At 36.8% G+C, this 65,087-nt stretch overlaps 1 protein-coding gene across 1 annotated transcript; it reads left to right on the top strand.

The window, feature by feature from the left end:
- Positions 1 to 8,530: 8,530 nt before the first annotated feature.
- On the top strand, positions 8,531 to 62,199 carry atp10a (ATPase phospholipid transporting 10A). Its single transcript, XM_084127877.1, has 21 exons — positions 8,531 to 9,180; positions 22,930 to 23,134; positions 26,499 to 26,584; positions 31,519 to 31,625; positions 32,627 to 32,758; positions 34,138 to 34,268; positions 34,490 to 34,742; positions 35,438 to 35,655; positions 35,753 to 35,947; positions 37,665 to 38,226; positions 43,431 to 43,534; positions 44,656 to 44,782; positions 44,902 to 45,086; positions 47,113 to 47,464; positions 52,337 to 52,413; positions 54,636 to 54,761; positions 55,670 to 55,870; positions 56,440 to 56,520; positions 57,579 to 57,683; positions 59,844 to 60,031; positions 61,343 to 62,199. Exons 1-21 carry the CDS (start codon positions 8,753 to 8,755, stop codon positions 62,076 to 62,078), a joined length of 4,599 nt encoding a protein of 1,532 aa, XP_083984003.1. The 5' UTR covers positions 8,531 to 8,752; the 3' UTR covers positions 62,079 to 62,199.
- Positions 62,200 to 65,087: the final 2,888 nt, after the last annotated feature.

The following is a 65,087-nucleotide window of genomic DNA, read 5'->3' as shown; positions in this document are numbered from 1 at the left end:
TTTGCTTTAAAAGTAAAAAAAATAATAATAAAAAAACACATGTAATGCATTATTTTGAGTGATTTCTTTTATGTATATTTTTCATAGATCTTTGATGTATTATTATATTTCAAGCTCTCTTTTTTTAGTGTAACAGCAGATACTGTTTTTTTACTCCACCAGATCAAACCCCAGTGTCGCTCTGTTTCTGTTCTTGAACCACCTGACCACTCCCCGATAACTCATCTTTAACAGATACTGCTGCATCCTCTTGAGAATGGCTCAGAAAGCACATCCTAGTGTTTCAGAGCTCTGCTTGTAAAAGAGTAGTGGTGATTGGGATGCGAGTGTGTGCTACTATCAGCACGAACTGCCCTCTTTTACTCATTAAAGCAGCCACGGACAAATGATGAAAACAAAATATGCTCTCATGATGCAAAAAAGTATTGAATTTGAAGAGTTGTTTATAAAAAGAGCACTTCTGCAGCACTGCGCATGATAGACTGAGCTAGAGAACACTATGATTAACCATGTTGAACTGTTGACCTTGTTGTCAGTTTGAAACTAATGTCCTTGATGTCACAGATATCTATATTATAGAGATTTTTTTTTTGTCTTTTTCACATTGTCAGCTGAAAAAAAAAACATAATTTCTCAAGGGACACGTCTGCTTTATGTGTGTGTTGTTCAAGTTTTGCTCACATTTGAGACCAAATGTTCCCTTAAGAACAGTAAAACCTGGAATCACCTACACTGTGGGGGCAGAAATGGTTCCCACAAGGAAAACCGCATTAGTGAACATAAGGGATAGTTCACCAAAAAATGAAAATTACCCCATGATTCACTCGCCTTCAAGCCATGCAGACGAATATGATTATCTTAAAAAATGTCCTGGTTTCACTTTATTTTGATGGTCCCTTTAACACGTTCTGTTGACTATAAGGAACGCTGCACCTACATGTCTACTAACTCTCATTAGAGTGTTAGTTAAGTATTAGTAGACTGGTAGGGTTAGGGTTAGATTAAGTTGACATGTAGTTGCAAAATTACTTATAGTCAGTAGAGTGTCTGTTGGAGGACCATCACAATAAAGTATTTGCAGATATTAAGCAGACAGTCTACTTATACTCCAATGAAAGTTAGTTGACATATAGTTGCAAAGTTACTTATAGTCAACAGCACGTTCAAAAGGGACCATCGAAATAAAGTGTTACCAATGTCCTGGCTCTTCCCAGCTTTATAATGGCAGTGAATGGGTGTTTATATTTTGAAGCCCAAAAAAGGGTATCCATCCATCATAAAAGTAATCCATATGGCTCCAGGGGGTTAATAAAGGGCTTCTGAAGCAAAGCGATGCGTTTGTGTAAGAAAAATATGCATATTTAAAACTTTATAAACTAAAATAACTAACTTCCTTGTCATTGGATAATAATGACAATAACTAGTCATTGGTGAATCGATAGCAGCTGGTTCAAAATGCCGCTGCTAGACTATTGACTGGTATGAGAAAGAGGGACAGAATCACCCCAATTCTAACATACCTTCAATGGCTATCTATCAGATTTCGGATCGACTTCAAGGCCCTATTAATAATTTTTAACATTTTAAATGATTTTGCGCCCTCCTATCTGTAAGATCTTATTATTTCACAACAGCCAGTAAAGAATCTGAGATCGGCAGATAAATCATTGCTCCAGGTACCGCGGTCCCGACTCGAGCGAAAAGGTGATTGCTCTTTCTCGATAGTCGGTCCTAGGTTATAGAATAACTTGCCGCTCTGTCCCCACTTTGCCCTCTTTTAAAATGGCTTTGAAGAAGCACTTTTATAGCTTGCCGTTTGACTCTGACCCAGGAGAGAACTAAATATAAATGTTATGTTGTTGTGTTTTGTATTCTCTGTGTTTGGTTTTATCGATGTCTTTGCACAGCACTTTGGGCTGCACTTGAGGCAGTAGAAATGTGCTTTATATAAAACTAAACCAAACTTCCGACAGATGGTTGTACGCATCGATTTACGGCGAAAGAGTAACCCCTGACCTGACGCATGACATACTTACGAACGCGGAAGCGCAGAGCATAGAGCAAATCAAAACACCAGTCACGAATTAGAAGTCTAAAATAAGAATTTTTAAAGAGAAATGTCGGAGGAGCTTGAGTTTGTTGCCCAGCCCAATTTGTTTGAACCGCGAGAGGCGTCAAAGCTTACGCTCCTAAATCCGAAGTCATACATCGCTTCAGACGTTACTCTCTTGGCATAAGTCGACTTGCGTAGGCTGTCTGCCAAACGCTAGTTATTTCAGTTTATAAAGTTTTAGATACGGATATTTTTCTTACACAAATGCATCGATTCACTTCAGAAGCCCTTTATTAACCCCCTGGAGCCGTATGGATTACTTTTATGATGGATGAATGGATGCACTTTTTTGGGCTTCAAAATATCAAAACCCATTCACTCATTTTTCAATATAACTAACTGTATTATTTAAGATTGTATTTGTCTGAAAGAAAAAAAGTCATATACACCTAGGATGGCTTGAGGGTGAGTAAATCATGGGGTAATTTTATTTTTGGATAAACTATCTGTGAGATTAAGGTTTAGAGTTAGGAGATATAAAATATGATTAGCTCATACAAACATCAAAAGTCAATGGATGGAAAGTCCCCACCAAAACTGTAAAATATTGAACATGGCATTTCTTTAGTGGCATTAAATTCAATTATGGAAAGTGTGAAATAGACTGCTTTTTTAACCACTTTTTCTCCAGTTGAGTGATTAGTCACACGAAAAATGTTCCTGGAACGGAGCACCTATGTGCAAAGATGACAGCATCCATTCGCACACTTCCGAGGGGCCCTGCGCCAGCCAAGAAGCTGACATTAAAGATGAATGAGAACGTGAAGACTTCTCTAAGTACTACATTTAATGAGTGCACCTGGATAGGTCACCCAAAAATGAAAATTCTCTAAATTACTCATCCTCATGTACCTCACATTTGTATTTAGCAGAATTTTTAGTCTAAAAAGTGAATAGTGACTAAACTCCAAAAATGACAAAAAGCACTAAAAGTAGTTCTCTAGTTGGTCTAGCCTAGGCTGAGTAAATGATTAGAGAATGATCATTTTTGAGTGAACTATCCCTTTAAGTTTACCAGAAGTTGAAGTTTTGAGATTGTGCGCATTGTTTTATTTGCTGAAAGGGCAAAATTTGACATGCAGGACGAAAAAAGAAAAATGAAAACCACTGTCTACTGCAGATTCATTACTTGTGCTTAGAATGTGAGCTGTACGAAAGACCAAAATAGAGCTGAATAATATGTGCAAAGCAATTTTTTGAAGTTGTGCTATATGCGCAATAATGCACCAGAGGACAGGACCTTTGTCTCGCCAGCACTTTTGTGTTTGGAACTCATCACAATGCCATCTGCTCCTTTTCACATAGACCTAAATGTCACCAAAACAATAATAAAACCGGAAATGACCTATTGTGACTTCAACAGTCCTCACATGAGAAACATTATAACAAACATACTAAATGCCTTAATGTCCATTACTTCTGTTCTGAGTATATCAAAGTTCAACCAACTCATTGATCTTTACAGCAGAATACTGCAAAGCTTCAAATGCATTCTGGTGTGAAACGTGGAGATATTCGAACCACTTACACAAATTGCATGGCTCACTGGTTCATTGTAATGGCTTATAGTATTAAAAAGCAAATTATGATGGATAAAATTTCAGATGTGAATGACATTATGTGTTGACAGGTTGGAGAATTGCCTAAATATAATGGTGGTTAATTTCAAGTAAAATTGTATACTTAGTAAATTGGGTGTGAATGAACAAGTCTACAGTACAGCAAGCGGATTTTTTTCAACTTTGATAATGTTAAATTCTATTTTTGGGAATTGGGAATTCCCAAACTGTTAAATTCTTCCCTAATGAATAAGATAGGGTCTAAATAATACTAATAATCTGTAAAGATTATATTTTATCTTAAACAATATTACCCTTAACATCAATCATCACTGTTATGGAGATGCATTTAGTTATGATTGCATTCCTCCGCTGTGATTAGATGACTCAAATGAATCACTTTAATTACCCTGTGCTCATACGGTTGATAAATGATGTTATAATTTGTTAACATGCGTGATGTGTAAAACAAAGAAATGAATGATAAGTGTTACAAATATTTTCCATTGATGACACCACAAGTTACCAGCACATAAGTATAATATAGACTGTAAAAAATGACAACAGCTGTGCCACAAGAGGGCAGCTTTTTCAGACACAACCCCATAACAACATCAACGCCTAAATGTTCTAATGCAAGATTCATTCGATCTGTTAAATGACAATAATAAATCCACTTGCTAAGCACAATGATGTAGAGGAGCAAAACAGTGGCGAATGCTGAATCAGGTTTTAAAGCCAGCCACTCTCCAGGTTTATTGGAAGTGGAGGGTGCATCTATCCAAAGCTCCAGATCTCAGCAGATTTGCAAGTGCTGGGTCATTTAGCCGTGAGCGCACGGGGCAGAGGGAGATCAATCAGAGCCCTATCCAACCCACTGTCACCCTTGATTTGCAGTACTAGTGTCCAGCTGTTGGGTTTGGGAAAAAATAATGGCTGATTGACTCTGTGGCATCTTGGCATTGGGGAACAATTCAATTTCCCAGTGATGGATGGTCAAAGAGTGCTGGTCCTGAGACACTGCAGCATGCTGCTACAGACCCAACGCAGAACTGAAAAACAGTAGCGAGACAGGGAGAGTTTCCAGTCATTCGAGCTGACTGCCAGAAAGCCACTGCAATGATGAAAAAAATGAAAATGAAAATGAAAAAAGCCATGTGGTCTGGGGAAAGACTTACAGGGATTGATCTGATTTCCTTTTCTTCTGAACAAGCTTTTCAAAAAACTGTGACAAAATTGACTGTGTAGTGATAAAGAAATAAACCATTTCACATAGACTAAAGAATCTCTATCCAAAGCTAATTTCACATGACTATTCTGAATGAAGCATAATGATGAAAAAAGTAGTGACCTATGCTCAGCATTTTCATAAAAGAACAGTTACTAATGTATTTGTCTCTGCTGATGTCAAAATGTGTTTTTCCATTTGATCAATATCGATATCAGCTGTTTTATCTATTTAAAACTAGATCTTACCTCATTGTCATGATTTATCACTTAGATTTTATAGATAACTAGAAATTCAACAGCTGGTATATGCCGCATACAGATGTCAGAGCACAGAGACAACTAGCTTTGTTTCCTTCTCTGTTCAGTAATAGAAAAAAAAAGAAGAAATAGCCTATCCTGAATGGAATTCGAACCAGTTCTTCCCGTTCATTGTGCAAATCTTGTACCATTAACCCATACATAGATGCCACATTAGCGGCTGTTTCTATGGGCTGCTATGCAAAAACTGTCTGCCATATTGGAATGGCCAAAGCCGGTCCATCATCACTTGGCTGTGCAACTGCAACCTTAGTTATATGCATGTACTGTATGAATAATTAAATCTGCAATAGACAGAGGCGGACAGAGTACACAGCTACATTACTTGAGTAAAAGTACAGATACCCCTTGCTAAATTTTACTCAAGTACAAGTAAAAGTACTACAGTCAGATGTCTACTTAAGTAAAAGTACTAAAGTACTTGTTTTTAAAAGTACTTGAGTATCAAGAGTACAAGAGTACATTTTCTAAATATTGCATTACTACTGCCACAGTGCTTACATTGGTAAACACAGCAAACACTTGAAGCGAAAACTATCATTAACTTGTTCAGAAAATTGAAATAGTCTGGCGAGGTGGGGCCACGGGTTGGCACATTCCCGGGATGCGATATTTTTTTTCCCAGGATGGTAGGGGAAGACTCATGAATATTCATTTGGGAAGTCATCCCTGATTGGTCTGGTGACCTACCCTTAACCCCACCCCTAAACCTACCAGTCACTGGGGGTCTTATGACCTCCATAACCCCGCCCCTAAACCTACCCGTCACTGGGGTTAAGACCAATCAGGGATGTCTTCCCCTACCATCCTGGAAAAAAAATATTGCTCCCGGGATGGACCTGCTGCGTCTTTATACATTGTTTCGTCCATGGTTTCTTATCTAAATCTGACCATGGAGTTGACTTTGGCGGAAAGCTGAAGGTGATTGCTGATAGGCTGTTCCAATCAGTGGCGCCTGCACAATCCAATCACATTTGAGAGGGTTTCCAAGATGTTTCTTTTTTCCTTTTTTTTTTTTTTTTTTTTAGAAGAAGTAACGGGTACTCACAGTTATGGATAGAAATGTAGTGGAGTAAAGAGTACAATATTTGCCTCTCAAATGTACTTGAGTAAAGTCATGAGTACTCCCCAAAAATGATACTCGAGTAAAGTACAGATCCCTCAAAATTGTACTTAAGTACTGTACTCAAGTAAATGTACTCAGTTACTGTCCGGCTCTGGCAATAGACTTCAGCATGTGAGTTTGATAAACTTACACAATACAACAAAACGAAGGCATTAGCTAACACGACATTAAAATGTTCCTATAGTTTAAAAGCCTGTAATATTGAGTTGATACATATAAAAACACAAAGCAATACACTCTCGCTGCACAATGTTGACCGTTCCAAGATGGCGGACGCGTCAACGTGTCTTGATTGGTCGAATGTGAAATTTAACCATACATATATCTATGACATTAACCCACCTATTTCTGTAATCAAACTATGCCAACTTCATATCTGTTTACACAACTGCAACAATGGCAACTGTATATACTAACTTGAAACAGCTATAATAATCCTCAGATTACTGTCTGTTATGCGATGGACAACAAACATGTTTTCATTTCAGTCCTCAAGGTAACATACAGAGTTACTGCAAAGTTGTTTTTTTGTATTCTTAAGACAGATGGTTTTATTCAATCAGAAGATAACAAGGAAGAGACATATCAAAGAGTTTATTAAACTGCACTAGGCGGCACGTTTGCTTTCGTCTCATTACAGGGCCCTGAGTCACAGAGAAGCTGATTAACTTGTTTGTGGAGATAATATAAACATAACGAATCGTTAATAGTTTCTTGGCTAAAGGAATCTCCACCAAACAAGGGCGTAGATTTGGCGTGACCACAATGTCATGAAACGTTCATGTGCTATTTTTAATTGCACTGAAATATCCACATTTTTGGTGTGGTCTGTTTAATAGTCCTGTGGGGAGGCAACCATCATAAAACCTACTCTACTACATACTAAATAATGTCCAGTAGTAAACATTATATAAATCCCTCTATTTTGAGTAAATTTTTTTCAACCCACATTAACAACCGTTGCCAATTTGTTAGCCTAATAATTAATATAATTAATATAATTACTTAATTTCTTAATTTGAACAATTACGTTTGTTATCTATAAACTAACAAAAGCACAAGAGTAACTGTGAGTATATCATACAGTCACACAAACAGAACACACTTGAAATAATTTTGTCTGGTTCCTGAGGTTCAATTTGTGCCAAAAAGTAACTGTTTTGTACAATACATTTACCCAGATAAATTATTATATGTTGATGTGTATGTTCTTTGTTTATATCGTAATGCTTCGCCTTGTTCTGTCATTTGTGGAAGGTTTTTTCTAAAAACTATTCCGTTCCGTCTGTGCCAAAAAAAAGTCTTGACTGCTTTGCACATACATTTGTCAGTCTACTGTTATTGCTGTTGTTTTATTTGTGTTGTCCTGCCTGTCGTCTGTTTGTGTTGTCTGCTTGTGTTATCCTCCCTATCGTGCGTTCAGCTCAATTTTATATTTTGTACGTTTAGATATCCAGGTAAAAATATGATGTTGTTTTCTTTATCTTTATGACTCTATAGTCCTGAAGTTTCCTTCTTTGTGCTTTGACATAATATTCTGAGTTCAAGGAAGATGGTGAGAGACTCACTATTGAAAAAAATAGACGACAAGGAGGACGACACAAATTAAACAAAGGCAATAACTGTAGACATAAACACACAGTCAACATATTTTTTTTGCCAACAGATTGCCATATGTTAGGTTCCACAGCTCTCTATTGTCAGTAGTAGTTTTATGTAGTCTCGGTTTCAAGTTGTTGGGAATGTTTTAAGATCTTGAAAGTGAAGAGTGACTGAGGTCATTCTTACAGAATTTTTTCTTTTTTTGCGAACTATGCATTTTTCAAGTATGCATTTTTGAACTACTACTACAGATTAGATGCAACCGCCGTATTTCGGTGTATTCTAGCAAAAACTGTATTTATGCTAACGTCTTCCATTGGAATCGCTTTTTCTCAATGGTAACGCGTGGCACTTTCAGTTAAGATGTTTCATTTGTAAGTGGGCGGGGCTACGTATGCGTCAGCGGTGACGTTCCTTTTGTACCTCCAGTGATTGGCTTGTTTTTTCAACACGGTCTGCGTAAAACCCCGCATCTACAATCATATGGATGGACTTTAAGTAGCAATACTGACCTGTAGGTTTATCCTAATGATTTATGTTACTAAAATGTGTAACAGCGCGTACGTATAATCACTCGGCCCTGCCTTAAAGCATCTTCATCTACTGAGGGGAAAAAAAGATGCCGCTGTAAAACTTTTCAGTATTAACGAGAGAAAGGGAGAGAATTGACGCGATGGCTGAGGACGATAAAACAAAGTGAAGAGCATTTCATACTGTCCTACATCATCAAGGAGGATCAGCATGATTACATAGATACCATCTTTTATTTGTTCAAGGAAAAGAGACAAAAGTTTTGGGCGAAGTATGGCGCGAGAGACTGGAGAGTCTGGAGACACGAAAAGTACCAAAGTGAAAAAGCATAAAAGGAGGAAAAGCAAAAAGGAGAGTAAAACAAGGATTGTACACGCCAACATTTTGTATGACCATACCAAAGGAGGGGATAACCCCAACAGACACTATGCAAACAATAAGATCAAAACCACAAAATACACTCTGCTTTCTTTCCTACCGAAGAACCTCTTCGAGCAATTCCACCGGTTTGCCAACGTGTATTTTGTTTTCATAGCCTTGCTGAATTTTGTGCCTGTGGTCAATGCTTTTCAACCAGAGTTGGCTCTTGCCCCTGTGGTTTTTATTTTGTCCGTTACCGCTATCAAGGATTTATGGGAGGATTACAGGCGACACCGCTCGGATAAAGAAATAAATCATATGGACTGTCTCGTTTACTGCAGGTAAGCACGTGCTTGAAAACTGACCCAATACAAACTGCCATAAAGCTGTGTGTATTTGTTTAGTTTTACTAGTCGACAATACACAACTGTTATGATTTTGCCTTGCTTCTGGACCTGTGGGCCTGCCTACCTGTTGACCGAGGAGTCTCAGGATGTGGATCATATCTGCATTTTGGACGCGCACCTGTTGTTTGTTTGTTTGTTTGTTTTTTACAATTGAAAGTTTTAACCCTGGGTCAATGTAATCCTGGGTTACCTTGTTCCATGTTTCATACTGTCCATACTTTATCCTGGGTTGTTATTGAGGTGCTGCTGAGATATCACACAGTACATTCGGAAACGCTGTGTTAGAGTTATTTGAGGTTAGTAATACCGACTGAACAAATACAGCACGCAACCACCTGTCTATTACATGCTATCCAGTTGTCGCCATATAAATGTCCTCTGGTTGTCGTAATCTTTAGAAATATAACGTTACCTTTAAAACTCAAACACGTTTGACATTTTAACGTTTTCCACATACCTTAAACGCAACACATTAAAACCTTTCTCTACAAAAGGGAATGAATAAAGTCACCATGAAATCGCAATTGACCATTATTATTTTTATTTATTATAAATAATTTATCCGTGCACATCATTTCAGAAAAGAAAAAGATGTGCCCTATATTCTTTAAAGTCCCACAATACATTTTTTTTTTCTGGTTCCAGAAGATGTTTCACTCGGATATCCGAAAATAATATCACAACTTTGATTAAATGCTTGCCCCATTGATGTCAGCCTGAAACAGTTTTAAAATCGGTTGTCTGTTACCAAAAAAAAAAAAAAAAAGTGTTACTTTTTATCATTTCATTTTACCTGCTGTCACACATACCTTTGGCTCCACAACCCTTGGAACAGGGTTTCATAACCCAAGGTTAAAAAGTGATCCTCGTCCTCAAGTACAAGTAAAACTGAAACGTTTTACATAGGGTTAAACATGACTTTAACCCAGGGTTAAATGGATGGGTCACCCAAAAATGAAAATTCTTTCATTAATTACTCACCCTTATGTAATTTCAAACCTGTAAGATTTTCTTTCATCTTCGGAACACAAATGAAGGTCTTTTTAATGAAATTGGAGACCATCCTGTCCCTCTGTTGACAGCTACCCAACTACTTCGTTGACACTTCAGAAAGTTTTGAAGCATCAATGTGGTAGTTGGGTAGCTGTCAATGGAGAGTACCGAAAGCTCTCAGATTTCATCCAAAAATCTTTATTTGTGTTCCGAAGATGAATGAAAGTCTTACAGGTTTGAAACGACATGAGGGTGAGGAAATAGTGACACAATTTTCATTTTTGGGCGAACTATCCTTTAAATGCAGTATGAAAAGTCTCAAATGATTACGGGCAACTCACTAGCTTTTTGAGACTCATGTTGGGAAGCTTGGGTGGTGGTGTTAGTTTGCTGCCTTTATTTTATATTTCTGGTACATTTTGTTATTTGAAATGCCTCATACCACATGGCACCCATAAAGACATACTGTTGTACTGATGTAGGCAAAGAAGGAACTTTGGTTGAAGTATCTCACTGTGGGTAAATGAGTACTGTCACAGTGGTGGGTATGATCATTCTTGTATATTAACACTGAATTTCAATGAGTTTAATAACTATTAATTTCTGTTTGTGTCTAAAATATTTGTAATGTACATCTAGTATATGGTTATTAGTATTATGCAATTGTAGCTGATCACCTTAGATAATGTCTTTATTCTCAAACACACAACATTTTTAAAATAAAATAAAAAATAAATAAACTAATTCAAAATATTAATAAGAACTATAATAGTATAATGACACTGAAATAACACTGCTCATTCATTTCATTAAGTGAAATGAAAAGCTCTTCAAACTTTAAAAACTGGAGTGAATGGCATTCAGCTCCTTTCTCATTCTTGACGTTATGTGGCAAACACATTACCCCTAGTTGTGAAAGTGTGTCAGATAATCAAGTTAGGCACTCTTTTGCGTGCTGTTTAACTTCAGTTTTGTCCTTGGTTATTAACACAATGTACTTACAGTGTGAACTTGCTGGAACAAAATATAAACCTCCATCCACTTGAAGCTACAGGTCCTTTAGCAGATAAGACTTGTCAAGAAATTTCACTTTGTACAGAAATGAAGGACGTTGGATTGCTGGTGAAAAATCTGCCTTGTTTGGAGATCTTCCTGTCTCTCATCTGCACTTTTGAAGGCTTCCACTTGTTTATTTCTCAGAGCCAGAGAGTCAGACTGTATTTCTTGATGAAAAGCGGCACTGTCGGCCATGTTAAGGCCATGTATCAACTCTGTGAAAAGCCACAGTGTTTCTCAAACTCCACAATCTGGGCTTGTGCTGTGCCAGTGTTGCTCTCAAGGCTGGGTTTGATTGAATTTTCTCAAGCAAATGACTCTATTTTGAAAACTGTTCCCATTGCTAACAAAACAGCACTGAAACAGATCAAATCTGTGGTATGATGTCATCCCAGATGAACCTGATTTGACCTTTAATATGATTGCAAATTTTGTCATGGAATCTCACATTTGAATTTCTAGCCACTGGTTGGACTGTAAAGGACACATTTCCATTTAGTCTTAATGAGTACAACGTTTTGAAGAATGCAAGTGTGATTTGTTCGATGGGACCGTGCATTTTTCTTAGCTCTTCTCTCTAGCAATTCCATTGGGTTTCACAGGATGTTTTTGTATCTGAAAAATGTTTTCCACGTGTGCATGGCACCCCAGCAGTACAGTATAACTACAGACATCTGTTGAAAGTGTCATGTTGCCTGATGTTATTGAAATAACAAAGTGATTTAATGGCTTAATGTTTAAGGAGAGGCTTTATATACTTTCTGTGCATAAAACACAGTTTGTTGTTGAACACTAACTGCAGCACTGTGTAATTAGCCAACTTTTTTCTATTTTGTATTGCGTTATTGCACAATGATGTAAAAGTGGATAGAATTATAAAGGATAGTGCATATTGTAGATTTTCTTCTCTTTCATCATCCATTGCATCTTGCCTCATCCATGGATTACGTGTTTGCCTGCGCACAAACTTCAAAACAGCTGGAAGTTCTAGAAGTCATTTATTCAAAACTTTTAAATACAGTATTTTAAAATGTACTTTATTCCTGTGATTTTTAAAACTGAATTTTCAGCATCATTACTCCAGTCTTAAGTGTCACATGATCGATCAGAAATCATTCTATCATTCTCATCACTTGAAAGTAGGCCTAATTGATTTACTGTTTATTTTTATCTGCCATCAGACTATCTACGACATCGTTGGCATAATACTTCGGTATGGGTTGTGTCTTGATTTGGACTGGCATTCTGACACCGCAAGCTTCATGCTTTTTAACCTTATCTCCACTTCTTTTTTTATTTGATTTTCTTTGCAGTTATTCTGCTTATTGTACATAATATACAAGTTTATATCAGTAGTCCCAAATTCATAATTGTGCCCACACAGTCTGTTTACAATGTCTACCATTGTTACGTCTACCTATATGAAAAAGTTAAGAGACCACTGCAAAACTAGCAGTTTCTCTATTTACTATTCATATGTATGTGTTTGAGTAAAATTAACTTTTGTTTTATTCTATAAACTACTGACAACATTTCAAATTTAAAGTAAAAACTCGGTCATACAACATGCAGTGTTTTCAGACCTTGAATAATGTAAAGAAAACAAGTTTATATAATTTTTTTTAACAACACAATACTAATGTTTTAACTTCAGAAGAGTTCAGCAATCAGTATTTGGTGGAATAACCCTTATTTCCAATCACAGCTTTCATGTGTCTTGGCGTGCTCTCTACCAATCAGTCACATTGCTGTTGGGTGAATGTATGCCACTCCTGGTGCAAAAATTCAAGAAGCTCTGCTTTGTTTGATGGCTTGTGACCTTGTGTCCTTCGTCTCGATCCCGTTCCAGAGGTTTTCAATGGGGTTCAGGTCTGAAGTTTGGGCTGGCCTTGACAGGGTCTTGATCTGGTGGTCCTCCATCCACACCTTTATTGGCCTGGCTGTGTAGTAGCATGGAATATTGTCCTGTGGGGATAAACAATCCTTGGAGTTGGGGAACATTGTCAGAGTGGAAGGAGGCAAGTTTTCTTCCAGGATAACATGTACATGGCTTGCGTCACACATATGGGCAGATACTCAATATTTAGTGTCTCTGATCGGATAGGAGGCACAAAAAACTTGATCATGACTTCCCTGTTATAAAATATTTTGGTGCCATTTCTTGCAAGTGTTGATTAAGAAGGCAGAGTGTCACTGAATTTGTTCTCTGGTAGCAATTTTTTTTTTTTTTTTTTTTTTTTTAGGTTTAGACTTGCCTCTGAGGGCCTTGACATTTTAAGGTACTGAGAAACACAGAAGGCTGTTTAATTAGTTGGACTAAATTAATTCCTCTACCCTCTTAAAAATAAAGGCTCTTTATTTTAAATGATGGTTCCATGAAGAAGCTTTAACATCCATGGAACCTTTCCATTGTACAAAAGATTCTTTATAATGGAAAAGGGTTCTTTAGATTTTTAAATAGTTCTTCACGCTAAGAAAAAATGGTTCTGAAAATGGTTCTTCTGTGACATCACTGCAAAAAAAAAAAAAAACTTTTCGAACCCTTATTTTTTTAAGACTGTAGGATCGCAAAAAGCCGTCTGTACATGGTAGGATATGTATTGAATGGTACAATCAATATCTCACAGTGTATGTGTGTGCGTGTGTGTGTCCATGTGTGCGTGCGTGTGTGTGTGCGCATGTGCGTGTGTGTGTGTGCGGGACCCTGACCCTGACCCTGACCTTAGACATATTTATAAGGTGCAGAGGATGCAGGCTCTGTCTGTGGCTTCTTGTTATGAGTTGCTCTTCTGTTTTGTTTAGTTTATGTTCATATTTTCACCATCTTAAATATAAATTGAAGGTTTGTCTGCCAAGCCATAACATTTCTTTTTTTGCTGATCGACTGTGCGCATGAAGGAACGCATTTTATTTGCAGGGTCATCCTGTTCAAACAGAGAGGACTATTTTTGGGGAAACCTACACAAATTGAGTTCTTGTTTAGCTTCAGGGTAAACACAACTTGGAGACATATCAATGATTTGTTAACACTGCAGGGTCTCCGAGATGTCAGCACTCAAGGCAGATGCTCATGTTGGACGACAGGGTTATGCAAGATAAAAATGATTTTATTATGTAGCAGCAAAGTCCGTTTGTGAGCACTGTGATAGGAGCATCTCGAGTCAGTGTGGTTTTTCTTTTTTTACTATTCAGGAAAATTTCTAAAACCTTCATAGCCCGCCTCTCCGACAGTTTCACATGGCCTATTGTTTGTGTTTGAGAGCAGTATCAAGTGTAACTCGTAAAATAATGCAAGTAATTTTTCATGAGAGACAGCGGGATCAGAAAAACAATAGAAATGTCTAGAAAGCGAGCGTGTCCCCTCCTTTCCTGTGTTCCGTGAGCAGCGGCGAGATCAAAAGACTTTTTCTATTGTGTTTCTTGCTGCTCTTTTCAAATGCTTACAACAAAAATATCGCACAGTTCTTATGAAAATCTGTTTATAGTGTGACAAGGTGTCCTGGGGGATTTTCATATCAACACTTCTTCTCTTCGAGAGTTGAGAGAGGACAGGAGGCAGGAATTCAAGGAATTTTGAGCTTTTGCAGGGTGAGATAGTTCACGCTATTTCAAACGGTTCAGGTTCACCTCAGATCATTGTAAATCACTGGCACAGTTCTAAAATGGATATCTATATCATGGTAACCCTCAACAGAGGCCCTGACTGTAGTCAATTTTTTATTTTTTTTTGTCATGGTAATCCATTAATGTTGTAATAAAGCAGGCTTTATTAAGTGATTACTTGTCCTAATTATTTACTATTTGTCTTAATTTGTGAATGTTTACACACATGTGCTTTATTCAGCAAGAACGCATTGAATTCGTCAAAAGTGACAAAGACGTGTTACAAATATTTCTATTTCAAATAAATGTTGTTCTTTTAACTTTGTTCATCAAGAATCCTAAACAAAAATGTATCACAGTTTTCACAAAAATATGAAGCAATTTCAACCTTGATGATGATAATAATAAGAAATGTTACTTGGGCACCAAATTCTAATGATTTCTGAAAGATCTTGAAAGACTTGGGTAATGGCTGCTGAAAATTCAACTTTGCCATCACAGAAATAAATAACATTTTAAAATATATTAAAATAAAAAACATTTGTTTTTAAATTGTAATATTACTGTTTTTACTGTATTTGTTGATCAAATGAATTCAGCCTTGGTGAGCATAACTGTTTAGGATGTTGTCTATGTAGATTCATGACTTTCTAAAACATCCAGGTTATGAAATGTTCAAACAAACTCTTTATTTAAAAATCACTGGATTAGATAAAAATGAAACAAGACGTTTTGGTTTTCACACAAATACCATCTTCAGTTGGTTCAAAACAGTATATTTGCGAGAGTTACTTCTTGTGTTTTTACAACTGAAGATGGTGTTTGGGTTCTTTTAATGTAGTACAGTAAAGTGATTTTTAAATAAAGAGCTTATTTAAACTTGTTTAGGACATTAAATTGCTTATAAATGAAAGTTTATTACATTAATTCTAAACTGTGTGTGGTAGCTGTTCATTTAATTTTGCATATTTAAAAGCTCAGGTTGTATTTTATGTTGATGAACCTTTTATACAATTTTCATAAACAAAGTCTTTGATCAGTTTGATCTTGCTACAGTTTGACATGCTTATGTTTTGAGTAATTATCGTTCACCAAAATTGAGAAGTAACATTCTGCTCCCATGACACTTCTGTCCCACTCAGTTTTTCCATGCACACTAGTTTCTGTCTGTGGTTAGAAGGCTTGCTTTGGGTGGTCGTTTCAGTTATTTTCTTTCTTTTATACTGTATCTTTGGAAGCTTTAGCAGTGATGCGTTATTGGCTATGTGGGACCATTTGGATTTGTAGGAATTGTGTAGAGAAAGAGCCAATCTGCTTTTCAGAGAACAACCTTCGTTTCTGTTGACTAGATACACCCATAAGCCTTTATTCTGCTGAGCTGCTTGTTTTCTCTCGGAAGTCTTGTTGGTGGACCATTTCCACATTTGTGTCGCTGGAGGAAATGACCTTAAAGAAAGTTCAGTTCAGTGGTCTTTTCTATGTAGGTCTGTGCTTGAATATCCACACGTCCCCGTTCATTTGCATTTCTTTGCACATTTCTTCCTAAATGAACTGGTTCATGATTTTATATATTCTTCATTGTGGTAATGTGCTGCTCTTCAAATAATGCAATGTTTGTTATTGCTCATAACAGCAATTGGAACTATTGGATATTTGCAAAAATGACCACAGATAATAGCTGATTTTTTCCCCCTCACTTTAAAGAATCTAGAGTATGACCTCGACCTACAGAGGTGAAATAAAAACAATCACTGATTCTTCATAGGGGTTTGTTGTTAGTGACACATGACTGCACCCCACTCAGCATACCCGACACTTAAATTTAGAACACTCAGTGATTATCTTTGAGTGAGAGAATGCCAAGAAAATTGCCTAAGGAAGCACACCCTGTCTGCACATACATTGTGTCTCCATCTGGTGAAAGCTTACATTGTAGCAGAGCTAAATCTCAATCACTGTTTATGGACTAATACTATTAGTATTGACTTATTATTAATACATAATGGTATTAAAGACATATGGATCATAGACCTTTATTGAAAGAGTTTTAGTTTAGCATTATTGATTGTTGAGTTGCCTGTCAATGTTTTGATTTGACTTAGACTGACAAGGACCCAAGAGAAAAGGGAAAAATGTCTGCTCTGTTAATTTAATAACAGTTTACAGTGTAAGTGACTGGTAATGATTTACTGTTGATAATTGTTACATGGCTATTTTACATTTATAGTGTTTATATTTTAATTTGTTGAATATGATTGAAAGCGCACATTTTCCCTCCTTACTGTTTTGTGAGCCATTGGGGACATAGACAAGTGTAAATACTAATTTTATGTATGCACTACTGCTCAAAGGTTTGGCAAATAAATGCTGTTCTTTTGAACTTTCTATTCATCAAAAAAAAAAAAAAAAATCCTGAAAAATTATCAAGGTCTCCACAAAAACATTTGTAATAACTTAATTTGTAATAAATATAAATAACTGTTATAATTCAATCATAAAAAATAAGAGTTGTTGTTGTTGTTGCCACGAATTCTTTGATTGCACGTGCTGAATTAGTGATTTAAAAGCGAGGGGAAAAAAATACCAAACACTACACATATAAAATTAGGCTTTTTAGAGGAGGAAAAAAAAACATAACTTGCATTTTATTATTAATTAAAGGGCACCTATTATGCAAAATTTACTTTTACATAGTGAACATAAATGTGTGTTGGCAGTGTGTGTACACTAGAGTTCTCAACGGGCCTGAAAATTACAACCCGACCCGACCCGGCCCGTGGCTTTTAAAGCCCGGACCCGATCTAACCCGACACATCAACATAATTATCTGCCCGAACCCGGCCCGCGGCCCGACGCGCGTCGGATTTTTTTTTTTCTCATACACGTATTATCATGACCAGCAGACGGGAATTCAAACCAACCTTTAATGTTCACGCCTTTTAATAATACAAACAATACAAACAACTGAAACAATAAACTTTAAAATATCTAAATAGGCTGTAGTAGCGACGGTGAATTCACCTGCGGCAAGTTTACTTTTCACCAACTCCATCTTCTTCTCTCCAGGCTAAAGGCGTGCACGCAGCGGCGTCAGGTCTGCCCCCGCCCCTCTCCATAATGCACGTTGCACGCAGCAGCCAGACTTTCTTTACGGTGAACAGCAGCGACGATTAATAAATGTTTTTTGTTTTTTTTCACTGAGCGGAAAAGATTAAGCCCGAGGTCCGACCCGAGTCATTTGATTATATTTTCGACCCGAACCCGCGGGTCCCGTCGGGTTTGTCGGGCCGACCCGACCCGTTGAGAACTCTAGTGTACACAACCACCCTATAATGATAACCCGCCCTGAACGCCCCGATACTGGTCACGGCAGTAATGAAAGGGAGAGCACACACTTTATTACAGTTCATCAGAGAAAGTTCAGATTACAGTTCACCTTTCATCAGGTTTAAGCACCTCTCGAAAAGGCATAAGGTCTGTGTTTACTGTTAGTTGTAATGAGTGTTTTTGTGTAATTCGCTGTGTATGTTTATGATAACGCAAGGGAGAGAGAGGGAGTTTACGGATTCGATTTTAATGCGCACTTGTACTGTTTTATTCAACTCTTACAGTGATTTTCTGGAGTAAAAACGCACGCTTCATCTTTTGTGTGATGTACAATAAACAATAAACTTTTGGCCATCATCCAGACCGGGTCTGCTACAACAGGCTTGTACTAATAATGGATAAAAGCAAGATGACAACATAAGTTATAACTGTAATTAATAGGGGTTTAACAATATATCGTGTCTCAATATATCACAATACAAAAATGCAACAATATGTAGCCTATCGTGGATAGTTCACTCTGATGACATGTTTACTGAGGGCGGGACAACCTGTCAGTCACATGGGATCAGAACAGTAGCAAATCACAGCAATCCTACGATCCAATCAATTCCCGATGGACGAAATCATGTTCCGCCCTACATTTTCTTTTTCTTGTTCGAGAAGCAGCCGTTTCACAGGTGTCACTACACATGTAAACGACAAGAAACTAGTGCAGATGCAATTACATTGATGAAATGACAAAATGTTTCATGAAGTGATATAAAATAATTTAAAATTCTTTAATACCTGTAGCTTTGACTTAATTTAAGATCTACTCTGAAACTGAATTAGTGAATTGTGTGCTCATGGTCATCCTTTCACTTATCACATTTCCTCACAATTTTCTCTTTCTTACTCTCTCTGGCTGATCTTTTTGTTCATTCATGTATAAATCGCCCAGGATGTTCAAAAGCTTATCCCCCAAATTCTTAGTTTTAAGCGTTTACAGTGACCAGAATTATTTATAAAATAAGCTAGATTGTGAATTGCTTTCTCAGTGTAACATCCTCATGACCACCCTAATCTGTCTCTGCTTCCTTTCAATGACATGTTTATCTACTTACAACTGGACACTGTCTGGCACTGCTGACCCTCAAAGTCATGTGCCTGTAATCAGTAATAGAGTTAAACATAGGTTCAGAGTTGATTTGAAGGTAAAGTGTGTATTTTACACTCCTGGGTATGGCGGGCCAAGTCAAAAGTTGGCAAACGTTTTGTGGTCTTTTAAATGCTTATCCATTTTAATCACAAATCACTGGTCAGGAGTTTATCAAGAATTACACAAATACAGATGCAGACAGCTTTTTACAGGAGGAAGAGTTAGTGTTGTTCTACTCAATGTTGATGGCTTCAAACAGTTCATGAGTAGTTGAAAAATGTCTCCCAGTTTGTTTGAGTTTAATATGAGACCAAATATTCACTATAGGGTTCAAATCTGGACTCTGACCAGGCCAAAACATGAGCCTGATGGACTTGTTCTCAAGCCAATTCTTGGTTGTCTTTGCAATTTGGCCAGAAGCATAGTTGAAAAATAACATCTGCTCATTCCTCTTTAGATTACAACTTTTCATTTGTGGGAAGAAAGCCATCCTGCAATATTCTCCTGTACTCCAAAGTTGTTGTTTTTACAGTGAAGTAGCTCACCAGTACCAGCAGCTAAAAAGGCTTCCCACACAATGACACCTCTTCCTCCATGCTTCACTGTGGTAGAGAAGCATTTATTATTATATTTCCCACCAGGTTTTCGAAGACACCGCTCTGGAGCATCACCATGCAACTCGTGTTTCATTGTGATTCATCACTCCACATACAATTTCCATATTCTGCCAAACTTCATTCTGTCCTTGATGTTTTTCTGAGAAAGCAATTTTAAGTACTACATTTGCTTAAATATTTCTAATTTCCTGACCAATAAATTGTGGTGAAGACAATTAAAAGCTTAGTGTTTAGCCATTTTGGGCTTGGCCCTTTTTTTCTTTTCTTTTTTTGCCCATGAATCTATGTGCCTCCAAACTGCATTGCCAAAATAACAGGTGAAAATGTGAGTGATTTTTAATGTAGTCATTTATGTGACAAAAGATATTATCTGTCAAGAGACTTGAAGAAACCTTCCCGGTGGCCACTTTTCCTTTTTTGCCAACAGGTGACTCCTCTTCCTTCCCTCTTAAACCATGGAGAATTAGTTCTTCCTCTACTTTGTACACAACTATACAAGCTGAATTTGTGTAAGAGGTCACACTACGGTTCTGTGTTGCAGTAAAAGACCACTCTTATGTGTAGAAGGGCGGGAAAAGAAACAGAAGGAAGTTTTGTTTAGCAGCAGCTCTCAGAGAGCCAGAGTCCCTGCCTGCAGCCATGTTTGCCAAAGCCCTGTAATATTATTTTTGTCCTCCTGAAATAGGCGTCATGTTGTCCATCATGTTAGGCCTTCACCATGATGAACACTACTCTCCCAGTTTTGAACACGGCACAGATGTGGTTTGTTTATTGTTCAGTTCCGTGTGGAGTTTGTTTGGTCTGGTTGTTTTTCCACTTTCAGTGCTTATGGATATGTTCTCTGTTAATGCAGAAGCATCAGAGGCAAATGTCAAATAAGTTTATGGTAAAGCAAATTGTGAAAATTGAACGCCTTGTCTTTAGAGTTTCTAGATGGTTATTTGTAAGAGCACAGTTCTCTGATGGGAGACAAAGACAGATTCATGTACATTGTTTTATTTTTTACCAACATTTGGGTCTCATATTTCTGTGCTATTATCACAATCAAGGCTTTCTTGAATTACAAAAAAAAAAAATTCTACCTTCATATTAGTAATACTAATATGTATACTAGTAATATTAGTATTAGTCATGCTTGCTAAGGCTATTCAAAACCCCTAACCTTAAACTTTGGTGTGTACCTTACATGGCTCCATGTGATTAGAATTGGAATTATTCACCCGGCAGATCCAGAGACTTCATTGCAACTAATGTCTGGTGCACTGTTTATTTGTTTGCAAACATTAGATACACCATCATAGTTCGAATTACAGAAAGGGACAGAAATATCAGTTTTGGGGGGTCAGATAATTTTTCTGATATTGTGAAAAAAATATAATTACAGTTACAATACAAGTCAACTCCTATTTTCACTGTAGGAACATTTTAATGTAAAGCAATTTCAGACACCCCTGTTGTGGACCGTACCATTTTTAACCACCGTGGCTAGAAGCAACGGAGATAGAGAACGACTTCAACTTCTCAAGCAAGTGTCAATGTTGAATGACAAAACGCTAGTTTCATAAAATATCATTCTTTTCAACATTCCTTATTTGTATATTCAAAATATTTAAAATAATCTAATTTAATACAGTTATAATTTTTCAATGTAAATTATTTTATTTTATTGGTAACAGCCTAGTGTCTAATTATTTTAATTGAATATATTTATCAAATTTAAGAATTTGAAATGAAAAATGGAGCATACATTTAATAAAATTAGGGGAAAATGCCCTTTATAAAGGTACAAAAAATTATTCTGAGTGTTTTCAAACAGTGATGTAATGAAACATTGTCAATTTAAGCTTGAAGGGAGTAAAGCCTCTGTTTAGGCTATTAAGGAAATGTAATTTTGCCAAAAGAAGAACTATTATTTTAAATAAATGTTCATTTTAAATCAGCCTACTTCAGTGTGATATGTTACCATATGCTTAATACTGAGAATTTGAATAATTGTAATGTGATGATCAGATGCAGATAGCTAAATCAAAGAATACAGGCGGTTTGTGGGTGGATTATTTATTTTTAATAGTGGATTCGGGTGACTCAAAGTGCACCAGATTAATGAATTTATTTTTAAAATTTACACAATTTTCTTCCGGGGGGGCATGCCCCCCGATCCCCCTAGAGATACCGAGCTCCACCAACAAAAAAATGTGGGCATTAGGCTTTATGATGATCTACAAAAAAAATACACATTTAATTATCTTATTATTAAAATACATTATTATGATTTTACCACCTCCGCCTCATTTTGAGCCAGGAAAAACCCTGAAATAGGCAATAGGCTTCTTGTAAAGGTATTACTTTTACTAGTAATTAGAATGGTATTTCAGTGCACTTAACTTCTAACTTTTGGGAGTTGATCAAAACAGTTTTCTTTTGGATATATAATAACAATGAGATATTCTGTAGCCTACTGATTATCAGTTTGTCGCATGTTTAGACCTTGTATGTGTGTTACACAACACATGTTGCACTTGACGATCACGGTGGGGATTGATATGGTAGTGAACCATGATGGTCATAGAAGAAGTGAAGGAGCAGTACCCCCCCATTATGGTGGGGTAATTCGCACTCTGTACACCATTAGCATAGTGAGATCCTATGCTTGTCAAACTGTACAATATACTTGCTAGGTAAGATTTACATTGTAATGATAATATTTAGAGTAATTCTAATGTTAATCGTAATTAACATTAGAGTCTCTGACCCCAAACATAGAAATGGTAAGGTCAATCTCAACTTAACTTGAGGATTAACTTTTGTGATTTGAGTATTCAATATTGAAAGGCATGTATGCGTATGGAAAACATTGGTGTCTGTGAGATAACAAAGCCTCTTTGCTTGGCTACATCAATATGGGTAAATTACATGTACAGATACGTTTTCTTGTGCCCTTTGTAGGAGTGAGAAACGGTATGTGGAGAAATACTGGAAGGAGATACGGGTCGGAGACTTCATTCGTCTGCGCTGCAACGAGATTCTGCCGGCGGACGTTCTTCTGCTTAGCAGCAGCGACCCGGACCGCCTCTGTCACATCGAGACAGCCACACTGGACGGCGAAACCAACCTCAAACAGAGGCAGGTGGTGCGCAGCTTTATCGACCTGGTGAGTGTTAAGGACTGTGGAGTGTTTGCTGTGAAAGTTGAGTAAAGAACTGAATAGAAGCATCCTGGTGTCAAGAACAGTTAATGTGATGCTGTGTGTATTCAGCTGGTCTGCGTTTGCCCACTGAGATAACTTTAGTCAATTCACACCAAAGTCAAATATTAATTTACCTTGGCACTGCTCAACCTGTTTGTTTTACGTTCTAAGATGTCAATAAGAGAGCTCTGAAAACAGTTTGGTAAAAAAAAACCGTGTATCAAAACCTAGTTCACCCCAGAAAATGACCTTAATCTAACAAAAATGTTCATGCTGCTATTGTTTCATGAAACAAAAGGGACAAAAAGTACCTTAAAAGTAGTCAATAAAGCCTGTGCCCCTATATATTATAAGTCTTCTAAAATCTTAAGATTTATGTGAGGAGCAGACTGAAATTTTGCAACACGAAGAGGAATTAGGTATGGCTCGATACCTCAAGCACACACACACACACACACACACACACATACAATAATGTATGACAAAAGTAACCCAAGTAACCTGACAAAATCTAGTCAATAGCTGTTTCCATCCAGTTGCGCTTTTATGCGCAAAATTTGAATATTATGTAAAACATTTGCGATTAAACCAGTGTTTCATATGTCAGCAAAATATCTAACTACCATAAAAATGGAAGTTGCTTCAATTGGGAAAGCCGCTGTGGGCGGCACATCATAAATTTAGGAAACGCTATAAACTGTCATGTTATCTTGCGTTCAGATGCCTGGTGTTTGGGAAGGCAATCATGTGAGAGAGTTCTGGGAGGTCATTATACCAAAACATTGTGAGGACAGACTTTGGCTTAGACATTTCAGAATGATTAAACCAAGGTTTGAGATGCTGTGCAATGAAATTGGTCTGCTGGTTAGTTCAGTTATCCAATCACATCCATTGTTAAGGCAAAGTCACAGGATGTTTCTTTTTTTGAGCATTTGAGTGTTTTATTCCGTAAATGTGTTTCCATCATAGTTTATGTTCATGTCTTCTTTTTGGCTTAAAAAAATTGTCCTCCTCGATTGAGTGTTTTTTTTATTTTTTATTTTTTATTTTTTTATGCATATTTTTAGAATTTATGCACATCTTGGTGTTTCTTTACAGGTTTTTTACCTGTAACTACCTGAGCGCAAGGAATTGTGGTAGCTAGATGTAAACAATGCAGCAATACACTTTCACAACATACTTATTGTTTCAGACACATAACATTGTAATACATAATCGTGTGTGTATTATTATTATTATCATTATTATTATATTATTATTAATTTGACTGCAATGTTATATTGTCCTAAAGTGTATTCTCACCGTGTACCGCCTGCAGAAACACTGCATCCGTAGGGGCTGCTATTGTTGTTTTGTATGGTTTCGCGGGCTATGTGACGTCAGAGCTCGTAACTGGGAGTACATCGATCTAGTACGAGTTCACGGGTGGGAAGTCACGTGTTTGACTGCCGTTCCAGTGCACTTTCACGGGTATAAGGTTGGAAAAACACGGGTTACAGGTTGCCTGGAACGCAGCATTACTGCTATCTGGTAAAATCTTGATTTTAAAAGCGGCATTTACAAATTACTATTTGTGTTAGAACTTAGAAGACAACCTTCTTAAAATCTTATAAACAGTACATTTGTGATAGTACTACATAAATATATGCACTATAAAAAGCATTTCTTTTGGAATCTATGCTGTATAGATTTTAAATAGGACTACAGACATTATAGATACGATTGAACAAATGAATTGGATAATAAATATATGAATTATTAGGGCTGGGTAAAAAAGATCGATTTCTCGATTTTATTCGATTCTCATTTTTACGAAACGATATCGATTCTTAAATCCCAAGAATCGATTAGTCATCCTGTTTTCAGTTGATGAATGAATGGAATATTGTTGCGCGCATCCCATCCAATAAATCACAATAATCTTTGTGCTTTGTTATTATTGATATGAAACGAAGTCTCAGATTTCAAATTACGTCCATTTTCTTACGAAATTCAAAAACATAATTACCGTTTTGGCGCTGTGGCGTGAGATCGCTCTGGCGCAGCTCAAGAGCAGCAGCAGCGCAGAGCGCACATTCCTTCTCTTCCGCCTTAATAATACCAGTTACAGCGCGAAATAAACATGAATGAGCATCTGAAAGTGTGTTAAAAGATAGAGTACAACTTATCGAAGTCCGTATCATGTCACATGGAATCGCTCAATCAGTGTTTCAACCGTGGAAAGACGTTAGTAAACAAATGTCATGTAACGTCACATTTACCTCAGAAAAAAATATCCAGTGACCATAAACTCGTTAGTCAGCTAGAAAAATTAACTCTAGAGAAGAGCATTTTGTTAAATATATGCACCATATTACATAGGCTATTCATTATAATTTTTTATGTTCTTCAATATTTAATGCATGTTTGAATAAATCTGGAAAGTTTTTTATGACAGCCACCATTTAAATTTTTATATAATTTCATATAACTTTATTATTATAAAAATAAATAAAAGTGTATTCTAAGTGTTTGTATACAAATCAGTTCATTTTTACCTTCAATATTATAGTAGGCTAATGAAGCCTATAGGCTACAACTGACTCCCATAGTTTACAATAATAGTTAAGAGATTTGTTTTCCTTGAGAAAATTTGCAATGTATTGTACCTGATATCCAAAATAATCGATATTGAATCGAATCGAATCGTAATCGAAATCGAATCGAATTGTAAGCTTGTGAATCGAAATTGAATTGAATTGTGAAATTTGTGTCAATACCCAGCCCTATGAATTATCTTTTATTACACAAATCTATCATAGTATGAAAGGCTGCAATACAGAGCAGCACAAAAGTGCCTGTGCAAATCCTGAATGCGTGATGATGAGCTTAAAGCAACATGGATTTACGGGCAACCCTCAGTCCACAATGAAAAATTCATAACAGTTGGAGAACAAAAATAATTGTGTGTGTGTGTGTGTGTGTGTGTGTGTGTGAAACTAAGAGTATTACATCTGTCCAAGAGTTTACTGAGTTTTATATTGCATTTACTGTGTGAATGAGGAGTTGTATTCAGTCCTCTACTCCAGTCCGCTCATCCAACAGCGAGTACCACACCATTCAGAATCACCAATAAACTCCAGCAAAATAGTCTTTTTAAACAAAAGCCCAGGACTTTGTTCAGATTATGCACAATACTCAGTACTGTGTATACTGATAATCAGATTGGTACATCCATAGGGTGAATAGATGATGACTATCCTTTGATCATTTATAAAAACTTTAACTCTTTTTATTCTGGTGATTTAGTGTTCACATCCCAAATTGCAAATATGTTTTTCATTTGCAGGACTGTGAGTTTGACCCATCAAAGTACAACAGCATTATTGAATGTGAGAAGCCCAACAATGACCTCAACAGATTTCGTGGATACATGTAAGTTAAATGCATTATTGCTTTTTAAAGGGCATTTACATTATTGCTTAATAATGTATTGTCCAACCTAATCCTTTGAAGAAAATTGCATTAATGATTTAACCCAACAGTCTTAATGTCATGGAAATGTCATGTCCATGTGCATGGTCTTTGTTACATAAGTGTATTGTGAATTAGTTTAGACCTAGCAATATGTACTTCATTATATTCAATGATTTTCTTATCCATAAGCCAATGGTCTCAAACTCATCTCCTGGATGGCCACTGTCCTGCAGTGTATAGCTCCAACATGTTCCAAAACACCTGCCTGGAAGTTTCTAGTAATCCTGAAGACCTTGATTGGCTAGTTCAGGTGTGTTTAATTAGGGTTGGCTCTAAACTCTGTAAGACAGTGGCCCTCCAGGAGCCGAGTTTGAGACCACAAGCCATTTAGATGACTCCGATCTTTCCATTGTTTTGTTTTGCTGGCAGTGATTAAAATTCCATTAGCTCTTGAGATTCAAATAACCAGATGAATGGTTATTTTGTGACCCACATAGATCCAGTTTAATATATTTGTAATGGATAGATGGTGTGTATTTCTCTTACTCCAGCATTATTCGGATGACTTTTCAACCCTGTTATTCTACCCAATTATTCTTCCTCTTACCAGCCGCATTCCCTTTTGGAGAACTGTAGGAATGGGTCACAAAGTCTTTTATTTGTTAGTGTGGTAGATGGATGGAGGCTATAAATAATGCTGCTGTTGAAGTATGTGAAATGTTTCCACCAGAATGTTTTTTGGTGCGTTTAGATCAGATGCATGCAAAAAATTATATTCTAAGAGTCATTCTACAAAACTGGTGCCATTTGTGACCCTCATTTATATTATCATATATCGTATTTATTGACTGTAACAACAGTTAATGCCAAATTTTACTAAGCGAGTAAGCGTTAATTTTTTTTTTACGTTTTTTTTTTTTTTTTTTTTGTCTTTCATTATGACAATGCCCTCTCATCAATATGCTTCTAACATCTCCTTGCTACATCTGTAAATACACATTTTGATGAGAACAAAAGTTTTTTTAGTCTTTGTCTCTATATATACTTGTATATTGTGTTATTAATAAGACTTAAAGTTGTGCCCCCAGGTTGTGCGTTTACACTGTTAGTCACATATTTCCCTTTTTTTATGTAGTATTCGATATTATTCTATAAAAAAAAAAAAAACTAAATTGAAGGATACAATCATTGTTTTCAAGAAGTGAGTTATTTAAGGATAAGTTTATCAATTTATCTTATGTTGTGTTATGATTTTGAGTAAAGTTAAAATGTCAACCCTGTTTCCATGATATTGGTCAATTACCATAGTAAATAATTGAAAATAGATATTTTTTAGAAATATCATCATTCAATTCTGAGAAGCCCCCTTATAGTTTCATGACTTTGAAGGCTTGTAATGCCAAATTCAATTGTAAACTTTATCAAACTGGAAAATGCACCCATTGCATAGAATGATCTATTCTACTATTCTATTTCACTTTTTAAAACAGTTTGTTAATCTGGTGTTTAGACTTTCAAGGTGTGGATTAAGATTATTCTCTGTTTATCTTGCAGTCTTAAAGTCTTAAATGATGGCTAAAGAATACAGGTCATAGGCTTAGGATTAGCATGCATAATATATTATATACAGTATAGGCAGACTGATGTAGCAGTAGTAAACCAAGAACTGTATCTCCTGTGTTTAGAAGAAAACCTGCTGCACATGGTATGGTAATGACAGCAGGGCCAAGTGAGTCAGCTGACAGGAACCAGAAGGATTATGACATTTATTTCCCTGGATGATGGAGAACAGATGCTTCTGATGTGCTGCCAGCTTTTTTGTCCAGTTACCACAAAGTGGCTTACCGTAGCAAAAGAGGGAACATGGTGCACGATGGGCGCCAAGGACTGTTCCTTGTTGGAGTGACAGCTTATTGCATTAAGAGACAGTATCGTCCCAGCTGGTGAATGTGCAGTGCGATCTAATGAGGTTAATACCTCGAGGGCATAGGCATGTCTGCAACCAAGTTGTTTTGAGCCAGTCACCTTAATGGTAAATTCCATGCAACTAATGTGCCCTTTAAGTGGAGTCAAAAGTATTATAATTATGAGTTCTGAGCACATGAATGGCCAAGAAAATTTGAATTTACAAGTGGAAAACTCGTAATTCTAGCTGATACACGAGTTGTGACAATGGAAGGGGCGTGTTGATTTGAAACAAAAGTAACAAATACTTGACAGACTCGGATGTATGAGTTTCCCGGGTGCACTTTAAAGGGTTAGTTCACCCAAAAATGAAAATTCTGTCAGTAATTACTCACCCTCATGTTGTTCCAACCCCGTAAGACCTTCGTTCATCTTCGGAACACAAATTAAGATATTTTTGATTAAATCTGAGAGCTGGATCACTCCTCCATAGGCTTCTAAAGACGTTATAACTTGCTGGCCCAGAAAATGCATTAAAGACATCGTTAATATAGTCCAAGTGACTACAGTGGCTCAATCTTAAGTTTATAAAGCGACGAGAATACTTTTTGTGCGCAAAAACCCCCAAAAATAACGACTTTATTCCACTATTCATTTCCTTCTCTCTGGGCCTCGAGTTTTTTCACGTAGTGTAACAGCGCAACGCTTCTGTGTTGTACGTCACCCGCATCACACACATGACCAGCGTCGGCCAATAGTGAGCCTACATGGTGACGTGCAACACAGACGCGCTGCGCTAAAACACTACGTGAAAAAACTCGAGGCCCAGAGAGAAGGAAATTAATTTTTGTTCATATTATGAAAGTCATTGCCCATAAAAATGGGCAATGACTTATGGAACAATGGGTTAAATGGACAGTTTTTCAGACAATTTTGATATATTTTGTGTATTTTTGTTTATATGAATATGTGTGTGTTTGTGTGTGTTTTGCAGAAAAAGAAAGTCTTACAGGTTTAGAATGACATGAGAGTAAGTAAATGATGTAATTTTAATTTTTGGGTAAATGCATGCATTTACGAGCCCTCCAAACAATTGTGCACTAGTAAAACATCTGCTAGAATATAATGAAATATTTGCAGTTTATATGTTGCTTGCAATATATTTTATTGTGTCAGAATACATAAATTACATTTTGAATGATCTTTAATGCTTCAGCTTTTTGCTGGCATATGATATGATAGTAGTCTTTTTTTTATTTTTTTTATTGGTATATGCAAGATGTACATAAATTGGGATCACAAACAGGGAAAACAAATAAACAAACAAACAAACAAACAAAACAAAACCAATACAGTCAGGAACTGACAGATGCGTGCGTTTGTGTGTGTGCGTGTGTGCGTGTGTGCATGTAAAGGTAACTGGGTGGACGTGTCACAGTACATACTTTGAAGAACAAGAGGTAGAGAAAAAAAAAAGGAAGATATATATATATATATATATATAGATAGATATATATCTTCCTTTTTTTTTCTCTACCTCTTGTTCTTCAAAGTATGTACTGTGACACGTCCACCCAGTTACCTTTATATATATATATATATACAAAAACAAATACAAATAAACATACATACATAAACATGTATAAGTCAGTATATGAAAACAAATAACAGATATAAATAAAACAGATATAAAGAAATCAATCCGTGGTAAGGAGTGACTACTAAAAATACTATAACGTCTACTACTACAACTACTACTTCAACAACCACAACTACTACTACAGTCTCTACTTCTACAATAACTGCTACAACTACAACCACAACTACTACTACAATCTCTACTATTACATTAACTGCAACTACTACTTCAACAACCACAACTACTACTAGGCCTACAGTCTCTACTTCTACAATGACTGCTACAACTACAACCACAACTACTACTACAATCTTTACTACTACATTAACTGCTACTACTACTACATCAGCAACTTGAATAATGACATGATAATAAGATAACAGAAGGACAAATCAGAATATGATAGTAGTCTGACATCTATCAGAAAGGGCCTAACTAGACCAAAATATTACCCCTTGACTAGCCAAAATTTGACCCCTTGGTGCAGGATAACAAAGAGACCAATGGCTCCGAACTAAGCCAGAACTGTGGTTGACAGCATGGGGCATGTAGACAGCTAATATATCAGGTCTGCCTTTAAACCAGAGCAAAGCTCAAAGATTAATGCACTACTAGGGGATAAAAAAACTTGCCAGAGGCCTTGTCAGATAATTGACAAAATGAAGAGTTCACAGATGTAATCCTGAATTTAGCAGTGGGATTAGTGCTTGCATTAAAGTTTATTGAGCTCCCACCACAGGTGTTTAGCATTCAGCGCTCATTCAGTGGGAGTTAATTTGCATTTGCTGCCATTTTTATCAGCAAGCTTAGCCCTGGGACCTCTTGAACTTTTTCCCGGTGTTGGAATCACACGCTTTCGGATCTGAGGTCTCGTTGGATTTAAGATTTCAATCCTCGCCTGCTCGCCACTCGTCCTCTCTCATTTATCCTGAGAATCTTTTCACTTTGCTCAGTTCTTCTATGACGTGGCTTTAGGGTTTTACAAAAAGTGCTGCATTGACTGAACGCGGGATCCAGATGGCCTCAGGGCTTTACCTGTGTGCAGAGCCATTTTAGTGAGGTCATGGCTTTACTATTGATTTTGTGCTGAGAAAGAGGGATCCTGGGGGAAACCCTGTGGACTGTCAAGGATGATGGATCGATGTGGTCAACATCAAGGGACGCAGAATTATGTGGATATCCCATGGCAATATCCACAACATATGGTTATAAAGGCCAGTGTTCTTAGCTTCCAATTGTAAAATTCTAGCAAATGAGGACCGAGGAATTCAGATTGGAACTAGATTATGTATAATGCTCACTGATATGTTGTGATATGATATGTAAGCCTGTGTGGTGTGTATGACAGAATCCATCGCAGTGGGAGGAGAGACGGGCTATACAAAGACAATCTGCTGCTTAGAGGCTGCACCATCCGCAACACAGAGGAGGCTGTAGGAATTGTCATCTATGCAGGTACGCTGCCTTCTATCCAAACCAGGACTGGAAACGTCCACTACTAATTTCCACCACATCTCAAATTATGAGTTGTTTAACAGCTCTCCTTTGTCCAACTAAGTTCATTTGGTAACACTTTACAATAACTTTAACATTAACTAATAATGAACTGCACTTATACAGCATTTGTTCATCTTTGTTAATGTTAATTTCAACATTTACTAATACTTTATTAAAATCTTGTTAACATTAGGTAATGCACTGTGAACTAACATGAACAAACAATGAACAGCTTTATTTTCATTAACTAACATTAACAAAGATTAACAAAAACAGTAGTAAATGTATTGCTCATTGTTAGTTCATGTTAGTTAATACATTTACTAATGTTTAATAAAGGAACCTTATTGTAAAGTGTTACCGTTCATTTTATTGCTGTCCCAAAAAATTAATATTTCCACACACTGCGTAACCGACAAATTATGCAGTTTTATTGGAAATGATGTACAATTTAAATATTTTGTTCAAAAGTGATATTTATATTGATTTTCTTTATTTTCTTCACGTCATGTGTTATTCACTGACAAATAAAAAAAAAAAAATAATTTTGATGAAACTTTATTAGTAGTAAAAATTATTGATTGTGAAGGAAATCTGTGTAAATAGTGTTAAATGGTTCATGATTATCATTAATATCTATTATAGTTTTTTAATGTATTATTTTTATCTTGGATTTTGGTATTTTAATATTTTAACTTTTTTCATTTTTTCATTATTTTCATTTTTTAATGTGTGACAATACAACAAAATCTTTGCATATGGCGTTTAAAAAGAAGCAAAAATAATGAAAGTTGTGGTAAATGTCTGCTATTAAGTCCATTAAAAGAACAGCTTTGTTAAAATGTGTATTTTACTGTTTCCTGTAATTTCATGTGTATATACAAATGCCAGAATTGTTAAATGATAGGTCATCTGACTTGTACAGCTCATATTATCTTTTTTTTTGTACCGATTCTCAGGTCATGAGACAAAAGCAATGTTGAACAACAACGGCCCTCGTTATAAACGCAGCAAACTTGAGCGGCAGATGAACGTAGACGTATTCTGGTGTGTCATTATCCTCCTTGTCATGTGCCTCTTTTCCGCCATTGGTATGTAACACTTTGCATCAATAGTTTTTCTAGAAAATATAGTATTGTAAGATATTAATGTTTTCATGTCTGAGATTTTTGAAGTTGTGTGTGTTTGTCGGCTATTTTAAAGGTGGCTCATCCCATCAGAACTATCACCAACTATCTGTATAATATTACTGTACTGTTAGTTACTGTTTTGAGTCTTACTGTTACATCATGTGAAGCTGCCAGATTCATCTGTCATGAATAATCTTTTGCTTCCATCAAGTCCCAAAATAAAAACAAAAACATTTTTAAACAAGATGAAGTATTCAGTTAAGCATGTGGTAATGTCTATTTTGGGACAATCTTGTTATTTAATATATAAACCTTTTTGTAACTGCAAGCAAAATTTGTAGACACTCCAAACCCGTAAGACTTTCATTCATCTTAATAAAATCTTAGACTTTCCTGTCCCTCCGTTGACAGCTACGCTACTGACACTTTGACGCTTCAAAAAGTTCATGAAGAGATCGTAAAACTAATCCATATGAATTGAGCAGTTTATTCCAAAATTTCTGAAGAGCCTTGATCGCTTTATATGATTAATGGATTTAATATAAGCTTTTATTCACATTTAAACATTGATCAGCGAACATAAACAGAAGCTTGAAGTGTGAGAATAAAACACATTGGTTCTTGCAGAAGCTCTCATGTGTCCTGCGTAACACGAAATTGAACCTCAACGGTTCTTGTGGAAGCTCAGACGTGCTGCATAACACGAGAATGAACCTCATCAGTTCTTGTGGAAGCTCAGACGTGCTGCGTAACACGAGAATAAACCTCATTGGTTCTCGCACGTCAAGCAAACCTGCTTGAGCTTCCGTTTACCAGATCTTATGTGTGAGTTGATGAATGTTTATATGTGAATAAAAGCCTAAATTCAATCTGTTCATCATATAAAGTGATTGTGTCACTTCAGAAAATTTGGACTAAACCGCTCAATTCATGTGGATTAGTTTTACAATCTCTTTATGAACTTTTTGAAGAATCAAAGTGTCAGTTGCGTAGCTGTCAACGGAAGGACAGAAAAGTCTCAGATTTCATCACGTTCATCTTCAGAACACAAATGAAGATCTTTTTAAGTCTTACGGGTTTGGAACGACATGAGGGTGAGTAATTAACAACAGAATTGTATATTGCAATGCCTGCTACCATGCGAAAAATACTCCTACAGCAGTTGATGAATGTATCTGATTGAGGAAGCATTGGAGAGGAAGTAGTGGTTTAACTGTTTTGGTTTCCTTAAACATTTTTAGATTGCTTTAACATCTTCAGTGTCTCTTGAATAACAATACCCATGATTCCATTTTACCTGCTTTATATAGTGAAGTGTTTTTCTTTCAAACCTTCTTTAGGTCATGGCCTGTGGATGTTTCAGTACGGAGATAAGAGGCCTGTCTTTGACGTCCTGAGCCCAGAAGGAACAGACTTATCTCCAGTGGTCTCAGCCATTTATCTCTTCCTGACCATGATTATAGTATTCCAGGTGAATAGCAAGTGGTGTGATAATATGACAATGTGCTTCAGATTCTCTTATGTAGAACAATTCCAAATTCCATTTGAAGAAACCATTCGATTAAACAATGCCACAATTTTATGAACTGTTCCTTAAATTCCTGTCTTATTGTAGGCTCATTGGTAGTTGAAATGATGATAACCCTATGAATCTACACCAAAACTCTCTGTTTCTCTTTCTCTCTGATGCAGGTCCTGATCCCAATCTCACTCTTTGTTTCCATTGAAATAGTGAAGATATGCCAGGTATACTTTATCCATCAGGACATGGAGCTGTATGATGAGGAAACAGACACTCACCTCCAGTGCAGGGCTCTGAACATCACAGAAGACCTGGGCCAGATGCAGTACATCTTTTCTGATAAGACCGGCACACTCACAGAAAACAAGATGGTGTTTCGCCGTTGTACTGTGGCAGGAGTCGAGTACTCGCATGATGCCAATGGTTAGGGTTATCAGTGTCTTCTGTGCCCAACACAAGGGCTATTATTGTTCTGTGGACACAACATTTATTCTCTGTTAATGAGCAATATGTTGTATAAATAATAATGCTGTCAATCAATGTAGAATGTAACATTTGAATCAAATTAATTACATGAAACGCTGAACTGATTTACGCATTTAATCACATTGATTGCAATTAATGGCATATATCAAAAATCCCCCAAAATGAAGATTCACAGACTGTAGATGATTTATTTTTTTAAAGAAATTATTACTTTTATTCAACAAGGATGATTTAAATTGCTCAAAAGTGACAGTTAAGCCATTTATAAAGTTACAAAAGTTTTCTCTTCCAAATAAATGTTATTACATTGTAATAATTTTTCAATATATTGCTGTTTTTACTGTATTTTTCAAGTAAATGCAGCCTTTTAAAAGCTTTTAAAAGCATTAAAAACTTAAAATAAATAAATATTATATCTTAGCTTGGGCTTCTAAATTAACATGCAACTTAAGCAGCCCTAATAAGTAATAAATAGGTCATTTAATATTGAATGTATTGGTGGTTCACTCCCTCTACAGCCTGTGCCCCAAATAGACCGTTCAAATACAGGATTAGTATGAAGAAAAGCCTTAGGTCTTCATGAAGCCCTAAAGTTAAGTTTCAAACAGTCTAACAAAGTGTCTTTCCCACAGCGAGGAGACTTGCTATGTACCAGGAGTTGGATTCAGAGGAGGAGGACTGTACATCTCATGGTGGAACTCTCCCACGGCGGGACAGCGTCACCAGTCACCAGAGCGGAAAAGTGGTGTTGCGATCCCAAAGCACCAAATCTCACCGTCGCACAGGGAGCAGAGCCGAAGCCAAACGGGCCAGCATTCTGTCCAAACACACTGCCTTCAGTAGTCCTATGGTTAGCAAGTGCTTCCATTCCACATTAAGCTGTTCATGTATCGCTCTGTAACCCAGTGCTTACTAATTTTTTCCATTTTATTTGATCCGTTTGACAGGAGAAGGACATCACTCCAGATCCCCAGCTCATGGATAAGGTCAATGAGTGTAGCAGTCAAATGGAGTTCATGCGTTTTCACAGTCAGCCCCTGAACCAGATCCCCCCTGACCAGTGTGACATCTTCGACTTTTTCATCGCCCTCACTATCTGCAACACTGTTGTTGTGTCCTCACCCAATCAACCCAGACAGAAGGTAAGCAAACAGTACGGATGTGCACAACAACTAATTCTGTTTTCATAATGACCAATGTAATCTACCAAGAGCATCGAAAATTAGCGTCTGGTTTAAGACATGCTTTTTTTTGTGCAGTAAATAATGGCGCAAATACCAGTAAATTGACTAGTCCACACATTAGTAAATCTCCTTGCATATGCAATAAGGTCAGCTGCAAAAATAGCCCTGTCCATGCCCTTTCAGCGCTAATTTTTCACTGCGTGCATTTAGTAAATCATGTCAGTAGTTTTCTTTTTATGCCAAAAGAGGGTTTGCGCTGGCGCAAGCTGTTAGTAAATCTGGCCCTATATTCGCAAACAAATCAACTAGCAGCAGCAGTATCATTTAATCGACTAGTTTTGCACATCTCTAGCAGGCAGACCAAACAGACCACTAGGAATTAGCTGGAACTGACATTCACAGCGTATTTTACCTCAGAACTGGTATTTTGGCTGCAGTGAACTTCCTGTGGTTTTCTGCAGGATGTAGAGCAGGAGCAACTACCTGTTTCTTTGTTGAAGATGCATGGCCTATCCTTCATTGTATAATCTTTACCCTCTGTGAATTTATGGCATGAGTTTCCCTCAAAACCCATCCTGTCTGTTGCCATCTGCATACTTCTTATAAGTGTGTGTTTGTAAGTTCAGTTTGATGCTGCAATCAAAGACTTGTCCTCCCTTCATGATACAAATCTGAGCTTAAACTGAGTGATTTGCATTTAGTTTAATGAAACTGATGTCTGATAAACTGCTTAAAGTTCTGCTGTAATTCATCCTTCTCTATTAACATGCAGATTCTTAAACATTGGGGAAACTAAATTAAAAAAATGAATCTCCTTTCAGATAGATAGATAGATAGATAGATGTGTCTGTTTGAGCATAAACAACATCTACAAAGTTACAACGCTCAAAGTTCAAAGCAAAGGGAGATATTTTCTTTTAAAGAAATAGATTTTTAAGGACTACAACAAACGGCTGGTAGGGACTACAGGACATTCCTCCCGGGTTAGTGACATCACCAACCCTAAAATTTACATAAACCCCGCCCCCGGGAACGCGATTTATAGATTATCATGACAGAATATGCTAATCAATGACTAGAAGATAACTACACAAGCTTCATAAATTCATCAACTAACCATTCAGAAATGTTGTCTACATGTTGTCACTTCTTCTTGAGTCTCTCCATTTTTGTCTGACTCCGGTTTGAACATTAAAGGTTAAAAGTTTTTGAAATTTTCAGGACACAAGCTGTTGTAGTTCTGCCCCCTGTGCGGGAGCAGCAGCTCATTTGCATTTAAAGGGACAGACACAAAAATGGTGCGTTTTTGCTCACCTTCAAAAAGTGGCTATTTTAACATGCTATATAAAAATATCTGTGGGGTATTTTAAGCTAAAACTTCAAATACACACTCTGGGGACAACATAGACTTATTTACATCTTGTGAAATGGGCATTATACCAACCCTTTAAACAAGCATACTTAACACATGAATTCAGTTAAGTATTCAAATATTTATTGTGGTTACCATATGTGCGATAAAAAACATTTGCCTTGTCTTCTATTATGGAATGAATCTTCCACGAGTTTGGTTGCCATATTGAAAAAACAACTGTTGCATGACTTTTTAAAGTGATTCAATCATGCACAAATATTTAAGGAGTTTTATTTTGACTATTTCTTTGGATCTTATCAGGTGCGTCGCTTCGAGTTGAAGTCTCCAGTGAAGACCATCGAGGATTTCATCAAGCGCTTCACTCCAAGCCGCCTGACCTCTGGCTCCAACAGCAGCAGCTCCTCCAGTCTGACCACCAACCGCTCGTCCTCCCATAAAGTGGGCTGCAGCATGCTGTCCTCCCCTTCGGCCGAGAGCACGCTCACCAAGCTGAATGAGGAGAAGCGTCCTGAGCATGACCTGCAGCATGCCTTCAGCCCCGTCCCACCCAACTTTGATAAAACAAAAGCTTTGGCTCAAGATGAATGCGAGCTCAGATATGAGGCGGAGTCACCGGACGAGGCAGCTCTGGTTTATGCAGCCCGGGCCTATAAGTGTGCTCTCGTTGGACGTTTACCAGATCAAGTGACCGTGGAACTTCCACACTTGGGCAAGCTAAGCTTCGAGCTTCTGCACACACTGGGGTTTGACTCCACAAGAAAGAGGATGTCAGTGGTGGTAAAACACCCGCTGACTGAGCAAATTACTGTCTACACCAAGGGTGCTGATTCGGTCATCATGGATTTGATCAGACCAGCTACAGGTATGCTAGCATTGATGTGCACACTGTTCCCACACCTTTTCTAGGGTTCAAAATTTAGGTTGCTCCATTCTGGTGCATTGAAGTGTATGTTTAAAATATAAAACAGTGACACGGTCCAGCTTGAGTCATGTCCCAGTCCCAATGCCCCTTTCGCTTCCTATAATACAAAAAGTTCAAAAGTTTGGACTCTCCATGCGGTAGGAAAGTTTTTTTTTTTTTTTTTTATGTACTTGCCTAGGATGCATTTATTTAATGATAAATGTATAGTATTACACAATATTCATACATAATATTTATAATTTAAAATAACTTATTTCTATTTTCATATTTCAAAAAAAATTTCAGCATCCTTTCTCTAGTCTTCAGATAACATGATTCTTTAGAAATCTTTCTAATATGCTGCTTTGGTGCTCAAGAAACATTTCTTATTTTTTATCAATGTAGAAAAGTTGTGCTGCTTAAAGGGTTAGTTCACCCTAAAATGAAGTCATCATTTACTCTCCCTGGTGTTGTTCTAATGCCATAAGCCCTTCTTTCTTTTTCAGACCACAAAAGGAGAATAAAAAAATATATAAGTCTCGCCCGCACTTGTCCATATAATGGCAGTGAATAGCAACCAGCATTAAGCTTTTTATGAAAAGACAAAAAATATTACAGAATGATCTCATGCGATATGTGTCGTATATTCCAAGTGTTCTCAGGGTATACGAAGGTTTTGTTGAAATTAAATGCATTATTTAATTAAAATCCTGACCTTGGCCGTTGGTCTTGCATTACATTTACATTTACATTTACATTTATTCATTTAGCAGACGCTTTTATCTAAAGCGACTTACAAATGAGAACAATAGAAGCAGTTAAAACTAACAATAGGACAACAATATGCAAGTGCTATGACCCTTCCCAGTTTAATCTAACGCAGTACGTGTACCGTTTTTTAAAGTGTTAGTATTAATAATACTATAATACTAGTGATAATAATTAATAATAATATAATACTAGTGTTAGTATTGTTGCCGTTTTTTGAAACTTCTTCTGTGCTCGACTGCGCGTTTGTGGATTTTTTATTATTATTATTATTATTATTATTATTATAATTTATTTGATTTTTTTGGGGGGATTCTTATTTGGATAGAATAACATGTAAAAGTTTTAAACAAACTTGTGTATATAACCACCTTGAGTGTGGTGCATTATTTTTCATTAATTCAATGGCCCGGTGTCAATTATTGCTTTTTTACAACCCAGTCATCACAACATAAACTCATAACATCTTATTGAAAAAAAATGTATCTTATTGAAAGTTGGAAGCTACAGTTCTGATATTGATTCCCATTCATCTATAAAAGACACTTTCCATAAATTTCGCCAGCTATAATTTCAACTGTCTGTAACTTTAGAATTATTCATTTTATTTATTAATGGCTCTTCTCTTTTATATTTGGAATTCATATTAACAAACGTTTGGCATGCTGTCAAACCTTCCCCCCATATGAAATGAATCAAATATTCTGGGTTAGTTTATTTTGATGTTCAGTGTTGATTATGCTTTAGAACGCTTGTTGATCGTATTAAAGTTTTAATGAAGTCTGTGTTTTCTTTTCCATGTCCCAGTTAGACAGTGCATGAGGCCTATTCCAGCAGAATTAATGAATAACGGCGGCTCACGGCCAAATGGCCGAAAGTCATCTGATTTCTTCAGAACATTAAATGGATACTTTTTTCCAAGAAATTAAAAGAGAGCTGGCAACCATCTACTAAGAGCAGACAGTGAGACAGTGTGATTTGTTTTTTTCAGGATATGTTTGGAATTTGTCATGTCTTTGGAGTGCTTAAAGTGGCCCCTGGATTTTGATGTACACAGTTGATCAATGCTGATAGACATTTAATTCCCAACATAGTAAGGTCATGTCCCTGTCGTCCCCTTCACCCAAACATCTGCTGGATGGCTTCCAGTTTGTTCCTCGCTCTTGATGTAGCCAAGGGTTTTAGTGGTAATAAACTATCCTAATGGCATAGGTAGACTGGCTTGTTAGTATTCCAGGCACGATAACCGACTCAGTGGCAGTTTTCTCTAATGCTGTGGACAAAAATGACTGAACAGAAGTCCTACATACATAGCCCTGTGCTTTATATCTAAATGTCAATGCGTGAGCCAAAAAAAAGAGAGAAAACTATGGCTTAGAATAGTTTACAAGCAGTCTAGTTGCTCAACTTTTTTGAGGAAAGAGCAGAATAAACCAGAGAACATTTGTTTGTTTTTTGTTGTTGTTTTTTTACATTTTTTCACTGTGGTATGTTGCCAATTACAAAAGCAAACAATTTATTTCTCATTTTGTAAAAATAAATAAATAAAAAAGCACTTACATATGTCAATATGGCAGTTCCAGAAGGTTAAGAAGCAGAAATAGGATGTTAATGTTTTTGTAAAATTTGTAATATAAAAATGTGTGTTATTTGAATATTTTGGTAATATTTTTCAAATTGTCACGGACAATTTGGGGTTCTAGAAGGACAAATTTCTGGTTATTCGTTGCCGACTGCAGAAAATCATTATTTTGTCTTGTTTTATAATAAAAATATCTAAATACACTTAAATCAAGATTAATTTACTTGGAGCAATACTGCAAAGATATTAAGTCTATTTCAACTTTTTCAGCACTGACAGATTTTGCCACTTTGTTTAATTTGCTTATACTTAAAACGAGTGATTAAAAATCTTCTTGTGAATCAAGACAAAATATTTATTCAAGCTACAGTCTATAAATAGTCGTAATAAAACAGTGCTGCTTCTCAAGTAAATGTATCGTTTCAAGGATATTTAACTCAAGCCGTGTCTCAGACAGCGCGTGAATACTGAATTGAGCTCTTTCTTCACGTCGTCTTGTGATTGAAAAGACAAATTCACAAAAAGTATCCTAGTAAACCTAATCAGTTATGTCTTAAGTGAATGCAAACAGTTGAGAAAGAAAACGCATGTGTAAAGTATCAGTAGTCTGTATTGGATCTGTGCAGGTCTTAAAGTTACAACAGCCTAATAATCCTGCTGTTGTCTGTGTTGATAAAACTACAAAAGATAAAGAGAAAAACACTCCTGAATCATTTTTTTTTTACCTTTAATAAGTTTAAGGTTTAGTGCATTGAAAATTGAGATTGTGCTGACTTTTTCTGACTATATGGACCATAAGTATTTCTACTCCAAGTAGTTAGGAAGTTTCCTCTCATTTACTCTCTTACATGTTTAGTTGGCAGTCTAGAAATGTGTTTAGAGACCTAGGTTTATTAGTGTCTAGCCTATCTGGGGTTAGTTAGCATGGGACTGCAAACACACACCCAGACTGTGCCTCACTACAGACTGTGGATTATTTCATGCACACAGAGACACACATGCTCAGTATATTTTCCTGTACTTTTGAATCCAGAACCACTGTTCACCTCTGGGTGTTGGCTTCTAATTAGCACAGTGGACCAACTGAAGGTACAATAGCTTCTTTCAGAAGCAGTGGGATATTTGCCATGCTTGTCTAATGACACAATGTGTAAAAACAGACTACAGATGCCAGCTTGAGCCACACAGCTTTCAGTGATTTGACCAGTAAATTGTTGTAACTTTGAAGTTATAACTTCATTGACATAAAGCAGTTTTGACCGTGCAACCATAAAGATTTGGAAGAATCAAACAGTACCTGTGTGTTTCCAGTCATTATGTAACATGTTAATATGAAGCACAAGACAAATGTTTCTGAATGTTTGGAAGGAACACGATGTTTTGCTGTGGGAATGGCAGTAATTTCCGTCTTTCAGTAATATGACACTGGTGCATAATTTTTATTTTAGTGAGTAACATTCTCTCTGGTTACATTTCCAGACTAAAGCTGTTAGTTATTATACAATCCATTATGACAGCCAGGTCTAGGCCTTCTGTGTTGTTGCTGTGTGTTTTTTGGTGGTGTTTAGTTTTTGGTGGTGTTCTTGTTTTGTTTTTCGGTTTTGGTGTCTTGTTTTGCGTTTAGTTTTTGGTGTCTTGTTTTGTTTCGTTTTTTTCTGTCGTTTTGTTTTTTTAGTTTTTGGTGTTTTGTTTAGTTTGTGTTTATTTTTTGGTATGTCGGTTTCAGTTTTTGGTGTAGTTTTGTTTTATTTTGTTTAGTTTTTACTGTGTTTAGTTTTTCGTCTGGTTTTGTTTTCTGTTTAGTTTTTGGTGTCTTGTTTTTAGTTTTGTGGGGGGGGTTTGTTTGTTTTTGGTGTTTGTTTGTTTTTTTGTTTGTTTTTAATTGATTGCCTTTAAAGCTTACCTAAAAAACAAAACGCCAAGATATTATTGATGTTGCTGTGTTTTTATGGGGGGGGGTTTTAGGTGAAAATGTAATTTTTTTTTGTTTGTTTGTGTACTAAGCCATTCATAGATTGACTTACCAAAGAAATAGTATGGTGGTTTTGTGGAGCTTACAACATTCTCTATTTAGACAGTCCCAATATGTCAACTTCTGCCACAACTTTTCAACAATAAGACTGTAGGAGTGTTTGGGGAAACATGCTGTCATTAATGGTGCATGGGAAGCATCACTTACTTTTGCTTATACTAAAGTATTAAACTTGGTGTCATAGGTTCTCCCACACTCTGTGTGCTGTTGACATGAGTGATACCACTCCATTTGTGTTACTAGATTAAAATTGCACACTTCGCCTTTTAATACTGTTGCTTAATTTGATGACATTGATACCGTTTTCATTTTCACTCTTTGGATGGTCATGTAAGGGCATGCTATGGGGATTTAGTTTATCTATAGAATTATTAAGAGCATGTAATACCTGAGTCAATGCATCAGTCTCTGGAAAAACGGGTCCAGTCGTCCCACAGTTGCAGGGATGGTGATGAATCATTCTGTGAAAATGTGAGGTTTGGCACCCTCACCCCCTCATCTTGGCTGACTGTCCTCCATGTTGGGAAGTGATCATCCCAAACAGTTTGTTCTGCTCTTCCTGCCAGGAAGCAATGCACTGAGCAATATCGCAGGAGCGATAAACCTCAGAATGCAGAGTTATCCAGTCAACCTGTCAAAACACTTGTTGAGGAAGCCAATGGCAACAAAGAGAACCAACCTTAAAGAGGCTCAAGTGATTAGTTTAGGCTGTCTGCTTACATTGTGTTTTTCTGATGAATTGCCTAATTCTCTTGTTGTTGTTGTTGTTTTTTGTTTTTGCAGATGATTGCAAAGGAAAGCGACAAAGGAAAATCTTGTATAAAACTCAAAACTACTTAAATCTTTATGCTGCAGATGGCCTCAGAACGCTTTGTATTGCCAAAAAGGTAACAATGACTTTCATTAATAATTAGATAATTATATTGTATATTGCAGTGCATTTGATGTACAGTGCATTTCCAGTAAATAGTAAGACATGATGCAGTGGGCAAAGAATATAATATGCGGTAAAATATACACTTACACAAATAAAGTTTTTGAATTAACTGAATTACATTAATTTGGGTTATATTGATGTGCATTTAATTTGATTTAATTTATCAACATATCATTCAAATAAAACCTTTAATCGATTTAAAGCCCTAATTTTTATTTTCACATTTACACTTTTGGGTTGTCTTCATGGATACAAACTAAGTGTTTGCCTTGTAAAAAGTGTTTTTGCACAGATGGTTTACAAGTGTGTGAGCTTTTACCCAGAGTGCTGATCTGTGTGACAGATCAACAACCCTCTCTCTCTCACTCTGTCCATCATTCTCTCTTCTCTCTTCTCTCTCCATATCTCATGGATGGTAATATATGCCCTCACTCTCTTCTCTGACTTGTTAACCCGGTGTCTTGAGCTCCTTGTGGGAGTCTGATGTGATGAAATGTGTTGCTTGTTTTGCTTTGTTTTCTCCCCCCAAAAATTTCAACAAACCTTCACATGCTCACCCGGACCTACAGATTTCTGCTGTCATAGACTTTTAACCAACAAAACATGTTACTTTTTTCTCTCCATTTCTTAGTCACTAATTCCCAGCTAAGATCTAACACTGGTTTAATAAAAGTATGAATTGTTGGGGGGGGGGTTGGCATGGTTCACAGCCACTGTTGCTAAAGTCACCTTAACAGAAGGGAAGCTTTGAACAGCTTGGGTACAATTATTTTTCACACAATTAAGTGTGAAATCATACATAAATGGAGCTGCTTAAAGTTTAACAAGCCTCTTATTGTGTTAGTTTTATTTTCTCCACCTGTTTGTTTTTTAAGCCAACAACCAGAATACCTTTATTGCGTTCTTCACTTTTTCCTTTTTTCTCTTCGAAACTTTTTTTTGATGTTGTACTACAGTTAGGCAATCCCTGCGTTATCCAAACTCGTTTATCACAAATAATATTTATTGAACATCACTGAGCTGATGTTACACCTCTATCAGTGATGTGGTGATAGTTTTTGTTTGGTCCAGGTGCTCAGTAAGGAGGAGTACGCCACTTGGCTACAGCGCCACCTGGAGGCCGAGACAGCCATACAGAAAAGGGAGGAGCTGCTATTTGAGTCTGCATTACGACTGGAGACCAACCTCCAACTTCTAGGTAAAATTAGTTCCTAAAGCACTCTTAGTCCATCACAGGACTTATTTATGCCCAATGTTAATATACATCTCAGGGTTCAAAACACAAGTGCTTAGTACCATATACATCTTTTTCAATAGGAGCAACAGGTGTTGAGGACAGACTTCAGGATGGGGTCCCCGAGACTATCGCCTCGCTGAGGAAAGCGGGCCTTCAGATCTGGGTGCTGACAGGAGATAAACAAGAGACTGCCATCAACATTGCCTATGCTTGCAAACTGCTGGACCCTGAGGAGGAGATAATCACTCTTAATGCTGACTCGCAGGTACACCCAACATGCACTGCTGCAGTCTCTTCTTATGGGCTCTGCTCTTTATTATCACTTCCTTCTCCCTCTGGTTGCTGACTGAGTGAGAATTCTGTCTGCATCTGATGACTGTTTTAATATACGATTGATCTGTTGATTATTTCTTTAGTTAATCATTTAATTAGATTCCACCTCTACAAACAATATGAAAGTTGAGGGCCACAAGCACATCTGTTTTGAATTCAGAAATCACTAAATTTAATATGTGAACCGATTCATTGAAATTTGAAATGTTTGAAAGAATTGATTTACTGAAATGTTTCAGAATTCCCAACACTACAAGCATTGTTTAAAAACAATAACAATTACTCTTAGACTGCCCACTCCAGCTGACAAATTTTAGGAATGCTGCCCAGTCCCACCTTACAACTACAGGGTTTGGAAAATGTTTAATATCAGTTCTCACAAGGGGTTGAAAGCCTGTTTATAATTCTGTTTTATCTCAGGAGGAGTTTATGTTTTGATCTTGTATTTAATTATTAATTCTCTGATTTGATTATTGTTCTTGTTTTGCTTTTTGCTACCAGGAATGACAGAAATGTCTGAAGGTATTGCCCATAACATGTAGGCCTGATTGTGCCAGTTGAAAACCCAAACCATAGTTCCATTTCTACCACTATTGTAGAGTTTTGTTTGTTTTTTTCTTCTTCTTTTTTCTCCCTCCTCACTCATCAATACTGTATGGGTGTTTTTTCCATTATGGGCAATTCAATCTCCCAGGGGCTAGTTATTTATTTATTTGTTTTTATTGCTATAAATCTAACTGATCTCAGTTTCCTTTTGTTATTTGTAGGTCAAATGTCTTCTAGGTATAGAATTTTTTAATCTTTAAGTATGCAAAAAAGAAAAGCGAATTAGTGGTAGGCCAATATTTGCAGTTTTTTAGTCATTGGCATGGCCAGATAATAAATTATTCTGTTTGGCTGATAAGTGCCAAAAGCGGGACCATTATATTGATAGCGCAGCAGCAGGACTTTTATTTTGACTGTTTGTTATAGTGTTTACTTCCTTTTTAGTCATGTTTGTAACAATTTCTTTATTTGCAAAATAAATTATTGAAATATTAGCCTTGAAATTACCCTACACTAGATAAAAAGTTGGCTATTTTATTCCAAAAATGTTTAAAATGCAATTTCTTCCACATAATATTTTAAGCAAAATACATTATTTGAGATGTGGTAAAAAATCAGATTGTTAATTCAGGAAAAAAAAGAGAGAATTCTTATGTGATTCATACAGTATGTATTCACTGTTGGATGTTGTTAGTAGATACATTTAGCAAACTTACACCAAACTTTATCTGCATTCCCCTGTTTAAAATGTGTTAATAATTTGTCCTCTTTAGACCTAAAGGGCCAAAAGTGTCTATAGTTGAAAAAAACACCCATATACCAAACTATATCTGTATTCCCCAGCATGACATTGTCCACTGTTAGACTGTAGATGTCAACAGCTGGGCTGACTTGAATGAGCTTTTGTTATGTCTCATTTTGTCTCGTTAGGGAACACGTGAAGCATCCACATGAGTTTTGTTTTAAAAAACAAAGAGTTGTCATATACTGTAGGAATGTCTTAATCACTGACTCGTTGCATTAGTCATAACTCTCTCCTTGCTTAAAAGGATAATCCACCCAAAAATGAAAATGTTGTCATCATTTACCCACCCTCATGTCGTTCCAAACCTGTATGACTTTTTCAGTGGAAGATATTTTAAAGATTTATGGTATTACTATTCAAATAAAAAGAAGATATTTTAAGAAAGGTCTGCGTTTGTGTAGTCATACAGGTCTGGATCGACTTGAGGGTGAGTAAATGATGACAACATTTAAATTTTTAGGTGAAGTATCCCTTTAATAAAAGTGATTTGGTACAATAAATTTGTTATATAATTTATACCGAATTGCATTTCTTGTGTAACCCTCGTGAGATCTTCATTGTGTCCTTTTATGACCTTCCTGAATTTGTGTGTGTGGACTCTTTCCAGGAAACCTGTGCTGTATTGCTGGAGAACAGTTTGCACTACATCCAGGCCAAGTTCCTTTGCAACCCTCGACCAGATCCTCAAGCAGCTAGAGACTATGCTGGCATCCACTTCTCTTCTCCAGTGTGTTCCCCAGCCTCTTCTGGCCACTCCAGCCCGTTCCTGGTGCACCGGCTAGGGCTGGTGATCGACGGCCGGACCTTGGCCTACGCACTGGACAAGAGTTTGGAGGACAAGTTCCTGGCGGTGGCTCGAAGTTGTCGGTCCGTTCTATGTTGTCGCTCTACGCCCCTGCAGAAGAGCATGGTGGTCAAGTTGGTGCGCAACAAGCTCAAGGTCATGACATTGGCAATAGGTAAGTAAATGATTGTATTGGTTATTTTTCACAGGAGCAGTGTATTACAACCCCCTTTATGTAACATTTATGATGTTACAAAAGATTTATATTTCAAATAAATGCTCTTCTTTTTAACTTTTTATTCCTCAAATAATCCTGAAAAAAAAAAATCAGTTTCCACAAAAATATCAAGCAGCACAACTGTTTTCAATATTAATAATAGAAGGAATTTAATAGAATAAATATTTCTTGAGCAGCAAATCAGCATATTAGAAAGATTTCTAAAGGATCACGTGACACTGAAAACTTGAGTAATAGCTGCTGATAGCAAAGCTGAATATTCACAGGAATAGATACAAATATTAAATGTATTAAAATAGCAAGATATCTTCTCCATGGTAATCACAGTTTTTATCCTAACCAGCTGCGACTGCGTTACGCAATAATTCTTTTTTAGAAATATAGTTTTCGACATTGAGGCTGGAACAACAACATGCAAAGTATGACAATGATTATCCCAGGTAGGCTACTGTTTATGTGCTTTATTTAATATTAAAAGAATCAAATGTGAGTTTGAATATCACTTTGCGTGACCTTTATAGCCATATTGAAAGTGACAATTCACCTCAGATCAATGAAACAAGAATGCTCAAACTGTCAACTCAATGTGAATAATCAAGTGTATTCAATGACAAAGATTGTATTAGTCACTCAGTATGTATTTGTTATAAATAATATTATTATATAATCAAAAGCTTTGTGAGCTAAGTTGATCGTAGAGACCATTGGTTGCAATGGTACTACAATCTACTTAGGCCAGGGTTCCCACGGGTCCTTGAAATCCTTGAAAGTTTGTGAATCTGAAAAAATGTTTTCAAGGCCCTGGAAAGTTTTTGAAAATAAACATACATAGAGACAGGTCCTTGAAAGTGCTTGAATTTATTTTGTGCAATAAGTTTTCTGGAAAAAATTCCATATTCACTCCGCTCCCCTAATGTGTTATTTCGCCAACACTTCATGACCTATGCATACTAGCTTGCTTGATTTACACTAGTTAAGCGCATTTACGCGTTAGTTACGTTAAGTGTTTCCCGCATGAGGTACTTTGTGTTGTACGTTGCCATGACGTTCATGCACGCATGAAACTACCATGGTACCTCACCGTTTGTTGTTGGACATAACAAATATGTCCCCACATTAAGTCCTTGAGTTTGAGGGTATTGGACCTGGAAAGTCCTTGAAAGGTCCTTGAATTTGAAGTTAACCAAGGTGTGGGAACCCTGTTAGGCTTACGATGCTTTTGGGAAACACAGCCCAGATTGGTTTGTTCACGCATCTGACTGATCTGGTTCTTTGATATCAGCTCACTGATGCAGTGGGAAGATTATACAATATTTACATTATTATGCACTGATAAAGTCATGGATCACTTTTATGAAACTTTTGCATTCTTTTTGAAGCTTCAAAGCTTCAGCCTCCATTCACTCTAATTGCATGGAAGAGCACGACCAGTACAAAATATGTTCATTTGAGATCGGCAGCAAAAAAAGAAAAAAGTCATACAGGTTTGAAAAGATTTGAAGCAGAGTAAGTGATGACAGAGTTTTATTTTTGGGAGAACTGTGTAAACCCGTTTATCGGTCCAAATGGGGGTTTCCGCCAGAACGGCTGAAGGCGTGTTACTGTCTTTCCGCGTGGCAAAGTAATTTAATTCCATTTAAGCTTTTATCTGACTCCATTTTATATCTGACTCCATTGTATCACGACCTCGAATTTATTTTAGATTGCCAATTGGTTATTGGTCAGTTACATAATAGTTTAGCAATACATTTGATTGCTCTATTTAACTCTTTACTTATATTTTACCCGTTCATATTAGGAAGCTATGTCGCTCAGAGGTCCTCACGCCTTGTTTAACGTGGGTCTCACGATCACAAGCTCGCCAGCTTCGGTCACTAAACAGAGGTAATTGCTATATATCTGAGATTGGTCGCATTCACGCTTACACAATCAAAGATACTTTGGTATAGCCCCCGTGATTGCATGCACTTAAAATTAAAGTAACGTTTACCTCAGTAGAGGTATGGCCACTACTACAGATATAAATCAACCCACGTTGATTACATTGGTTTCCCACGTACACTTATCAAAAGTAACATTAAATTAAAACAGAGGTAAGACACACCCAGATTTAGGTTGGTCAAGCAGCACTTTTGCTGCCCTAAACGGAAATTCACTTCTTGTCTTTGCAAAACACGTACACTTGAATTAGTGCCAAATATTAGTCGTCACTTATCTGACGCAAAACTTGCGGTAACATACGAATCCGTTTAATCTACTTGGGAAAACAATTTCAGAGTCAGTCGGAATAAAATCAAATGTAACAATTTATGATGTCAGGTAAATGTATCATGGCAATTTCATAATCAGTTCAAAGATAATAAATACGAAACATCAATTGCTCTGGAATAAAGAGAGAAGATGCGAACCTGACATTATAAAATACATGATGCAAAGTGTTTTGCATACACTCAGCATCACGGGCTAATTTGAGTTACAAATCGCCCCGAGCCTCTTGTTGCAATTCATTATATACCCAGACCAAGACAGAAACTTTCACATGGAAAACATTTGCAAACAATGGGAATTTGCATTCAGAGTTTACACCTTTTGAGAGCAGGAGGCCATTTGCCTGGAAGACACACAAGTTATCTCTAATAAAACTTTAATACCTTTTGTTTTACTACTTTGGGAATGAGACCGTTGTACCAGTCGCACTGAGACATTTCAAATGATACCAAACATGTATAATTACTTTACACATTTAACATTGCATAGGTGCATAGTTTTAGGTAAGGAGGAGAAGAGGGGGAGCAGGGGGAGTTGGTGAGACTGTAAAAGTGAGGTGTGAGCTGCACTCTGTGGTGCGTCTCGGATGTTGCTGTTACATATGCAAGAGAGAGTTCAAATGTTAATTCTCAGGAGAGCCTTTTGCTTTCTCGCGGGGTAGCCCAGACTTACTGGCACCCGCCTTACAACTGTCCCTTTGAGCAATAAATGGTTCTTTCTTTGTAAGAAGCACAAAAGGTAGCATAGATGTTCTTTTTTTGTAGTTTCTTGTACTTTTTGCTTGGCAAGTGGAATTTGGAGATTAATGGTACCCAGTGTTGCCAAGTAAACATTTCAGTGGTGACTGGACAGCACGTGTCTGTCCTTTCCCCAGCGCAGAATGCCACATTTACAAGCCTACGCAGCACTCTGGCTAATTATCCAGATGGCTTTAGGGAGAGAGATAGATGCAAGGTGCATCGAGGCTGAACCACCTGCCTGCTGGAAGAGCAGGTTACCTCAGGTCATACCCCTGCCGTAAAGATTTTGTAATTCATTTAAAATTTCTCCTTTAAAAGAAAGGAGCAGTTTTTTTTAAACCTTAACTATCATTTTGGATGAAAATGTGAGAGGGAGTGCTCAAACGACCCTCAGCAGTGGTGCAAATAAACTCCTTTGCCTTCGAAATTGACAGACTTCATTACAGAATGAATCAGAGCCTTGTCTCTAATGAACAAACTTTTATGGTGTACAGACACGTTCACAGCAGATGTTACCGGTTCTCACGCTAAGCTTGTTTGCTTTATTTAGTGTACTTCAAATAAAGGTGGTCTTGTTGAATTTGGCGGCCATGCTTGTTTGTTTCAGTTTAGACAAAGGCGACTGACGGTCTCAGCAGGCTTTTACTTTTCTTTATACTTCAAAGCCTACTAGCTTTTTAGCTTGAAAGTCAGCTTTTGATGATAGCTTGGGGTCAAGCCTGCACTGCGCCTTATGCCTCAGGCAACAGAAGATGGTTTTAAAAAACCACCTCGAGGCAGATTCAAAGGTCCAAGACAAACATCTTTGAAAACATATTATGTGTTAACTGATGTAGACTCTGCCTCTTACCATACAGAAGATTCACATGCTGTCAATTTGGTTCATAATTATGTAACTGTCTTATCATTGTTTATATTTTCTTTCAAAAAGGCCACACCTTTATTCTAGTGTTTATAATAGTGTTCACACTTGATTTTAATTATAATATAATAAAAAAAAAAAACAAATAGCCATTTGTTTTATTTCATTTCATTTTATTGTTTTATTTTAAACCCATTATCAACTGTGCTTCATAATTTCTAATCTCACTAGAAGGTTTCCTGTGATCAGATATTCTGAAAAATTAATTGACTTAATTGACTTTGTATACTCGTTTTTTTTTTTTTTTTCTCTAACTGCTATTTCATAATTTCAAACTCTAACAATCAAACACACAAACCTTTAACCCACTCTGTCTAACCCAGTTTAAAGCTATAGAACCATTAAAATTCAAGGCTTTCAGACAGAGCGTTGAGCCAACATTTGTGTCTTTGTCCCATTTTCTTGTTGAAGTTTCGGTTTAATAGTTTAACAATGTGCTTCGTTTAGTTTAAGAAGTTCATTTGTAACATTTAGATCTTTTGCGGTTCAAACGTTGCTATATGAATTTGCAGCTCAGGCTTCACCAAGCTTAAACTGATTAATGGCATGCAAAATTTACCATGACCGTCCCCTAATACTGGGTTCCTTCCTGTGTAATTTGACTTTGTAGTAAGCATTTTTCAGACTATAGATGTGTAAAAGGTGACATTGATGTAATGTCATGTCACCCCGTTAATGTCATTCTGGTTTATTTCAGAAAACACAGCTTGCTTCTGGGCTCTTTTGCGTTTAATTTATGTTGTTTATTTCTGCCAGCAGAGCACTTTGCTGCTGATGCAATGTTTGCATTAATGCAGGCTGACATTGTGCAAAGTGAACAGGAATTAATAAATCCTATACCCTCTCTCTTGACCTCTCTCTTTTTCTCATTCATCCTAGGTGACGGAGCTAATGATGTTAGTATGATCCAAGTGGCTGATGTAGGGGTCGGAATCTCTGGACAGGAGGGCATGCAGGTGAGGAGAAACTGAAAGAACAAGGGGAAGTAATGATGTTTAAAAGAGGATGGGGATGGACGAGATGACTGCATTCTGGCTAAACCTAGTGCATACAGTGTGAGCAAACTTTATGCACTGCCTCAAGTGTAGAGTACAAGAGGAATGAACATTGCAAAGCAGGACTGCAGAGTTAATGCACCAAAGATATACATAATTCATGTTTTATGAAGATGTTTTGGCCAAGATATGGAGAGACAGTTGATAAATGGTACCTTACACCAGTGGTTCGCAACCGGTGGTTTACAACCCAATTATGAGTTGTAGATCTCATAAATACAAATGATAAGATGCAGTTAACCGTATTATTGAGTATAGTTACATATTTTCTGATGCATAAATTACACAGAGTTATAATCCAAATGTGCCGTTTCTTTTTTTTCTTTTGATTTGTACGTTGCTAAACAAGGACTATAACAATTACCACAGCAATGGGATTTTATGTGTTTGACAAATCTGACAAACACTTTTGTGCTTGCATGTTTATAACCATCGTGATCCAGGATAGGATAGTAAAATACACTAAAGTTTGAGGTCGGTAACAGTTTTTAATGAAAGAGGTCGCATAAGCTCAACAAGGCTGCATTTATTTGATCTAAAATACAATAAAAACAGTAATATTATGAAATATTTGATTCAAAGTTCAAAACAACCGTTTTCTTTATTAATATATTTTAAAATGTAATGTATTCCCACTTAAGAAACATTTCTTAAGACCAGTGTTGAAAAAAATTGTGAAAATTGTGAGGCATTTCTTTTAGGATCTTTTGATAAATTGAATTGAATTGACCTCAAAGTTTTGAACAATATGTAGTTTTGTTATATAATATAAATTGTGTGTGTGCTATAAAATGCTAGTTGATAAAGAGTTCAGCAAGAATGTGAAGTATAAAGTTCATCCGTTTCTATGCTTTATTTTAGGATATTTTCCTCGAGTTAATAGTACTGTATTAACTTGCCACTTGATTTAAAATCTGGGTCCTGAAGCAGAACCGGTAGAGAACCACTGCCTTATACAACCTTTCTGTTAAATGGACACTTCCACTGATATATTGACCCATGCCTTTTCTTAACGGCAGTTAACCTAAATGCACTGTATTGCAGTGGCAGCAGTCTGACTTTTAGGTGACTTGCAGCATATGGCTGCTTCAGCGCTTCATTTATAAAGCACCCTCCACTTGTTCGTCTCTGGGAACAGCAAATCTCATTCTGGTTTCTCCGAAAATCTCTACGTTGCCCACAAAACACTTACCCACCCCCCTCAGCCCCGTTCTCAGTGGCAAGCGTACAGAATCTTCTGAGGTGGGAAGAGAGACTGGAAGCGCCATGAGCTCATCTGTTTGACGCTCTGTCTCATTAATTAATTCAGAGAAAGATCTGGACGCAATGAGGCGCCACTCTACGCTGTGTGCTAAAGGGCTGCTCTTATCTGAGATCTCGTTGAGGCCAGCATTCAGTATAAACAACCATAATGAGAATCTGCTAGTGACTCTGTCCCGTTGACATAAATGTACCAAACACTGCAAGGTAATAACTAATCTCACCTGCTTTTTTTATACCTTTTTTTTTTTTTTGCTTGATGTTGAGAGAATGACAGTGAACATGGCTGATGGTTCTGTCAGGCCAATTGTAACTGATTAAAATCCCCAAATGCTATTAGAGACGACAAGGCAGTATCTGTCACGCTGATAGATGACATGTTAACTGCCTGACGCGTGCAGCTGTCGGAAACGTATCATAAAGAATAGATGGGTGATGGACGGAGGATCGTTTTCACCAGATTCCACAGGCAGGGAGGCTTTTCATAGTTCTTTTATGCAAAAATGTCCTTACAAGTGTTTTGTCACCAGGCTGATGTTAATCTTTTGTCTTCTGAATGTATATGGATGCCATGCCACCATTTTTGTGTCTCACATGATGGATCTTTTGGGCCTCAAGGCAGATGTCATCAAAATCCATTTTATATGAATATGTTTGAAAACTTGAACTCATTGGGACAACATGTAACAGAAGCATAGGGAAACGGTGTATATTGAAAAAAAAATATATATATACTCAAAAAAATTTTAAAGCTATTCTACCTTTCTGAGTATTTGACATTGTTAATAAAGGTTTGACGACATTTATATTGTGACCACATTTACTGTCTTTGACTGTTCTGTTCACATTGTGTTCATTCATAGGCGGTAATGGCGAGTGACTTTGCCCTGCCACGGTTTCGATACCTGCAGAAGCTGCTCTTGGTTCATGGCCATTGGTGTTACTCTCGTCTCGCCAACATGATCCTCTACTTCTTCTACAAAAACGCTGTGAGACCCTGAAGTTTCCTCATTTCATGATTATAATTTGCTTTAATATATAGGTTGATCTACTGCAAAGGAAATTTGAAGAACTATATGGCAGGGATAATATATAAGCTAATCATTATTGCAAAATTGGTGATCAGTCTTGTATCATTCTGAGGTTTATTTTGCAATAATGATCAGCTCGCTGTATATTATCCTGTTTATTACATGGCTAATTACCAAATAAATACATACATGTGAATGAAATGCTGATTTTATGTTGGAAATAGTTTTATTGTGAGAAGGAAAATGAGTGATACAAGTGATATGGAAGGAAGAAATTAGTTTACAGGCTGTTCATGGATCCTGTAAAATTATTAAATCTTTTCCCCATACCATTCAGCCATAATCACATTTCATGAAGTTCAACTAAACATCTTGATGCCTTAAAATATCGCTGTTTAATCATTTTACATTTAATGATTAAACAGTGATATTTTGTATATTTGGTTTAATGAATTGGCCTTAATTTTTAAAACATAAATTATTAAATTTGCACTAAAATGTTTTTATGCTTTGAAATTAGTTTCTTTAAACATCCATTGCCTGTACTTCTGCCATTATACTAAATAAATTGACTTTAGGATTGACCAATTAGAATAGAGTATTCCAGAGAGTCATGTAATAATGCATCCAGTTTAACAGGTTGAAGTTTCATGACTAGTTTATAGTTAGAAGCTCTTAAACGTTGTTGTCTGTTCTTCATATACTCTTTGATTAATGAAGATCTATTCTTAGGGAGGTCCTAGAAACGTCTCGGACGTAATGAAGATGCATGACTTGTAATGAGGCAACAGCTGCAGACCTCATTGTAGGCCTTTTTTTTGTCTTTGTCTTAACCTTTTTCCCCTCTATTGTCTCTTTCACTCTAGATGTTTGTTGCCCTCATCTTCTGGTATCAGTTCTACTGTGGGTTCTCTGGGTCAGCCATGGTTGATCAGTGGTATCTGATCTTCTTCAACCTGATGTTCTCCGCCTTCCCTCAGCTCATCACGGGCATCCTGGACAAAGATGTGTCAGCAGAAACCCTGCAAGAGTTGCCACAGCTCTACATGAATGGACAGAACTCAGAGGTACCGCCAGAACATAATTACACCGTCCGTGAATAGCATAAATCGAATTATAATTGCGGTGGAAAAGACTATTGAAAGTGTAATGTAAATGGTAAATAAAACCCATGAACAGCGTTTTGCCACATGTATTCACACATGAGTTGCCCCCAGTTTGCAGCATCAGCAGATCCTCTATAAGCAGATGAAGTATTACCCATGCAACGGTTGCTGCAGATATTGCTTTGATTGTTTTTTGCTGACCCGTTTCAAAATGGGTCTTTTATTCTGTGCTGAGTTTCATGAGGGGGAAAACAGCACGAACAAGAGCAAACATTTTATAAAAACCACTAATCATCCTGAGAGTGCTGAAATTGTGCAACCTGGGATAATTAAACTGCTGTGGTTGCCTCTGCTTTGCTAACAATATGCCTCTGCAGAGGTCTTGCTTTAGTTTGATTTATTCACAAACCATTTCTTCACATTCTATGACTCCATTAGTGGAACATCTAATGACATTATAATAAAACTGGGATCGTCTGGAATCGTGGAATAGTTTTAACTGCCCCTGATTGTCTCAATTTCTTTTACAGGAATATAAACCCTACATGTTCTGGATGAACATGATTGATGCCTTTTACCAAAGTCTCATCTGTTTCTTCATCCCCTACTTTGTAAGTTTGATTTGATTTTTAGTGCATTTGCTGAAATTTCCATGCCAAATCCATGACTTGGCTGCTCAAGTATACCTTGGTTTATACCAAGTATAAACACTAAAGCCATTATTAATAATGCATTACGAAAGTATTTTTAAAGCATTAATTATTCCTTGCAGTGCACTTTGTAATGCATTGTATGGTCTCATGAATAATTGTAATCACAGTTATAATTCATTGCTACACCTCTAGAAATTATAATGCTTTAAAACACATGGCAAGCAACTAAGATGTAATCTGCAAATATTATAATGCATTTTTACAATTATTTATGAAAAGATATAATGCATTATAACATACATTATGAATACTGCTTTAATGCATTGTACATAAGCTTTAAGTGTTACCAAACATTCTAGTACAGTATTTAAAGTTTAAGTGCACTGCAAAAATGACTTCTTAACTACTCGTTTTCCAGTAAAAATATTGATTTAAAAAAATCCTTAAAACAAAAAAAGCTTATTTAAGATTAAAACACATAAGATTTTAACTCTTTACCCGCCAGCCACCACCATCTTTTTTGATCATTTTCACAATTTCATGGCCCCCAGAATATTTTTATTTTATGAATATCTAAACATGAAAAATATCAAACGAAACAACAGAACGTCTGCTTTAAAAAAAAATTAAGTGTTATTCTCTTTTTTATGAACACTTGAATTTGGGTAAGTTTCATTAAAGCAACATTTTGAGCAAAACGCTGAGAAAATCAAGTTTTTGACATATAACAGTGGAAACAGACAATTCTGTGTTTGGCAGCGAAAGAGTTAACTTTTTTTCATAGATCTTCACTAATTGTGTATTTTGTTTTATTGCACTGGCAGATTTTTTCTTTAAACCATCATCTTTTTAATAATTACAATTGATCTTGTTTCAAGGATTTTCAGATATTTTAACTGCAACTTTATACAAAAATACAAATTAAGAATAGGATTTTTGCAGAGTGTGATGTTAAAATACTTAAAATCAAGTCTATAAGTAAGCAACAGTGTTGTCTGAATGTCATATTTTTGCAGGCTTACGTTGACTCTGATGTGGATTTGTTTACGTGGGGAACTCCCATCACCACCTTGGCACTCTTCACCATTTTGCTGCACTTGGGAATCGAAACCAAAACCTGGGTGAGTAAGTCTTGTTTTATCAAATGCAAAATGTAATAGGATGGTGTGATGTTGTGGCTAAAACTCAGGGCCAAACTCACTCAGTCTTCATGGTTCTTCTGGATACCTTTTGGCAGTGTAAAGGCTAGGGTTGCCAACTTGTGGAAAGGAAAATAAGGGACAATCATGGTTCTTTATAGGAAAATAAGGGACAGAATAAGGGACACTCAAAATGTAGTGTACCACACAGTGCATATCATTCAGCTTCTGCAGTTAAATATGTGTACAAAAGATGTATAAAGGGTTCTCAGACAAACACATTTGGGTCATTTCGTGAAAAAATCAACCAAATTTCTGAAACTTTCCTGGCTCAAATTTTTGATTTTGTTAAAAAATATATTCTGAAGAAAGACAAACATAAATGAAGAAGAAAGCCAAAATATTAGGCTGCATGTGATGGATGTATATTTACTGAGAAATGTACAGTTTTGTAAAACAAATAAGTAATGTTAGCCTACGGTAAGTTACTTTAATGTAAAATGTTTCTCTTTTTTTTGATAACGTCTTCCCCCAGGTAGATTGCATGTTTTCTTGCTTTGCTGAATGTTGGACTCATGAACAATAATCACGTTGTGTGTAGTCGCCCAAACTGATTAGCCGGAATCAAAACGCGGCCATTGAAAGAATGGATTTGTCGTTAGCGCGTGTCCCGATGGCTGTGAAGCGGGAGCGACAGCCGGTAGAGGATTCTGCTGGGTCTTAAAGCCTTCCTCGAATGGCTATGTTCGCAAATCAAACAAAGATTTGTCTCAAAGAAATGGTTCATTCTCAATTTAGAGCGTATGCCTGAAAATACAGGACAAATGGCGTTCCGTATGGCTTTCATACAGGACGCTTCATTGATGCCCTGAAACTTACTTTGTACTGCTACATTATCACTGTTGCTTAAACTTCCTCTAAAACAATCCATTAGGGTGCAGCAATATGTATGAATATATATACGTCTTGTGTACGATCCACCTGAGGTTTGGAAATGATAAAGTGCTTTAGCTTTGCTGAAATCAGAAACCCATCCCACACATGTATATGAGGGGGAAGAGAAAGCAAGCCTTTCCTTACTTTCTCCAAGTATGAAATGAGGCTGAACACTGTAGTGAGGAAGACCAGGATGATGCTGACACGGCCAGAGACATTTTATGCAGGGAGCCTCCATGATTGGTTTGAACCGGGAGATAGTGCACCATCAGGGGCCATACATCAGCCTGACAGCCCATGCAGGAAGCCTGAATCCAGGCCAATGTGCTCGTCTCTCTCGCTCACTACGGTGGCGTATACATGGCCCACACGCACAGGGTGGCCAAAGCTAATAGTTGATTTTACCGATGCATGTCCTCTGGTGTATCGCGAACTACATTTATGTATGTGTGCAGCCCGTACCTGCTTCTCCTCTATTTTTCCCCTCTATTCATGAGCCGCTGGTTTAGATTTATGAGGGCGAATTGGATTAGAGCTTTTTCCATTACACCGGCACTGTAAATTTTCAGCTGACAAGTTTCGGTGCGTGAAAAATTTCCTCTGCAGCCTCACTGTCTTTCCGGACATGATGATGGCTTCTGGTGTGAAAGAGGCCGTTCTTCACAGTAAATGGCTCAAGTAGAGAGTAAACGTTTCCGATAGTTGGGCTGGCAGGTTCATCGTTCCACATGCTGCCTGGGAAAATGAACACATGTACTAGAGAGAGCGAGTGAAACTCCTTTTAGGTCATTTGAGGTGAGGTCAGCGTGGAGGCCAAGTATGCATCAGAAGGTCGTTGCGCGTAAATCTTTATGCGCAACCCTTTTCAGTTCCACAATTTGATGTATTTTAGGATTGAAACAACAAGCTTTACTCTTGCTACACCAAGTGCAAACTACATGCTCACTAGAGAATGGTTGAATTTTGACATTAGGTTTTCCATTTTCTGCTGTACATAGTGTAGAGACTGAATCACATCATAGAAATAACCAGAAACTCATTTGATCCAGTGTTCTTGCATTTTTTAATTCTCACTAATAACAATGTGAATAATGTATGAAGCGTTTTCAAATTTGTTCTCATTTTGAGTCATGGTACAATATCTAATTCGGGCAATTTAGCAACTCTTGGTTAACTCTGCCTTGATTGTCTTTAATTATTTCACAGACATGGATGAACTGGGTATCGATTGGCTTCAGTATAGCTCTCTTCTTTACTGTGGCGCTGTGCTACAACGCCTCCTGCCCAACCTGTTTCTCTCCCTCCAACACGTACTGGACCATGCAGAAGCTGCTGGTAGATCCTACATTCTACCTGATGTGTGTTGTCACACCTGTTACTGCTCTTCTTCCCAGGTATTTCTAAACTTGATTATGCCCTGTTGTAACTATTTGGCCTAATTCAATTTATTTGACCTAACCATTTATTTAAGTTGAATTCCATGTTGTTGTTTAGATAAGGGAAGTTTATGCCAGTGACAAATACAATATTACACATTTCTATTACATTTAATAGTTTAAAAAGCATATGGTATTTTAGTTTAGGATCTAAACTAGGTTAGGATCCAATTCTCACAATTTGTTAGTAAGTTATTTGTTAATAAGTAGCTTATTAGCATGCATATTACTAGGATATTGGCTGTTTATTAGTACTTAAAATGCACATATTAATGCCTTATTCTGCATGACCATATTCAACATCCTTAATCCTACCCAATGCCTGAACTTAACAACTACCTTACTAACTATTAACAAGCAGGAATTAGGAGTTTGAGGAAAAAGTTGTAGTTAATAGCTAGTTAATAGAGAGAATTGGACCCTAATCTAAAGTGTGACCAAAAATGTCAATATGAGAGGCAACTCAAACTGTCAATATGAAATACATACAAATACTCATTAGATCAAATACACCACTTGTTAAAATACACCACTTTGGGTTAGAGGACAGAATATATAGTTTGTACAGTATAAAAATCATTATTTCTATGGAAAGTCCCCATAAGACATGGAAAACATGTTTGTTTGTGTCTCGGAAAACCCTACATTATAGGGAAAAAATGTCCTTGTGGGGACATTTTTGGTCCCCATGAGATAAACAGCTTATAAGTCATACTAAGTGATTTTTTTTTTTTTTTTTTTTTTTTTTTTTTGAAAATGTAAACATGCAGAACATTTTCTGTAATGGGTAGGTTTAGGGGTAATGTTAATGTGTAATCATTATGTCTATAAAACATGAAAACACACACGTGTGTGTATGCTCTTATGGTTTGTAAACATTTTAAGGAACACTGAATGTGAATGCAATTAATGTCTAATAAATGTTTCAAAACACTTAATGACATTTTCTGTGATCTAATCTAAAGTGAGAACTATTTATGGTTAAGTTGTTAACAGAGCATTATACAGTATAACTCTTTACATATGAGCTAACTAAACAATAACACTTTAATTACAGTGACAATGAATAAAGAACTCACTATTTGTATATTGTATATTAATCTATTAATATTAACTACAGTTTATAAACTATGAATTAGCTATAAACTAATAGTTTGCAAATGATTTATAAGAGCTTTGTTACTGTAGACTTATAAAGTGTTACCATCATTTCTAATCACAGTTTTGTTGTTTCCTCTTTGCTAACTCTTTACTGTGTTCATTTCTCAGATACTGTTATAGAGCTTTTCAAGGAACTTTATTCCCAAACCCTGTCCACGTGGGAAGACAACTGGATAAACTGCCAGTGGACATGCGCAGGCTCTTCCTGAGCCAGAGCCAGATGAAGCTGGGTTCGCTCGGGTCACTGTTTGCCCCCCGCGCCCCATTTTTCCCTCTCTGCAGGCCTTTCCAGAAAGATTACGGGCCCAGGGTAAACCAAGCCCACATGAGTGGCACCAAACAGAAGGAGAAAGCTATAGCCAGCCCCATCCCATCAAAGAGCATGGAGATGCCGGACACACCATTAAGCTCAAAGAACTCTGACAACCATATCACACTCAACTTCAGAATGCAGGAAAAAGTTCAGTCCTGCAGACAGGGTTCAGACGGCCCCCTATCTGAGAACTTACACTGCGTGAAGGAATCTTCAAGTCCCAATACAGGCACTTTGCCGTACTCCAAAGACACTCCCGGCTCCAGGACTATTTTGGATAGCACGGGCTTGGAGGCCCCGCTGAGCCCAGTAGACCTCTGTCAGGTCGGGTTGCTCACCTCCACTCCGTTGCTTTCTCAAACCGAGACTATGCAGCTCATGTCGCCACCCAGAAGTTGTTTTTTGGGACAAAAGCTAGACGATGAGGAGCATTCAAACCAAAGATCCCTACTGAAACGGGCCGGGGATGTGGATCACACCCAGTCATCTAGCTGCCTTCAAGAACATTCACTCAAAACAACATTTCTATGATGCTTTCTACCCGCTACGCTGATTCAAATTTGCACGTTAGCTTTAAGAAATGTTATTATATATTCATGATTATTTTATGAAGATATAGGTTGGTACTACATATATATATATATATATATATATATATATATATATATATATATATATATATATATATATATATATATATATATATATATATATATATATATATATATATATATGTTTAGATGTATAAAGTTTAAAATAAAGTTTGTTTGTTTGTTTTTTGAGAGAGAAAGAGAGAGAGAGAGAGTGGCCAGCATATGCAAACTGGATGGTCTTATTTTTTACAATGACTGACTTTTTGAATTTTTTCTTTTTTTTCTTTGTAAACCATCTCAAAAGCGGAGGGGGTTTGTTTCTCGAGGCAGAAGCATACCAGACACATTCCTTTATCTGTTTATTTGAACCTGGATGTTCTGGCGCACTTTAAAGAACCTTCCTCTTCTACCATCAGACACTGCTGATAGCACTACGCTCGTATTTCCCCATCCCAGTCCTAGAAATTCACGATACCCTTCACTGTCAGTAGCTACAGAAATTCCGTGAATACTTTGCCAAAAGTGCACATGAGAAGTCATTTTCTAATACCTGAACTAATGCTTACTTTTAGATAAAGGTATGATCTAATTAAAAAAACTAGTAATGTGCTTAGCTGTGACTGGACTGGAGTCATTTGCATTAATGACAGCCTTAACAACCGTGTTGTAGTATGTCAGTAAATATTTTAACACTTTCTGAAATCAGATGATTTCTATTACTTTTTTTTTTTTTACTCTGACTTTTAATAAATTAATCATGCATGATTTTAATTCATCATAATGCCTTCATAACATTTGCTTCACATTCATATCTGCTATACTTTTTCATTTACATGAATAATCCCATTTAAAAATGTAATTAAAACACATTTATTAAAGTCAGATTAGGGTTTTTTTGCCACTTTAAATACTTTGTTATACAGCCAATCTAATGCATTAACTATCAAACTTATAGTTAAGGTGGCCATTATTCACATGACTCCCTCTGACTCCAGTCATAGCTCATGCTAGCGTTTAATTAGTTCTTGATTGGTTCATTCGTCAATAGTTTTGTTTTTGCTGTTAGATGGTCAATGCATAACACTGTTACTCTATTGCATTCCATTATTGAAGCTCTTAGACATCTACGCAATGTTAAAATGCTAGCTCGCACACGAGCATCATCACAGACTTAAAGGAGTCAAACATTGCTTTGTAAAAATGGAACTGTCCTCTAGTCTAGCACAGTTGAACATGCATAGAAATTGCTTGTGGAAGGTTCCAGCTCAAGTATTTGTTTTTATGTCTTTTTTGTTCATTTTTTTGCTGCTGCTTTTTGTTTGTACACGCATTCCAGCAGAATAGGATTTCACCTTTGTCTTTTTTTATATATAGTTATATTAATTCAGTCATAGTGCAGAGTGCTTTAGGAAATAGAGGCCGATGCATAAAGCTACTTAGTGTTTATTGACAGCTAAGGATCTTGGCAGACGGCCTTAGAAGATATGATTCAGTGCATGTGCGAACAGAAGGACGTGCTGATAATGCCACTTTACTGTTTAATTTAGTCGTTTTTGGCCTTATCGGTTCATATATGCATCTTCTGCTATGATTGTATTTTTCTGCTGTTTACTCTTTACAAGATCCTTGACCAAAGATGCAAGAAGCACATGACTGCTGGAGTTTTTGTACTGTAACCGAAAGCTCTTGCTGATCGATTTATCATTAAGCAATTTAATCGGCTCAGGGTTGCTACTCCTCTATTACATTTCAACCAAAATGACAAATTCTGTCATCAATTATTCATCCTCATTTTGTTCCAAACCTGATTGACTGTCTGGTTTGTTTTTGTTTTTTTTGTCCATGCAATAAAATCAATGGTGTCCAAAACAACATTGGACCACAAACTGTATGGATTCCACAGAACAGCGTAAGTCATAATGGGTTTGGAACCGCATGAGAGTGAGTGAATGATAACAGGATTGTCTTTTATGGTGGAACTATTCCTATATGTGCCTTTGTGCCCTAACGGCCCCAGATGCTGTATCCAAACTGGTCCTATTGTTTCATTACAGGAAGCTCTATCTATTGTATGCATTCGTGACACGCTCGCCCTCAGGAACCGCAAGCACACGTTCGTGAAAACATTCCGTTTTGATCAGTCTATTCTAAGGGAACTAATGGACTAGGCTGTGACTCGTTATTTTAAAGCTGTAATACGTGTAATGGACGAATCAGGCGAGCACATGAGTGGTTATCCTTTTGTTCCGCAATAGAATATTCCACGATTCTGCAAATGTCAGGGGTGTGGTGTATCATAGTCCTCTAGAGAGATGCTGAAATAGTTTTTATGAGATGATTTGTCATGCTGTGCTCGCATAACCTCAAGGCCTTACCAATCTGTTCGTTCGAGGTCTCATTTGGGCAGTCGTTATCAAAAGCGCTGATTTATGAACAGCCTACCAGGAGGATTATGAGATCTATTGTGCTCATTACACAATGAATGGTGCGAACAGAATGTGCTCGGACCAAAAAACAAGGGTGTTATATTTTGCAAGCTCCTCCAATTGTACTTTCTTGTGCTTCTTAAACGCTAAAACCTAGGATTGTATATAAAGTGGGCGATGCAGTATTAAGCTGGCTGTGATCGGGAGAAAATGACTGACTGTGTCTGCATACGATAGTAAAAGCCTAAAAAGCTAGTATGAAGCACACAAGTACTTTGTCCCCTCAGTTTTTTCTTCTGCACTGCTCAGGTTCAGCATTTGCTGCTTTGAGCAATATATATATATATATTTTTTTGTCTCGTCAAAATTGTAATGTTTATAGCATCCTGGACTTTATTTTCGTAGTCTGATAATAGCAACTTTTGTATGTGCTGAAGTGCTTTAGTATATGCGAGAAAAACGGTTTCATACGATGTGGAATATATGTTATGTGCCTTAACACTGGAGAACACATGTAGACG

This window comes from Abramis brama, assembly GCF_963993115.1.
Source record: "Abramis brama genome assembly, chromosome: 11".
Lineage (NCBI taxonomy): Eukaryota > Metazoa > Chordata > Actinopteri > Cypriniformes > Leuciscidae > Abramis > Abramis brama.
Note: the sequence above shows the minus strand (reverse complement) of the source record. Positions and strands in the feature narration are given on the sequence as shown.

Coding starts and splice junctions, on each gene's coding strand:
- atp10a (XM_084127877.1), top strand. CDS start 8,753: ATGGCGCGAGAGACTGGAGAGTCTGGAGACACGAAAAGTACCAAAGTG. Junction 9,181..22,929: donor GACTGTCTCGTTTACTGCAG/GTAAGCACGTGC, acceptor TGCCCTTTGTAG/GAGTGAGAAACGGTATGTGG. Junction 54,762..55,669: donor ACTTCTTCTACAAAAACGCT/GTGAGACCCTGA, acceptor CTTTCACTCTAG/ATGTTTGTTGCCCTCATCTT.